This window comes from Lathyrus oleraceus, chromosome 2 (genome assembly GCF_024323335.1).
Source record: "Lathyrus oleraceus cultivar Zhongwan6 chromosome 2, CAAS_Psat_ZW6_1.0, whole genome shotgun sequence".
NCBI lineage: Eukaryota > Viridiplantae > Streptophyta > Magnoliopsida > Fabales > Fabaceae > Lathyrus > Lathyrus oleraceus.
In genome coordinates, this window is record NC_066580.1 from 204,980,658 (window position 1) to 205,052,746 (window position 72,089).

At 40.4% G+C, this 72,089-nt stretch overlaps 1 protein-coding gene across 1 annotated transcript; it reads right to left on the bottom strand.

Annotated features, from left to right (window-relative positions):
- Nucleotides 1-14,952: 14,952 nt before the first annotated feature.
- Nucleotides 14,953-53,007, bottom strand: LOC127122614 (lisH domain-containing protein C1711.05-like). Its single transcript, XM_051052920.1, has 4 exons — nt 52,625-53,007; nt 51,864-52,074; nt 15,295-15,417; nt 14,953-15,162 (listed from the first exon to the last, which is right to left on the bottom strand). The coding sequence occupies exons 1-4, from the start codon at nt 53,005-53,007 to the stop codon at nt 14,953-14,955; spliced, it is 927 nt and encodes a 308-aa protein (XP_050908877.1).
- Between the last annotated feature and the right edge of the window lie 19,082 nt (nt 53,008-72,089).

Consider the following 72,089-nt stretch of genomic DNA (forward strand, 5'->3'; position numbering starts at 1 on the left):
ACGTGAAAACGGAGAAGCGACTAAAAAGTGGAAAAAGGGCAAAAAGGAAGAGCAAGAGAAAAAGGGTTGAAGAAGGGAAAAGCTTGAAGTTAAAGGATTTGCCGGATTAACTCAGGTAAGGGGGGAAATCCTTATTATTATGGGTTAGTATGATTGGGTCAATGGGTAGGAACATGTTTTAGGTTGAAATCCTTAATTGGCTTGAATTGGAATTATTAGGTTTTGATAAATACCCTTGAATTGTGATGAATAAATTACGTTAAAACTGTGAATGAATCTATATTTGGATGAGTCGTAATTTTCTGGACGTGTAGCTTTTTACGGAATCGAAATCGGAGGTCCGGACGTCCTCCAACGGCGAAAAATGCGGGTAATTCTGCATTCTGTTCGTTGTGAGCGCAGGAACAGCTTTCTGTCTTGCGTTAACCGGTTAACCCAGGGCGTTAACCGGTTAACACTGTTATGATAATTAAAAAAAAAAAATAATTTCTGTCTTGCGTTAACAGGTTAACCCAGGGCGTTAACCGGTTAACACTGTTGAAATACTGTTAGAATTGCATTCTGTCTTGCGTTAACAGGTTAACCCAGGGCGTTAACCGGTTAACACTGTTGAAATACTGTAAAATTTGTATTCTGTCTTGCGTTAACAGGTTAACCAATTGCGTTAACAGGTTAACACTGTTTGAAAAGTGAAAAATTGATATTTAAATATTGTGTACGTTTTGGAATGGAATTATGTGTACATATTGTATGGGCTTGGCTAGGAAATGTGCCATACGCGTATGGGCATGAGGCATACGTGTATGGGCAGAAGTTTGATTTTCTGAGCTGTTGTTGTGCAGTTTTGGTCGTTTCAGCTGAGTGATGTAATTTAGCTGATGTATGATATAGTAGGGATCATTTCCCGTTGTTTTGAGCAGTATAGGTATTAGTAGAGTGTGTTAATACTGTTATTTATTATTTGGCATGACATGATATGATTCTGTGATAAATATGCTGATGATGTATGATGGTATGCATAATGCTGTGAATATATCTATTATGTATGCAATTGTGGATGGACTGTTTATGGCTTAGAGTGTGAGCATATGTCCATTGTGGATTGTTGTTGATGTTTGCATGCTAGGTGATTTAGCCTGCATAGCATAGCCTTTATGGTGGTAGCTAATTCCCATGGTGAGGAATTAGTGAGGGAGTCACTAGGTCTCAAATGAGTGGGACTAGTGAGCTTGGTAGCCGTATCTGGGTTTGATCGGTGGGGTTGAACTATGTGTTCACGAATAGTCGGTACCGCATGCATGGAGTCTCATTTCATAATGTATGTATGGCGTATAATATGAATGGATGTATTCCAATATTATACGTGTGTTTTGTGTTTGTGTTGAGTATGATTATGAGTTGATGTTGCCGTTGCTGAATGTGTGATATGATTAGGGTGATGAATGTGTTAATTTACTTAGCATTACATGATATTTTATAATGCTTATTATATCGATTGAGGAACTCACCCTTACAACTATGTTTCAGGTAACGAGCAGTGATTGAGTAGAAGCTAGTGCTTGGAGTCTAGTGTAGTTCCTTAGTGGGTCATGCTCTGGTATATGTAACATCGGGACGGGATGTTTTACTTTGTTTTCATTTTTGGTTGTTGAACAACTTTACATGAAATGTGTTACATGGTTTGCATGTTGTTAGATTTCTATCCGCTGCGAATTGTGCAATGTTTTATTTTGATTAATAAATGAGCATGACAAGTTATTTTGGTGAATGGTGTGAAGTGTCAAGTGTGACACCCTGAAATTGCATATCTACTCTGATTCATATTTTGTTGTTTTAATTAATTATTGGGGTATTTTAGAAGGGTGTTACATTATGTCCTCGTGGATGATTATTATTTCAGTTCCCCCCCCCCCCCCACCAGTTGTGTATGGGAATGGAATTACTCCCCTGAGTTATATCCTCATCGGGTCGAGTCTTGTTTAATTGCGTCTCTCTAGATTGTTCCTAGACTGACTCCTTTCTTGTTATACCCTGCAATTCCCTGTGGTTCGGTTGTTCAAATGCTCAGTAACCAGTATTTGTTCACCTTCTTCCCTAGTGGATTTCTGTGGTTTTCTACCCAGTAACCGGTAGATGTAATCCCCTCTTTGTTGGTTATCTTTACCCAGTAACCGGTATTGATATTCCTTCATTTTTGAGTATACCACCTAGTAACCGGTGATATATCTCTTGGATAATTGCTATTGTCAATGTATCCCCAGTGATTCATCTTTCATTTACCCTTGTTTGGCAATGATTGTTTCTCCTTTTGATTGGTCATCATTTTATACCCACTACCCGGTATCCTGATGTCCTTTCTTTTCGGTCGATTTATCCTTTATTAACCCAGTAACCGGTTGTGGATAATCTTCCATGCGAGTATGTTATCTACGTTATGACGGTAATAGATAATATGTCTCATGCGCTCTTCAGTCGAAGTCTTTTTCTTCCCCAGTTGAGTAAGATTCGCATTTCCTCGTGGAATCGAATGCCCATCCTGTAAGTCGAGTTCGCTTTTTCAGCCCTCCTTTCAAATGATGAGTGTCTTGGATATGTTCCCAATTCACGCCTGGTTGGTCACCTATTATATGCCCAGTAACCGGTATCCCTGGTGTTCCTTCCTTCTTCTCCCTATTATGACTTTTCGTCCCCTGTGGAGTCAAATTTTCCTGAGTTGAGATGTGCCTTTTGGGTCCTCCTCAGAGGTTTCGGATGATTGATATATCTCACTCTTATACCGGTCTTATATATTCTTTCTCCCTGAGCATGTTGATTCTCTCACCCAGTAACCAGTGTTTCGATAACATGTCTCTCTTTGAGTTTATTACCCAGTAGACGGTAATATCTCGTTGCTTCTTCCTCAGCTGAGTCCTTTGTGGACATCCCCATCTGAGTCCGGATTTTTATCCGATGTATCCTTCGCGGATAGTTTCGCCGTATTGGCATATTCCACAATACATGCATCTTTGCATCAACTCGAGTCTTCCCATCGATTTATTTTCATGGAATCCCTTCGTGTCTCCCAGCAAGTTTTCAAGTCGTGACCTGCTCACGCATTTTTTCTTGTTTCCCCCCAGAGTCTATGTCTCCCTAGTGAGTGTGTTACTACTATGGACCCTCAGTTTCTCCCGATTTCTTTTCCATTGTGGCAATTATTCACCATGAAGATTTTATTTTTGCATACATACATTTGCTTCATGAGGTCTCTTAGGGACCAAAATTCGTCTCTTTGTTATTATTTAAGCCCATTCTACCTCGTCGAGACGAAGATTTTAACCTTCATATCTCCGACTAGAATGACCTTAAATAGGGGCATCTGTAAGATCCTAATTTTGACCCTAAGATCCCTCATGGCATCATATCATTTACTTAATGCATTGCCTCAAGGATCATAGCATGTGTGGCTCCTTAACCCTAAGGGTGGGGCTTGTGTGAGTTGGTTTGAGATCACCTAGCATGCTTGATTGTATATTATTTCTTTTCTTATTTGTTTACTAACCAAAAGCACACAAATATGTCACTAACTCTTTTTGTTTTGAAGCTCAAGTGATCATGTGCTCCCATGCTCCTAGGAGGCTCCTAAGCTCAATGAAGTGGCTAGATGAGGATGAGAAAAAGCATGACAATGGTCCATAAAGTTCCTAATCATCATATATGTCTCCCAAGCACCTCAATTTCCCAATTTGATCAGGATAACCCAAAGGGCTTGAGGATTGTTTCCCAAGGAAACCCTAATTCAATTGTGTTTCAACTGTGCCTTTTATTTTTCAAACTCTTTTCTTCAACACTCATTGTGAATGAACCTTAATTCAACTTTGACCTCATTTTGTAAATACACTTAACTCGTAAATACAACTCGCTTCAAATTGATTTTGTGGTTCCAATGGCCACCTTTGTTAAACCTTCTCATAAACATTAGCCATAGGTTTGAGTTATCATAGTGGTTGATGTAAACCTCACCTTATCCTTAGTGATTGGACTATACGTCTTCCATACTTATTATAGGGTGGATCCCTCACTAGTATGTTGAAGCTCTCCTCACATGGTGGATTGTTGGTTTAGCTTGAGTTTTCTCCCTTTGATAACAAAAGACCTTAAGGCTTTTGATCAAATCAATTCACCAATCTTTGAGATTTTTACCCCGAACTACGAGGTTTTGATCCTACCTTTGTGATGGTACGTAGACAATGAGTTCATCCATTCAAACAACAAAATTTGTAAATATAATCTATTCTCTTCTCATCCCTCCAATCTTTTGCATAAATCTTTTCACAAATACCAACCTACAACACATATTTGCAAAAAGAGGTTCCCTTAGAGTACTAAGGATGTTTTGGGTGTGTAAAACCTTCCAATTTCATAACCAACCCCCTTACCCAGATCTCTGACATTTTTATTAGTTTTTGATATGATAAAACTTCTTACTTGGCTTTTGTTCGCTTTTTAGCCTTTCCTTTGGACAAATAAAAGTGCGGTGGCGACTCGAAATTGTATGTTTACTTTTGGTTTAGTCAATAAACCTAAAGGTAACGAAAACCCCACTACAATGTCCATTCGAAGCTTTGGGCTCAATCATACCAACCACATCAATTCCCCATATAGAGAAAGGCCATAATGATGAGATAACATTGAGAAGTGTCGGAGGAACATGAATCTTATCAGCATAAATCTGACATTTATGGCACTTCTTCACATATTTACAACAATCAGATTCCATTGTCAGTCAATAGTAACCTGCCCTTAACATCTTTTTACTATTTCATGTCCATTGGCATGGGTGCCAAAGGAACCTTCATGAACTTCTCGCATTAACATGTCATCTTTGTGTCTATCCACGCATCTGAGAAAAACCATGTCAATGTTTCTCTTGTACAACACATCTTCATTTAGAAAGAAATTTCCAGCCCGTCTTCTTATCTTTGCTAGATGCCCCCAAGCCGATATTCCTTACTTTGGAAGAAATATTTAATATCATAATACCAAGGCTTATCGTCTGTAACTTCTTCAGCTGCAAACACATGAACAGGTCTATCAAGGCGCATAATTTTGATACTGGATGCATCATTCCAATGATTCACTTTATACATAGAAGACAGAGTAGCCATAGCTTCCACCATCTGATTTTCTTTGCGGGGTATATGATGAAACTCAATTTTATTGAAAAAAGTTGACAACCTCCTTGCATAATCTTTTTAAAGGATTATACCAGGATGACGTGTCTCCCATTCTCCTTTAATCTTATTGACCACCAAAGTATAATCTCCGTACACATCTAGTGTTTTAATTCTCAAATCAATGGCTTCTTCGAGACCCATGATACCAGCTTCATATTCTTCCATATTGTTCATACAATCAAACATCAATCTTGCAGTAAAAGGGATATGAGAACCCTTAGGAGTAATAATGATTTCCTTAATTCCATTACCACAAGCATTAACAGCTCCATCAAACACTAAACCCCACCGGGATCCAGGATCTGGCCCTTCTCCAGGCAACGGTTCATTGCAATCCTTAGCTTTCACGTACATAACATCTTCATCAGGGAAGTCAAACCTGATGGATTGATAATCATCAATCGGCTGGTGAGCCAAATGATCTGTAAGAATACTTCCTTTAATTTCTTTCTAGGTAAGATACTCGATATCGTATTCAGACAATAGCATCTACCAACGAGCTATCCTTCCAGTCAAATCAGGATTTTCAAAGATATACTTGATTGGATCCATTTTGGATATAAACCAAGTGGTATGATTGATCATATATTAGTGTAAACATTTGTAAACCCATGCTAAACCACAACAAGTCTTCTTAAGCATAGAATACCGAGACTCACAGTCTGTAAACTTCTTACTCAGATAGTAGATGGCATGATCCTTTCTACCAGTTTCGTCATGTTGTCCAAGCACACAACCCATAGACTATTCTAATACAGTCAAATACATAATTAAAGGTCTTCCTTCCACTAGAGGAGACAAGATATGAGGTTCAAGCAAATACTCCTTGATGCTTTCAAAATCTTTTTGGCAGTCCTCTGTCCAAACACAACCTTGATCTTTGCGGAGAAGCTTGAAAATTGGATGTGAGATATAAATCTGGATATATAATTCAAACGCCCAAGGAACCCTCTGACTTTATTTTCTCTCTTCGACACTGGCATTTCTTGAATAGCTCTAACTTTATCAGGATCTACTTCAATATCTTTTTGGATGACAATGAAACCCAATAATTTTCCTGAACGGACACCGAAAGTACATTTATTAGGATTCAACCGGAGCTTGATTTTTCTCAAATGCTGAAACAGCTTCAACGGATGCTTAATATGATCTTCTGCAGTCTTCGACTTGGCAATCATATCATCAACATAGACTTTTATCTCTTTGTGCATCATCTCATGGAAAAGAGTAGTCATGGCTCTTTGGTACGTTGCACCAGCATTCTTTAAACTGAAAGGCATCACTCTATAGAAAAATGTTCCCTAGGGTGTAATAAATATTGTTTTTTCCATGTCTTTGGGTGCCATCTTAATATGATTGTAACTAGAGAACCCATCCATAAAGGAGAAGATATTGAACTTAGTTGTATTATATGTCAACATGTCAATGTGTGGCCGAGGAAAATCATCTTTCGAACTAGCTTTGTTCAAGTCTCTATAATCAACACATGTCCGAACCTTACCATCTTTCTTAGGAACAAGTGCAATGTTAGCCAACCACATAGGATACTCGACAGTAACAAGGAACCCATCATCAATCTGCTTTTCAACCTCCTCTTTAATCTTGACATCCATATGAGGGTGAGTTCTTCTCAACTTCTGCTTAACTGGCGAACATTCTGGCTTTAACGGCAATCGATGCTCCATAATATCAGTATCAAGACCTGGAATATCTTGATAAGACCAGGCAAACACATCTACGTAATCTTTAAGAAGCTCTAACATCTTCTTCTTAACATCTGGACAAAGCAGTGCCCCAATCTTGAATTCTTTCTTGTTATCTTCTAAACCCAAATTGATCACTTCCAATGCATCTTTATGAGGCTGAATGGTCTTCTCTTCGTGCTCAAGAAACTGTGAAATCTCATCAGGAATCCTTTCATCATCCTCTTCTTCCATTTCGAACACGGGAAATTCAAAGTTGGGAGAGGGCATAGGGTCATTGTTTTCAATGGGTTTAACATTTAATCTGCACAATGATTTTATCCTTGATTTTAGAATATGAACAAATAAGCACACATTGTGATGCAGATATAAAAATGATTATTATTTTTGTTTTTTATGTTACCATTTTCCAGAATAAGCAAAAAGGAAAAACATAATATGGATAAACGAAATAACATTTTATTAATGATAATGAAATTTGAAACAAAGCCCACATAGATTCACTTTCACCTTGGGCATAGTGAAAGGATTTTGAAAATAACAAAAAATAAACATATTACTTCGACAAGTGAATAACAGAAGGAACATCAATAGCAATCCAATTCTGGCATGTCGATCCACGTGTCACAAAGTCTGAAAATCCCTGCTCTTCATCATCTTCTAAGATCGTAGTAGCAGACTGATCCTTGGTATGAATAAAACCAGCACTGTGAAACACTTCTTGAATTTGCTTCAGATCTCTATTGGTTGCACCAGGTGAAAAACCCAGACCAACTCTGTTCTTGTTCTCTGCAAGCTCAATAATCTTTCCCCACTTAGCAGATTGACCATTCTCCACCATAAACTGGGCATCTTTCAAGGATGGCATGGATCCACCATTCTTCTTAACAACAATATCAACAGAAAGAGATTGAAATGACATCCCCTCAACTTTGTCGGCATCAATGTATAAAAATAAAGAGAGATGACTCACCAACATGGCCTGCTCGCCACCCACGATCACTAACTTCCCGTTCTTCACAAACTTCAGCTTCTGGTGTAGAGTTGACGTAACTACCCCAACCTCATTAATTCATGGGCGTCCTAAGAGACAACTGTAGGAGGGATGAATGTCCACCACTTGAAAAGTGATCTGAAATAAGCACATACCTATCTTTATTGGGAGATTAACTTCCCCAATTACAATCTTCCTTGAGCCATCGAAGGCTTTCACAACAACTCCACTGAACCTCATAGGAGCACCTTGGTAAGCAAGTTTTGACATCGTAGACTAGGGTAGAACATTCAAAGAGGGTCCAGTATCCACCAGCATATTAGATAAGGCATCTTCTTGATAGTTCATAGTGATGTCCAAGGCCAAATTGTGATTCCTCCCTTGCTCAGGTAGCTTTTCATCACTGAAGCTCAAATTGTTACATGAAGTAATATTGGCCACAATTCCATCAAACTTATCAATTGTCACATCATGATCCACATAAGCTTTCTCTAGGACCTTCTGCAAAGCTTCTCGGTGTGCTTCCGAACTCATCAGTAGGGATAACACAGATATCTTGGACGAAGTATGCAACAACTAGTCCACCATATTGAAATCACTCATCTAGATCAAGTTTAGAACTTCATCTTTATCATCATTCTGATTCACAATACTGGATTGGTCGGCTTGTATAACATGACTCTTCTCTGAATTTGATCTCTCTACCATCATATCTTCAATCCTCTTAGGACCTGCAACAACAAATACCTGACCACTTCGAGTCACACCACTTACATCGGAAATGTTCACAACAGACGGAAGAGAAGGAATAGGAACTTCTTTTCCGTCTTCTATCATAGTAGAATTATACTTGTAAGGCACAACTTTATTAGACTTGTAAGGCGTCGGGCCGGCCAAGCGAATGACCAATGGAGAAACAATAGTCTTATCTCCATCATATGCAATAACAACCAGTTCTAGGAGATTAAAATGGGGAACTATATTGTTCACCTCATGCTCATCTTTATTTCTGTCCCCCGTAACTTGAATAAGATTTTGATCCAACATCTCTTACAAGTCTCTTTTCACGACAACAAATCTCGGGGATCTCTGGAACATACTTGAACAGAAGCATGGTTATGCTCATAATATCTTAGTTCACATAAAGTTGTGTGTATTTCAACCAAGGACCTTCTGATTAGGTTGACGTCAAAAACTCGATACTTTCCAGGACATCCTTCGACCATATTCACAGCCGCATTGCCATGCTTGGGTAACAGATTAGCTTGTACATTGGGATTGGAATCTTCAAATGAGAAGATACCACTTTGCATTAACCTTCTTACCTCAGCTTTCAAGGCGAAAAAATTCTCAATATCATGGCCAGGTGCTCCTTGGTGGAATGCACATTGTTGGTCAGGTTTGTACCATCATGGAAGCTTTTTCGGAACATTTGATGGAGTTCTTGTTTGCACTAAATTCCTCTTAATTAAAGAAGGAAATAATTATGTATAATTTAACAAAATTGGGCCAAACTATACATGTCTCTGGGTACGATTTTGTTGATTATGTTGATTTGTGCGTTGTTTGAATCGCAGTTGATAACTCGGTGCTACTTGAGCAACTAGAGTAGCATTAATCACGAGAGTAACTGACGCCACATGCTGATGACGCCGACTGTTCCTTGGAAGCCTTCTTCGTCTCTCTTGCGAGATAGCATTTGCATCATGTTCCTTCTTCTTGGGTAAACCATTCCCATACTTTATGGAACCATCAGATGAACTACCTTCTTTCAATCGTCCTTCACGAACACCTTCCTCTAACCTCAAACCCATATTCACCATCTCAGTAAAGTCACTAGGCGCACTTGCAACCATCCGATCATAATAGAACAGACTTAATGTCTTCAAAAACAATTTTTTCATTTCTTTCTCCTCCAACAGAGGACTAACCTGTGCAGCAATCTCGTGCCACCTCTACGCATACTCCTTAAAAGTCTCTTTTTATTTTAGGGACATAGCGCGGAGTTGATCCCTTTCCGGTTCCATGTCAACATTAGATTTGTACTGGCAAACAAAAGCCTCACCTAAGTCATTGGACGTTTGGATTTGAGTATTATCGAGCCCCATATACCATTTCAGAGCAGCCCTAGTCAAACTATCTTGAAAGTAGTGGATCAACAATTGATGATTGTCAGTCTGAGTCGACATCTTTCGAGCGTACATCACCAGATGACTAAGAGGACAGGAATTGCCTTTGTACTTTTCAAAATCCGGAACCTTGAACTTGTGTAGAATCTTCACATTAGGGACCAAATACAAATCATGAGCATTCTTCCCAAATAGATCTTTCCCCCTTAAAGCTTTAACCTCTTTCTGCATAGCCTAAAATTGATCTTGGAACTCGTTTATTCTATCATAGACACCAACAGTCTCGCTTTGGTCAGCGTGAAAAACAAGTTCTTCGACATAAGGAACAACATGAACCACATGAGGTGGTACTGACATCACAGGTTAAGCCACTGGAACTTCAGGTTGGTATCCCTCCGGCACAAAGTTGGGAGGCATGCCCCAATAGAAACCAGAAGGCATGTGGTGCTGTAGAGCATTGATGGGAGCCACTGAGACGGGCGAAGAGACAATATTGGAAATCACGGTCCTCTGAAGCAGAGTCAGAGGTGGAGGCTGATTTTGAGCATCCGCCAAAGCTTTCATCATAGAAGTAAGCCTTTCGTAGTCGTCCCTCAAATTTATCACCTCTTCACGGAGCTCACGATTCTCTTGCTCTAGGTGGTCTATCTTTCTCAACTGATTAGCTAGAGTATTGTACTGGTGAGATAGCTTTTCTGAATGAAGACTAAGAAAGAAATAAGACCCATGGAAAACTTTCTCAAAGTAAGACCAAGATGCAACATGATGCATGATATACAAATGCAAATGTTATATTGTTTATTTTCCAAGGAACTTTAAGACATAAGTTGCAAACATAATAATAACACATTCCAATGTACTAAAATCTCATTTTATTAATAATAAAAGGATTACAACCGGGAATACAATTTCTAAGCGGAAAGACACTAGATCTATGGAATCATGTCCGATGATGACCCAACTCCAAGCTGACATTTCTTACTGCGATGTTTTTTTATCTCTCTTTCGTATCTGCTTTTCATAGCATCCTTATGTATCACGAGCTAGTCTACAATGCCTTTCCAAACGCCGGAAGTAGGAAGATGAGCAGATGACGAACTGTTAGAGGAAAATAAATCCTCTTGGCCTCTAGATCTCTTCACAACATTTTTCTCGAGTAATTATATCAAGTCGTCCTTTTCCTTTAGTTGCTCCTGCATTTCTACTTTCTCAAGGTGTGCGGTGTGAAATTTGCTTTCCCAATCATCCCTCTCTTGCTTCATCCTATCCAAAGCTTATTACAACTTCTCTATGCTTTAATTGTGGGAGATTTGACCATTACTAAAGACATAGGTCTTTCATAAGCGTACGACATCTTGAATTCATTTGCTCTCTTCTTCACCCAACTAGTGTAAGGCTCCAAAGATACACAATTCCTCAATCCAATCTCACCTTTTTTCTTGCTATGAACATTGTACCAAGCATGAACTATCCTAGCTTTCAACCCTTGAGTGTCCTTCCCTTCTTGGAAAAATAAACCTTCTAACAAAGTATTATTAGGTTTATCCTTCATTGTAAACACAAGTTAACGTCTTGCCAAAGCTGGATTGTAGTTGATTCCTCCTTGTGTGCCAAGAAGAGGCATATTAGAGAACTCCCACAACTATCAATAATCTCAATATTGTTATAAATAGAAGAATACCAAGTAATGTCGTCATTGGTGAGAGACATGAGTCTTTGAGACCACCTCAAACAACCATTATTTTCTTGGAAGAAAGGAGACTGTGGCAAGTGTGAAATAAACCACTTGTACAGTAAAGGCGCACAACAAAGTATAGCTTCACCCCCTTTAGAAGTCATGTTATGAATGGAGAAATAAGTATCGCCAAGCAAAGTTGGAACCAGATTCCTAATCCAAAGATCCTCATAGTGTTAACATCAAATAAAATTGTCAATGTTAGGAAACAAGATCAAACCATTGAAGATCAAGGCAAGAATAGTCTCGAAAGCCACCATACTATTAGTATTAGCAAAAGAAAAGGCCTTTTCCAATAGAAACTTTGAAGTCAACACTCTGATATCTCCTTTGATAGTGAGATTGGCATCTATGTCATACTTCCTTAGATGAATGGCTTCGGCAATAACCTTAGATTCAAGAATTCCTTCCACCCCACTAAAAGGAACTCTATCATAAACTAGTATACCCAAAAGTTGAGCATACTCCTCCATGGTAGGCAACAACTGATAATCAGGGAAAGTGAAACACCGGTAGACAGGATCATAGAACTGTACCAAAGTGAAAAGAATACCATCCTCAATATTAGTAGATAGCCCAAACAAAAGTCTTCCAATACGGTCTCTGAAACCCTTAGGATCATCCATAAAAGATGTTAGCTTCCTTAATTCCATGAGATTGGGACATCTGAAACTGTATTTCCGAGTATTCCTTTGTCTAATATCCATGATCAAAATATTTGTGATGTTTGCAACAAATTCTCTAAGTTCCTTGAGAATTGAGTAAAATTCTTATCAATTCCATGAGTGCATGATGCAAGGTCACACAAAGCACACAAACAAGGTCCAAAGGTTCAGAGTCACGAGCATGGAGACAAGGGCAAGAACTAACCCACAGTGTATGTATAAAGGATATAATCGCCTGTAGAACAAGGTTCTAAAAAGTTCCCAAAGTCGTAATTCCATCTTTTGGATATTATCGGTTTATACGACTACTCGTCAACCAGTAATATTCTCATGAGAAACTCGTCCGAGTGTAGTATCGTGTAACAACTAATTCAAGTCTACACCTGAATAGCCACTGCACTACATCCTAAAATGCCAAGATGGGTTAAGGGTTCTAAGGTCCTCAGCTTCTCGGGCTCCCAGATCGGAAAAAGTAATGCCAACTACGACTACTCGTCTGACATCAGTAATCCCAAAGGGGCCTCACTCAGTGGGGGATCTCAAGTCAGCTTATTAAGGATTAACTCCACATAACTCAAACATGACTATACCATCCTCCTATCATAGAGCTCTCAAGTTCGGGTATAAGAATTATCTCACCACACAGAGTTCACCAAGCACCAGACAGAACAAACAATAACAAACAACACCAAACATAATATATACAAAAACAAAGATGGGCTTAACTTGAAGCTAGAGAAATACAAGAAAGGGGGTTTGAATTGTTTTCACAGGAATTAAAATATTTTTGTAACAACATACACAAAGAAGAAATAATAACAACACAAACTATTTATCCTGGTTCGCTTGAAAATCAAAGCTACTCCAGTCCACCCAACCAAGATGATTTCGCCTTCAACAAGGACTTAATCCACTAATCTCAACAGATTACAAAGTTCGTCTAAGGGTTCAACAACCTTTTATCCCTCTCAAGTTTATAGACCTAAACAAGTCACTTGAGGAATAAAAAACAATTACAAGAATTGCAACGTATTTCGCTAGATGATTCTAGATAAGCAGTATAGACATAATTTAAGAGCAATGAAAGATAACCACACAACATTGAGCAGCAACTCTTGTATGGAAACTTTTTCTTACAACAATAGTGGTGAAGAAATAATCAGAGTATGCAGCGAGTGAGTTGTTCTTTGTAAGATGGTGAAAAAGTTGTAAGATAAAGTTATTGTATCAAAGTTGTATTTTGGCAAGTTATGAAGAGGCCCTTATATAACACTTAAGATAATATCGTTGGGGGGAAATCAATAAAGATTTGTGCTAGTTGTGGGAGACAAATGTAGTAAATTCCTTGTCCTTTCTATAGCAGACTAAGAGCATAATCAAATATTTCCTTAAAAGGATTTTACTATAATTTAAATGCTTCCAGCTTAAGTTTCTAACCAGGTGACATCTGATGGCGTGTTTCTGAGCATGTGTCAGAGTGAGATGAGCATGATCAGAGTCTTCAGAGTTAGAATATTCAGATATCTCTTTGCAGAGAATTCAGATAGAGTCTTCAGATAGAGTTCTAAGAATTAGATCATCAGATCTTGAACTTTAGAGTCAGATTCTTCAGGTGATTGCTCCTCAGATGCATTCTGTTCAGAGTCAGATGTGATTTCTTTTTGTGTTAGGCCAGTGGTTCTGGACTACTTCAGATGCCAAATATTAGTTTCTTAAGAATCAGAAGGTGACTTATTAGAGTCATTTCAACTTAGAATCCTGCACACTTAAGAAAACTGTTAGAGTACCAAATTGTTTCATTCTTTGTTATCATAAAAACTTAGAGATACATTGCAGAATCAAAATCTTGTTCTAACAATCTCCCCCTTTTTGATGATGACAAAACATAGGATTTTGATGGAACAATAAGTAATTTAAGATATACTAAACTGAAAATGATTAGAGTCAGATAGAAAAGTGACTCCCTCTGAGATTAGCAATCTCCCCCTAAGTCTGATACTTAAAAATAATTTCTAAAGATATTTAGTATCAGATATGGGTTTCTGGGGTAGAGAATTTCTTACTAGATCTTCTTAGGTTGCTTGACTTGATTTAGTAGTTTCTAAGATAAGAATTCAAGCTTCCCTTGGTACAGATACATCCTAAAAAATGACTTAGAACTATGCAATAATTTTATGTCAGAATGTAAGTAGTGCATTTCTGAGATTTAGATGAAATAATTCACCAAAAGACTTCTATCTAATTTTCCCCCTTTTTTTCAGACTCAAAAAGTAAATAAACCACAATTTAATTGATTAGAAAACTTCAGTAAGTACAGCGAGAAAAGATCATAAAATAAGCCTTAGAACTAAAAACACTTGGAAAATTTTAAAAGAAAAATCCTAAAGTTCTAAGGTTTATGTGGATGAGGCATCCTCTGAAGTAGCTCGACTAGCAGGTTCTGAATGTTGTTGTTGATCTGATCTTGTTTGTCGAGTCTGGTTCTGCCAGTTGTTGTTCCTTCTGCAACTCTTCTAGAGTTCTAATGACCAAGGGGCAAGATCATTTGTTGATGACTCTCCCTGAGTCAGAGTAACCTCGGTAGCTTTCTCAGATTCAACCTTCTGAGCAGCTTCTGCTTCTTTCTCAACTTTCTCTTTTGTAGTAGCTTCTGCAGCAACTTTCTCAGCAACCTCCTCGGCAACTTTCTCAATTGCTTCCCGTTCAGCCTTTTCTGTCGCTTCCTTCGCCAACCTAGCTTATAACCTTTCCTCAACACTTATAATGAAGTCATTTATGACTTGTTCAGAGAGGCTCTTCATCTTGAAAATATCAGATGTCATCCATCTGATGAATCTGTTCCAGTTAGTCCTTACTTCAGAGGGTTTCTCACTAGTGATGGATTTGTCAGAGAGCTTCTTGAACCTAGAAGCTGAACTTTCCAAGAAATTGACTAATGCCTCATAAAAGGTTGGTAGGGTGAGTTCTGTAACACCCTTCTAAAATACCCCAAATATTTAATAAAAACAACAAATATATATCAGAGTAATTATGCACCAAGGGTGTCACACAACTAGTTCACACCATAATAACTGTCATGCTCTTTTATTTAATTCAAAATAACATTTTTGCATAATTCGCAGCGGATAGAAATCAAACCAACCATTCAAAACATATAACAGATTACATGTAAAATTATTCAGCAATTAAAACATCCCGTCCCGATGTTACATCTATCAGAGCATGACCCACTACGGAGACTACATTAGACTCCAAGCACTAGCTTCTACTCAATCACTGCTCGTTACCTGAAAAATAGTTGTAAGGGTGAGTTCTTCAATCGATATAATAAGTATTATGAATCATCATGTAATGCTAAGTAATTTAACACGTTTCATCACCCAAATCAGATTTACACATTCAGTAACGGCACATCAACTCCAATATCATACTCAATAACAACATAAAATGCAACTCAAATGAGACTCGACTCGTCATGCATGTGGTACCAATCGGAGTAAAACTCCCAACTTAGAATCATTGCCATTTTATTGGGCATCAAGGCATAAGCCTTCAACTTTCAACTTAAAATTTTGCCAATCCAGGCCAACGTGGTGTGAGCAAAGCTCCGACTTAATGCATATGAATGTACATGGCATACACGACTTTAAACTGTCGACAACATAATAAGAATAGCAATACAACAATGTTTTCAACAAAATCAACTTATAATCAACTTATAATCAACTTTGGCTCACCAAGCCTACAACTCAGTATTTTCAACAACTTTAACACAACTTATCAACATATTTGTATCAACACTTCATAACATAAACTCAACAAAGTTACTCATCAAAATTAACGATAATAGGCCAATAACCAATTATGTTCACAACATTAAAATATCAATTTTTCCAATTTCCAACAGTGTTAACCGGTTAACACCCTGGGTTAACCGGTTAACGCAGGACAAAACACACTTTCTGGCAAAACGCAACAGTGTTAACCGGTTAACGCCCTGGGTTAACCGGTTAACGCAGGCAAAACATCACATTTCCACAAATATAACAGTGTTAACCGGTTAACACCCTGGGTTAACCGGTTAACGCAGACAAAACAGCAGTTCCTGCGCTAACACAAGGCAGAATGCAGAGTTCTCCGCATTTTCCGCCGTTGGAGGACTTCCGGACCTCCGATTCAATTTCCGTAAAAAGCTATACGTCCAGTAAATTACGACACACACCATTATCGATTCAATTGCAGTTTTTAACACAGTTTATCCAACATCATTTTCAGCATTCACAATCCCAATTAGGGTCACTTCAACGGTTTATCACTACCCATGACATGTTAATCTATAATACCCATTAAACGACGATAAACCCCCCTTACCTGAGATAATCCGGCAATCTCTAAGCTTCAAGCTTTTCCGTTCTTCAACCTTTGCTCTCTAGCTCTTCCTCTTTGCCCTTTCTCCACTTTCCACTTTTCAGCCGCTTCTCTGTTTCACGTGAAAACTCTTTACCAAAAATGAAAACCCTTTTCTCTTATTCCAACTTATATATTTTCCACTAATTATTATTCCAAATAATAATAATAATAATAATCCAATAATTCAATTTATTTAATTAAATTAATAAATATATTATTAACTTAGTTTAAATAATTCTCTTATTTTATTCGGGGTGTTACAACTCTCCCCCACTAAAAGAGTTTTCGTCCTCGAAAACATACCTCAAGCAAATAACTCTGGATAAGACTCTTTCATCTGACTCTCCAGTTCCCAAGTCACATTGCCACCTGCTGGTCCTCCCGAAGCTACTTTCACTAAGGCAATCTCTTTACCCCGCAACTGCTTCAACTCTCGATCCTCAATCCTCATAGGCGATATTTCAACAGTCAGGTTATCTCTCACCTGTACATCATCTACTTGGATCACATGCGATGGATCATGAATGTACCTCCTCAACTGAGACACATGAAAAACCTCATGCAAATTCGCAAGTGACGGCGGTAAAGCGATACGATAGGCTACCTCTCCTATCCTCTCCAAAATCTGATAAGGACCAATAAATCGAGGTGTCAACTTCTTTGACTTCAAAGCTCGACCAACCCCAGTTATCGGAGTAACACGAAGAAACACGTGATCTCCCTCTCGGAACTCAAGTGACTTCCTTCTCTTATCATGATAACTCTTACCAATGCTCGAATGAAAACTATTGTTGTAGGTAAACTCAATCAAAGGTAAATAACAATCCCAAACACCTCCCTTTTCCAAAACGCAAGCTCTCAAAAGATCCTCCAATGACTGAATCGTCCTCTCAGTCTGACCATCAGTCTGCGGGTGATATGCAGAGCTCAATCTCAGTTTAGTTCCCAAAGCCTTCTGCAAACCTTCCCAGAATTTCGATGTAAATCTAGGATCTCTGTCCGAAACAATACTCGACAGAATACCATGCAAACTTACAATTTTCTCAATATACAACTCAGCTAATTTCTCTAACGGATAGTCCATTCTGATCGGAATTAAATGAGCCGACTTTGTCAATCTGTCAACAATCACCCAAATAGGTTCAAAATTCTTAATTGTCCTCGGTAAACCAGAAACAAAATCCATACTGATACTATCCCACTTCCACTCTGGAATAGCCAACGGTTGCATTAGCCCAGACGGCTTCTGATGCTCAATCTTTGACTTCTGACAAGTCAAACAGGAATAAACAAAACTCGCAATTTCTCTTTTCATTCCCGGCCACCAAAATAACTTCTTCAAATCATGATACATCTTTGTAGCTCCAGGATGAATACTCAGGCCACTACGATGTCCTTCCTCCAGAATACTCTTCTTAAGTTCGGTAACATCCGGAATACACACCCGATTACCAAATTTCAAAACACCATTCTCATCAACTCTGAATTCGCCACCTTGACCTTGATTCACTAGAGTCAACTTATCAACCAAAAGCACATCGGATTTCTGACCCTCTCTGATCTCATCCAGAATACCACTTGTTAACTTCAACATTCCCAATTTAACACTATTGTGAGTACTCTCACACACCAAACTCAAGTCTCTAAACTGCTCAATTAAATCCAATTCCTTAACCATTAGCATAGACATATGTAATGATTTTCGACTCAATGCATCAGCCACTACGTTTGCTTTACCCGGATGGTAATTCAAACCAAAGTCATAATCCTTCAGAAACTCTAACCATCTCCTCTGTCTCATATTCAGCTCTTTCTGATCAAACAAATACTTTAAACTTTTATGGTCACTGAAAACCTCAAATCTTGACCCGTACAAGTAATGCCTCCATAACTTCAGAACAAACACCACAGCCGCCAACTCTAAATCGTGCGTCGGGTAGTTCCTCTCATGAACCCTCAGCTGTTTGGAAGCATAAGCTATAACCTGCTTATTCTGCATCAACACGCCACCCAAACCCAACAATGAAGCATCACAGTAAACTTCAAATGATTCCGACGAACTCGGTAATATCAGAATAGGAGCAGTAGTTAACCTTCTCTTTAACTCTTGGAAACCTTCTTCACATTTTGAGTCCCAAACAAATGCTTGCCCTTTTCTAGTCAACATCGTCAACGGTAACGCCAACTTAGAAAATCCCTCAATGAACTTCCTATAATAACCAGCCAAACCAAGGAAACTTCGAATCTCAGCAACAGACTTAGGAGCTTCCCACTTAGATACCGCTTCTATCTTAGAAGGATCAACAGCAACACCACCTCTTGAAATCACATGACCCAGAAAACTTACCTCTCCTAACCAAAATTCACACTTGGACAATTTAGCAAATAACTTCTTTTCTCGTAGAACTCCCAAAACCACTCTCAAATGTTCAGCATGCTCTTCTTCAGATTTCGAATACAGCAAAATATCATCAATAAACACCACAACAAACTTGTCTAGGTACGGATGGAAAATCCTATTCATATACTCCATAAATACTCCAGGCGCATTAGTCACACCAAAAGGCATTACAGAATACTCATAATGTCCATACCTTGTTCTGAAAGCAGTCTTCTGAATATCCTCGGTTTTCACACGGATCTGATGATACCCAGATCTCAAATCTATTTTGCTGAACACACTTGCACCAACCAACTGATCCATCAAATCATCAATCCTCGGCAAAGGATACCGATTCTTGATCGTCACTTTATTCAGTTGCCTGTAGTCCACACACAACCTCATAGTACCTTCTTTCTTCTTAACCAATAGCACTGGTGCACCCCACGGTGACACACTCGGACGAATAAATTTCTTATCCAACAGATCTTCCAACTGACTCTTCAATTCAGTTAACTCAACAGCAGACATACGGTACGGAGCCATCGATATCGGCCTAGTACCAGGTACCAAATCAATCGAGAACTCCACTTCGCGCTCTGGCGGTAATTCATTCACCTCTTCCGGAAACACATCAGGAAAATCACACACCACGGCTAGATCGCCAATCACCAGTTTATCTTTAGCCTCCAAAGTCGCTAACAGCATAAACAACTCTGCCCCATCAGCTACTTCCTCATTCACTTGCCTTGCTGATAGAAACAAACTCTTTCCCTCCTCAATCTCAGGAAAGACCACCGTCTTATCAAAACAATTGATAGAAACTCGGTTAAACACCAACCAGTTCATACCCAGAATAACATCAATCTGCACTAGTGGAAGACACACTAGGTCCATCCCAAAGTCTCTACCAAAAATACTCAAAGGACAATTCAAACAAACCGAAGTAGTAGTCACTGAACCCTTCGCAGGAGTATCAATTACCATACTACCAAACATCTCAGATATCTCTAACTTAAGTTTCACAGCACAATCCAAAGATATAAAGGAATGAGTCGCACCTGTGTCAATAATAGCTACAAGAGGAAAGCCATTAATATAACACGTACCTCGGATAAGTCTGTCCTCACTGGAGGTTTGAGTTCCGGTCAATGCGAACACCTTCCCAGTTTGAGATTTCTTTGGCTTCTGACACTGACTTCCAATATGCCCTTCTTCGCCACAATTAAAACAAATCATTTCCTTGTGCTTGCAATCAGCTATTGCATGACCAGTCTTACCACAACGAAAACATCTCTTTACTTCAGCAGTGCATACATTACTCTTATGACCAGCCTGACCACATTTGAAGCAAACTATACCAGCAGGAGCACCTCCCCTACTGGTCCTCTGAGCCGGAGCAGCTCCTTGTTTCCCTTTTCCCACTGGGGCATCATACGGCTTGCCACGATTTTGATGTTGCTTACCCCTGCGGTCACTGACAATCTTGTAATGAGCATTATTGTCTTCTTCAAATATCCTGCAGCTATCAACCAATTCAGTAAAAATGCGTATCTTCTGATACCCAACAGCCTTCTTAATTTCAGAGCGCAGTCCATTTTCAAACTTGATGCACTTTGAAAATTCAGCACCAGCACCAGTGTAATGAGGACAAAATTTGGACAGCTCCACAAATTTCGCAGCATAATCAGTGACAGACATGTTTCCTTGCTTCAGCTCAAGGAACTCAATTTCCTTCTTACCACGGACATCTTCCGGATAATACTTTCTCATGAATTCCCTACGGAATACATCCCAAGTAATGACTTCACCTGCCACGGTCAACCTCTCGTGAGTCTCTAGCCACCAGTCATCAGCTTCGACTGCTAGCATGTGAGTACCATACCGAACCTTCTGAGCTGGAGTGCAATCCATAACACGGAAGATTCTCTCTATCTCTTTCAACCATCCCAAGGCTGCATCTGGATCATGCTTCCCTTTAAACACCAGCGGATTCTCTCTTTGGAAAGTCGCCAAGCTACGTGATCCAGCATCACCACCAGCATTTGGCAAGTTCTGCACAGCTTGTGCCATTGCTTGCATTGCGGCAGCCATTGCAGCATCATTCCTTCCAGCCATTCCAACTTATCAATACAACACAACTTAAAGTTAGATTAGTAACAATACACAATTGTTAGACAGTAACGACACGACAACTGGCCGGACAGACCGACCTGCTCTGATACCACTAATGTAACACCCTTCTAAAATACCCCAAATATTTAATAAAAACAACAAATATATATCAGAGTAATTATGCACCAAGGGTGTCACACAACTAGTTCACACCATAATAACTGTCATGCTCTTTTATTTAATTCAAAATAACATTTTTGCATAATTCGCAGCGGATAGAAATCAAACCAACCATTCAAAACATATAACAGATTACATGTAAAATTATTCAGCAATTAAAACATCCCGTCCCGATGTTACATCTATCAGAGCATGACCCACTACGGAGACTACACTAGACTCCAAGCACTAGCTTCTACTCAATCACTGCTCGTTACCTGAAAAATAGTTGTAAGGGTGAGTTCTTCAATCGATATAATAAGTATTATGAATCATCATGTAATGCTAAGTAATTTAACATGTTTCATCACCCAAATCAGATTTACACATTCAGTAACGGCACATCAACTCCAATATCATACTCAATAACAACATAAAATGCAACTCAAATGAGACTCGACTCTTCATGCATGTGGTACCAATCGGAGTAAAACTCCCAACTTAGAATCATTGCCATTTTATTGGGCATCAAGGCATAAGCCTTCAACTTTCAACTTAAAATTTTGCCAATCCAGGCCAACGTGGTGTGAGCAAAGCTCCGACTTAATGCATATGAATGTACATGGCATACACGACTTTAAACTGTCGACAACATAATAAGAATAGCAATACAACAATGTTTTCAACAAAATCAACTTATAATCAACTTATAATCAACTTTGGCTCACCAAGCCTACAACTCAGTATTTTTAACAACTTTAACACAACTTATCAACATATTTGTATCAACACTTCATAACATAAACTCAACAAAGTTACTCATCAAAATTAACGATAATAGGCCAATAACCAATTATGTTCACAACATTAAAATATCAATTTTTCCAATTTCCAACAGTGTTAACCGGTTAACACCCTGGGTTAACCGGTTAACGCAGGACAAAACACACTTTCTGGCAAAACGCAACAGTGTTAACCGGTTAACGCCCTGGGTTAACCGGTTAACGCAGGCAAAACATCACATTTCCACAAATATAACAGTGTTAACCGGTTAACACCCTGGGTTAACCGGTTAACGCAGACAAAACAGCAGTTCCTGCGCTAACACAAGGCAGAATGCAGAGTTCTCCGTATTTTCCGCCGTTGGAGGACTTCCGGACCTCCGATTCAATTTCCGTAAAAAGCTATACGTCCAGTAAATTACGACACACACCATTATCGATTCAATTGCAGTTTTTAACACAGTTTATCCAACATCATTTTCAGCATTCACAATCCCAATTAGGGTCACTTCAACGGTTTATCACTACCCATGACATGTTAATCTATAATACCCATTAAACGACGATAAACCCCCCTTACCTGAGATAATCCGGCAATCTCTAAGCTTCAAGCTTTTCCGTTCTTCAACCTTTGCTCTCTAGCTCTTCCTCTTTGCCCTTTCTCCACTTTCCACTTTTCAGCCGCTTCTCTGTTTCACGTGAAAACTCTTTACCAAAAATGAAAACCCTTTTCTCTTATTCCAACTTATATATTTTCCACTAATTATTATTCCAAATAATAATAATAATAATAATAATCCAATAATTCAATTTATTTAATTAAATTAATAAATATATTATTAACTTAGTTTAAATAATTCTCTTATTTTATTCGGGATGTTACAAGTTCAACTTCAGAAGGTTCAGGAATTGGTTGGTCTGCTGGTACATAAAGAGTTCTTTTTGAGTCAATTGTGGCTTGAATATCTTCAATGTTTAGGGAGGTTGGGTCGGGATGATCTGAACCAGGATGTTCGGAGGTTGTGGTGAGGTCATAGTAAGGAGGGGTGTTGTGGATGGTGGAGAAGGTTGAAGAGAAGGGTTTTTTTAACAACATTGCTTCAGAATGTGGGATGGAGGTTGTTTGGAGGTTAAAGAGAGGTGATGGAGGAGAAGGTGTAGGTATGATGGTTCTGAGAGGGATGGGTTCAGATTTGTAGGTTCTGATGGTATTTTTCTGGTATCTCTAATAGAATCTCTAAAGTATTTGAAGAGAAGAGATGGTATATTAAGCTTCAGACACTTGTGCAAGCAGTAGAGGATGCACTTCTGATATGTGTTGACGTAGTCATAAGAGATGGATGATGGACGATGGTCGATGCATCCCAGAATCATCTTGAGAAATACCCTCAGGTTCTTGTGGAGCTCTTGATTTTTAGAGGATATTCATCCTTCAGGGTTCTGGGAAAATATGGTGGGGATGATTTCCTAGGTCATGTGCTTAGCCCTGGGATTGATGTTATAAATCCTTCTGCCCCCAGCCTTCTCCATGTTCAGAAGCGTAGCAATAGGCTTTTCAATTATCACTACCTTGACACCCAGAACATGAGAAACTATGTAATGGTCATCGCAGTTAGTAAATCTCCATAATTCTTTTACCAGATTTGTGTAGATGGGACCATATATACGATTGAACTAGATGAGCCAACCCTGATGTTTAAATACTGGTTTAAAATCCATGCCATTGGCTTTGAGGTTTTCAAAGTCCACCAACAATTCACAAAGAACTTCCAGTTGTTCAAATGGTGTTGACAAGTTGATGTGGGCTGGACGATCAAGAACATGAGGTTCTTGATAAGTGGTTGTTGTTTGAAGAGCAGTAGTAGATGTGACTTGTTATGAGGATTCACCTTGTTGTTCTTGGACGTTCATCTCTTGAGAGAACTCAAAAACTTGTTATTCTTGAGCATTCATGATGAAGTTTCAGAGAAAAAGATGAAGAGAGGTTGTAGAGAAAAGTTGGAGGTTAGGGTTTGTGTAAGTAGTGAAGAGTAAAAGTGTGAATAGTGTGAGTCGTGGGAGTATATAAAAAAATCAACGGTAACTGAGAAGGAAAACAAAACTAATTTTTGCTAAAAACAAGTTTGTACAATCATGGGGAAAATTAAATGCAACTAATGATGAGATTATAATCTCAAGATTTGCACACTACTCGAGGGGATTTCAACTGTTTGGCCATTGAATTCTGAGCTAGACAGGTATCTAGAAGAACCAGAGCCACACGTTTGAGAGGCCACTTGTTGATGTACTCGGAGTCAAGAATACAAAAAAGTTTCTGACTTGAGATGTTTCTGATAAAGATATCTTCTAACTTGTAGAAGTATCAAAATCAGAATCAGATAAACATCATATGCTTGAGTCGGAGTCTAATTTTACATTTGAGATGAGAAGCACGGGTTCAGAGTCACTCTAGGCAATCTTCCATATTTAAATTTTTCATAACAAAGAGAAATATATCTTCAGCTAAGGGTTGTGTAAATATATCATCCCATTGATGGTCTGTATCTATAAATTTTAAAACAATTGTCGCTTTCTGAACATAATCTTTCATAAAGTGGTGTTTAATTTCTATGTGTTTCACTATAGAATTTAATATTGGATTCTTACTTAAGTAAATAACAATAGTATTATCAGAAAAGATAGGAATGTTACTCTCATAGATCTGAAAGTCTTCAAGCTGATTCTTCATCCAAAGCATATGAGTGCTGCAAAGTGAAGCTAGGATATATTCTACTTCTGCAGTTGATAGTGCAATGGTTGATTGTGTTTTGCTTGCCCATGAGATGAGGTTTCCTCCCAGAAGCTGACAATTCCCAGATATGATTTTGCGTTCTAACCTATCTTCAACATAATTTGCATCACAATACCCAGAAAGCTTGTACTCTGATGTTTTCTTTTACATCAAGCCTAGATTAGGTGTTCCTTTCAGATACCTAAGGATTCTCTTAACAACAGGTAAGTCAGATTCCCATGGATCTAACTGAAATCTAACACACAGACATATGCTGACTAATATACCAGGATGAGAAGCAGTCCGATAAAGGAGAGAGCCTATCGTACCACGATAGAGTTGTAGCACCTCAAAATTTGCACCTATCATTGTACATACATTCTCATATTAGGTCATAACATAACATGGTCCACTGCATAACATTGCATTGTCCTACTTGCCTCAAGTGCAAGCCAATCAAGAGAATTAGGTCAAACTGGTCAGGAGATCAGTCAGTCAAGCAAGCAAATGTGTTTTTCATTGAGCCAAGGCCCTAGGGTTGGTCCAACATGTTCACATGACTTGGGGATCCATTTGAAGTGTCTTGGTCAAGGATTGGATGTTCAGAAGTCATCAGTCAATGCACAGTTTGCCAGAAACCCTAAAAAGTCAAACTTGGTCAACTGTGTCTGATTTTATGGTTTTGATGGTTGGATTTGGTTTGAGAGGTCTCATTCATGTCCATATAGTCCTCATATATCATGTCAAACACCATCATGGAAGAATTTAAAGCCAGATCAGAAATTTCCAAAAAATGGAAACTGGACCTGTAATTGAAACCTGCCCAAAATGGAAAGTCTTGATCCTCAAACTTACATCATGATACAAGCTTCAAATGAATTTTTGCCCAACATGAAAGTTGAAGATCTTGTTCTCCCATTTCCAAAAAGTCCAAGAACTCTCAATTCCCATGTATGGTTGGCAAGTTATGATCGAATCGTTTTCAGAAATTCTTGAACTTCAAAAGGCCATATCTCTCAAACCATTTGGCCAATTTGGGTGGGGTTTTTTCCTACAAGTCACATTTGATCCCCTCTTTCCAAAAATGTAACTTTCATGTACCAAAACCTTATGGATCAAAATGGCATTTTTTGACTTACTTGAATTAATTTCAAGTGAAGTGAAATTTTGACTTTTTAAAATAAACCTTTTCCATCATTTTGGCCATTGGGAATTGATCTGAAATTGTATTTTGGACATGTTTAAAGTCAAATTCGTGCAAGTACATACACCCATCACCTAGTTGCTTGAAAATTGGAAAAAAAGTACATTTCTCAACAACTCTATCCCACATATCCATGGACTTTGATTTGTACCTTCAAACAGAGAATTAAAAGATGATTTTCTGTCATTTGAAACCCTAGTTGCAGCATCAATTACCAACAGAAAACTCATGCTCTCAAAATCCCATTTTTCTCCTTTTTTCATTTTTCTGGCCAAAACTTCCAAAGAACCACGAGCCATCTTGTTTGTTTTATCATCTACCATCAATCTTGAGACCATGGCAAGCTTCATTTTCTTGCTGTAACAGCATCTTCATGTTCTGTTTTACCAAGCACACATCAATGGTGAAACTCGATTTGAGCATTTCCAAGGGTTGTTGAGCTACAAACCACTCTCCATTCATCATTTCGAACCACAAGCTTCGTCTGTTTGAGCTTACAACACACAAACAACACTGTTTCGTTGATTTCTTCAAAATCAAGTAAGTTCTCGAGTTTCATCATTTACCAAACCATGCTATGCTCTAGCTAGATCTTTTTATGCTGGTCATTTTAGAACTTGAATCGTTAAAAATGGTCGGCTATTTTGAAAGTTATGCTATGTTAAAGTTTGATGGTGGAATGAGTTTTTGCTTGGTTCATGTTGTTTAAGTCGATTGAGTTTAAACGATGCCTGGATTCATGATGTGCTTGGTCTGCTGATCGTGATGATGTGCTTGATTCTTGTTTCTGGAAAAGATGTTCTTCCATGGATGAGGAATATGAATACTGTACATGAAACCCTAATTATTTTTCTGCCCAGAATTTGTTCAATCCTTTGCATCGCGTTTGGCTGCTGTTGATTGTGTTTTTGCATGCTGTTGTTCCTGTACCATTGCCATGCACCGCTAGCAGCTTGCCACGTCCCAAAACGCAACGCAGCGTTTCATTTAACTCCCCCCAGATTTACAAAAATGCCATCGGTCCCATTATATTAAATTAATTCATTTTATTAATTCAATGTTTATTGCATTTTGGTTCCACAACTTACAAAAATCATGGCGCATTCATTTTAAATCCAAAATTCATGAGATTTTTTGCCAAATGTTCATCACAATCTCTAGTTTTTAATCATATTTTTTCCAGAATTTTTGGATGAGTGGTTTTTTAAATTATGCTAGGGTTTTGTTCATGTGCCCAATTTTTGTACACTTTGCCAAAACATTTGTGAAATGATGACACTTTATCCAATGGCTCCCAAATTTTTTGTGCTTGAACTAGACACATTCATGGTGATTTTGGTGTAGAGTTTGTGAATTTATCTTATGTGGTTTGAGAGTTGTGAATTTTTGAAGTAGGGTGTGACAATTTGTGTCACACCATTGATGTGCAACTTGTTGATTTTTGTACCCATGCTTCTTGACCTCCAATTGATCTGATTTTTTGCATGAACCTACTCTTGTATGTCTAGTTTACATGTGAATTTTCTTTGAATTATTTGTGGCATTTCCTAATTGTTTGATATTTTCTCCCCTGCTTGGTCAAATGTTGACCTCATGTGACACTTGTTCCCATTTCATTTGTGAAATTCTCATACTTTATTAGATGGACATGAAATTTTACATGAGATAACTACACATCCTAATCTTTGACATGGTTTTGGTCCCATTCATTTATCATACACTATCTCTGATTTATGATTTTTTCAAGTTGATGCATGTTTGGTTGACTTCTTTGAGCATGTTCAAAATTGATTTGACTTTCTGATTTTCATTGACTACCTTCCTCTTGTCCAAATGAGATGAAATTTGACATGCTTACCATGCTGTGTGTTAGGATTGATCATGATTTATTTGGTGACTTTTGGAAATGTTTGAGTTGACTTTTGATGCAAGTCTTTATGTTGACTCCTATGAGCTCTCATTTGCCATGCTTTGACTTCTTTTGCTTATGAAATGATGATGATGCATGATATGAACATGAAACCAATTGGGTTTGCTTCCTAAATGTTTGAATTTGATCTTGATTGGACATTGTTTGCTGTTTTGACTTTTTCATTCTCTTTTGACCCTAGGCTTGCCCTAGTGGTCTTGTTACTCACCTTTGAGTTCATGTTTTCAGGTTGACCAACAAATGACCATTGAGACCAATTCTTTTTTGATTGAGCTTGCTTAAATATCATTGTCTAACTTGTTTATTTTGTAAGTGGCTTGGCTCACATGCCTTGAGCCTTGTGCCTTGCACATTCACTTGATTGTGTTGACTGGTTGATATCTGTTTCATTTTGATTTAACTTTGACTTGTGTACTAACTGTGCTTGACTGGTTCCAGGTACTTTAGTTGCTCAAATCCTTGTGAACTTTTGCTTTGCTTTGCTCGTATAAGCAATTTGCATTGAGGTATATTTCTCATCTTCATGTAGTCTGGAAGACCTGGCCTGTTACTTGGCCAGGCAACTGTCTGAAGCCCTCCTTAAGAGGCAATGTTTGTGACTGTTTACTTTTGTCCTTGCATAGAGTCAAAGACCTCCTAAGTGAAGAGGCAATTGGCAGAACCCAAGGGATAAGCAACCTATCCCCTGCTATTCTGTGTGTCATCTGCTTTGCTCACACCACTGTGTTGATGCATTGCAGATACAAACCCAAGATCTTGTACAATTGTACAGTTGAGTCAGTTTTAAATGTGTAGAAGGGTTCCCACTTTCTGAACCCACACATTCTTGTCTTAAGCTCTCCCAGGCCAGGGATAAGAGCTGTGAAGTCTTATCTTCACTCACCTTTCATCTGCTTCACCTTAGCCCCTCAATGGCAAGGTTAAGAGCACATTCACCCAGTTCCAGAGGTTTGTTTGTTGAGGTTGATATGACCCCTCGACTAAAACCTAACCCTTGTTTGAGCCACTTGCTTGTGTATAGTGTGTGCTATCTGTGCTTGTATGTTTGTTTGACTTGCTTCCTGTGCAAGTTAGGGTTAGTTTAGACTTGCTTCCTGTGCAAGTTAGGTTTTGCTTGGCTTGCTTCCTGTGCAAGTTAAGTGTAGGTGTGGCTTGCTTCCTGTGCAAGTCATGACTAGGATAGGCTGGCTCCCTGTGCCAGTTAGCTAGAAACCTTAACTTAGGGATGATTTTGCATGACAACATCTAGGCTCGAGTCGTAGTCTCCCTAGAGTTGTGTCTCCCTCTGTTATCTGGTTAGGCTAGTCCTGTATCCCTCTGTAGGGGAACTACATCGCCCTGATCTTCATACCAGATGAAGTATGTAGGCAGGAGATTGAGCTGATCTCTCCGGGCGCCCTTTTTTCTTTTTCCACCTTTTGTCTTCAACCCCTCTGTGTGTATTGTTGTGTGCTTGGAAGCTGATGTAAGTCCATCGAGTGGCATTTGGGTTCCAGTGTGCGTGTGTTTTGGTTCGGATGCTGATGTAAGTCCAGTGATTGGCATTCAGGCTCCACGTTTGCCTTTGCCAGTGTTTGTTTGTGTGCGTGTCAGCCGAGCTACGAATGCTCTGATTCTTCTCTCGTCCGAGGAGATACGTATGCATAGGTGCGATACCTAGCGAGCATGTGTCGTTTCCCCAGTCCGAACTACTTTGACTCTGATGTCTATGCCTGATAGACTAAGTAGGCCCAGGATGCGATATCCTGCCGAGTCTAGTTTCAGTCTGTTTTCTTGTGTCTCCTTCAGCCAGTGTGTGTGTGTTTGAGCAGTGTTTTAGCAACCATTTTCCTTCCTATTGTGCGTGGATCCCGTCGAGTACGACGGATGCGTAGGGGTGCTAATACCTTCCCTTCGCATAACCGACTCCCGAACCCATTCTCTTTGGTCGCGAGACCATGTTCTTTCCAGGTTTACTCTGAGCGTTTCCTTTCCCTCTTTTGGGATAAATAACGCACGGTGGCGGCTCTGTTGTTCTTGTTTTCCCGCCGGTTTTTCGCGTGATGCGACAGCTGGCGACTCTGCTGGGGACGTAGAGAAGTTGACCTATGCTGGTCCATCTTCCCTAAGCGAGTCTCTCCTAGCGCTCTCTAGGTTAGGGTTTTGGTTGCTGTTTGCTGTTGTATTTATTGCATTCATTTGTATATATTTGCGTTTACTGTTTGCATTTATTGTTTGCATTAATGTTTGCATTCATATTCATCTGTTCACCTGGCTGGTTGTCTGTTTCTCTCTGTTGGGGTGGGAGTTACATGAGGTAAAAGGCCCAATACCCAGGCCATGAGTGAAATCTAGGATACCTAGGAATAGAGTGATTCATGGGAAGCGGGTGGTATTGCGCCACTTAGCGGAACATTGATATCACGAGCAGTTCAGACCCTGGTGGGATATTATCGTTACATACTTCGGGTGTGTATATGATGATGTTCTGCGAAAGGTTATTTATGCTGCGTTTCTCTCGACCTTACCCTGGCCTAGATGACACCCGTGAGTGGGGAGGGAATGATCATCATTACAGGTACAGTTGGTGACTTGTTGGTGACTTGTTGGTGACTTGTTGGTGACTTGTGATCCTGTTGGTGACTATTGGTTCAGAATTTTGGGGTCTCAGATGACTTTGGGTTTCAGATGAATTTGTGGTTCCGAGTTCAGGCCGAAGTTTTGATCCTGTGTTCTGAGAGACCCAGCCAACCAGTCCAGTCTGCATCATTTGCATCATAGCATATTTATTTTTCAAAAGAAACGCAATAAAAAAGATACAAAAAAAAAGAAGAGGGAAAGGAAAAAAAACTAATCCCTGCATGCATATCATTTCTCAGGTACATTCCAGAGCTTGTTCACTGATAGAGATGGCAACAGTCCCAGAGTTGAAGCGGAAGACTTGTTCCTACAGCTTTCACCGTGAACCTTTGACGTCTCTGATTGAGTTGAGCAACCTTATGACCAGTGGTAACCAGAAGGGGTTTGTTGACCAGTATGGAGATATTCTGACACTGTTGAAGATGGTAGTCGATCCGGTGCCGTTGCAGACTCTTCTACAGTTCTACGACCCAGAGCTTCATTGTTTCACCTTTCAAGATTATCAGTTGGCGCCTACTCTTGAGGAGTACTCCATTCTGCTGAGTGTCCCGGTCCGGTATCAGGTTCCTTTCTTGGATGTGCCCAAGGAGGTTGATTTCAGAGTTGTTGCCAGAGCTCTCCATTTGGGTATCAAGGAAGTCAGTGATAGTTGGAAGTCCAGTGGGGATGTTGTAGGATTGCCTTTGAAGTTTCTGTTGAGGGTAGCTAGAGAAGAAGCAGAGAAGGGAAGTTGGGAAGCCTTTCATGCTCAGTTGGCCGTCATGATCTATGGGATCGTCCTGTTTCCGAGTATGCCCAATTTTGTTGACTATGCTGCAGTCAGTATTTTCATTGGAGGAAATCCAGTTCCTACTCTATTAGCTGACACTTACTATGCTATTCACAGTAGGCATGGTAAGGGTGGGGCTATCAGGTGTTGTCTCCCGCTTTTGCTCAGATGGTTCTTGTCTCTTCTGCCAGTCAGTGGACCTTTTGTGGATGCTCAGAGCACGCATAAGTGGACTCAGAGGGTTATGTCTCTTACCTCCTATGATATCAGGTGGCAATCTTACCGGATGGATGTGCGTAACGTCATTATGAGCTGTGGAGGATTCCGTAATGTGCCACTCGTAGGGACTAGGGGTTGCATCAATTACAACCCGGTTCTTTCTCTCCGCCAGTTGGGGTTTGTGATGAAGGGAAGACCACTTGAGGCTGAGGTAGCTGAAAGTGTGTATTTTGAGAAGCAGAGTGACCCGGCCAGATTGGAGCAGATAGGGAGAGCTTGGAAGTCTATTGGTGTGAAGGATGGATCTGTCTTAGGGAAGAAGTTTGCCGTTGCTATGCCCGATTACACTGATTGGGTCAAGGAGAGAGTAGAAACTTTGTTGTTACCCTACGATAGGATGGAGCCGTTGCAGGAGCAACCACCTTTGATCCTTGCTGAGAGTGTGCCTGCGGAGCACTACAAGCAAGCCCTGATGGAGAATCGCCGTTTGAGAGGGAAGGAGCAAGATACCCAGATGGAGCTGTACAAAGCCAAAGCTGATAGTTTGAACTTGGCTCATCAACTCAGAGGAGTGCGAGAAGAAGATGCTAGCAGACTGAGAAGCAAGAAGAGATCCTACGAGGAGATGGAGAGCATGTTAGATGCAGAACACCGGGAGTGCTTGAGGCTGCAGAGGTTGAGGCCAGCTATCAGAAGAAGATCAGAGACTTGGAGAAGCAACTCAGAGATAAAGACATCCAGTTGAAGAAGGAAGTAGACTTGAGACAGGCATCAGAGAACCACCTTGGAGGAGAAGTGGTAGAGCTTAGACGACAACTGAAGGAGAAGATCACTCTTTTGCCAGAATGTTCAGAATGTGACCTGTTGATAGACCAGTGTCAGTACTTGAAGACTCTCATTCCGGGAGGCCGTTTGTCTTAGCTTGTATCTTTGATGTGTATGTTGAGAATCACCTCCAGGCTTGTTGGATGGGATTCATTGTTGTACTCCGATTGTTTGGATTTTCTTTGTCGACTTTGTTGTATGATCCTGTTACTCATATAGATGAGGTTGTTGGTTTCACCTTGTACTCATCACTCTTGTGTATGTTGTTTTTGTGCTTCTGTGTTGTTCTTGCTGCAGGTTGCCATCTTTTGAGGATGACTCAGGCTCTTTGAATGCCTGAGGAATGAACATATCATGTGCATCATACGCATCATTAGCACCATACTCATATCATTTTGCATAACAGGTGTTCTTGGTCGTGACTTCTCACTCTTGGTTCCTGTTCAGGCAGGATAGCTGATCAACGTCCGCACCGCTACTCAACAAGACTGAATCAACAGAGAGGTATGGATCAAGTTCAAGCTGAGTTGGCTGAGATGAAGGCTAACATGGCCCAGTTTATGAATATGATGCAAGGGGTTGCACAAGGTCAAGAAGAACTTCGAGCCATGGTTCAGAGACAAGAGGCTGCAATTCCACCGGTCAACCATGCTCCGCCAGAGGGAGGCCCGGTCAATGATAATAATGTTGCTGCTGCTGTACCCATCAACAACTATGCTGTAGGTGATGAGTTGGGGGGTATTCGAATCAACGGTCAACCTATTGCTCCAGATGCCGCTAATGCCAGAGCAGTCCGTGCCCCGGCCCGTAATCCTGCTCCGATTGTTGACAGACAAGAGGATATGTTTTCTCTGCTCAGTGAAGACGAAGACGTTCTGGGAAGGGTTAATGAGAGGGATCGTAAAGTTGATGCCCTTGCTGAGAAGATCCGAGCTATGGAATGTCAAAATTCTCTCGGTTTTGATGTTACCAATATGGGGTTGGTGGAAGGTTTGAGAATCCCTTACAAGTTCAAAGCACCGTCCTTCGATAAATACAACGGTACTTCTTGCCCTCGCACCCATGTGCAGGCTTATTATCGAAAAATCTCTGCGTATACCGATGATGAAAAGATGTGGATGTATTTTTCCAAGATAGTCTATCTGGGGCTTCTTTGGACTGGTACATGGAATTGAAGAGAGATTCTATCCGCTGTTGGAGGGATCTGGGTGAGGCCTTTTGAGGCAATACAAACACAACATGGACATGGCACCGAGCCGGACTCAGCTGCAGAGTCTTTGTCAGAAATCCAATGAGAGCTTCAAGGAGTACGCCCAGAGGTGGCGTGAACTGGCTGCTAGAGTTCAACCCCCTATGCTGGAGAGGGAGTTGACAGATATGTTTATCGGTACTCTTCAGGGTGTGTTTATGGACCGGATGGGGAGCTGCCCATTCGGTAGTTTTTCTGATGTTGTCATTTGTGGAGAGAGGACTGAGAGCTTGATTAAAACTGGGAAGATCCAAGATGCTGGTTCCTCTTCTTCTAAGAAGCCGTTTGCTGGGGCACCTCGTCGAAGAGAGGGTGAAACTAATGCTGTTCAACACCGCAGAGATCAGAACAGAATTGAATACCGTCAAGCTGCTGCAGTAACCATTCCGGCACCTCAACCTCGTCAACAACAACAACAAAGAGTTCAACAACCGCAACAACAACAACAGCAACGTCCGTATCAGCCCAGACAAAGGATGCCTGATCGACGTTTTGATTCGCTACCCATGTCGTACGCCGAACTGCTGCCCGAACTACTCAGGTTGGGGATGGTTGAGTTGCGTACAATGGCTCCGCCTACAGTATTGCCTCCTGGGTACGACGCCAACGTCCGTTGTGACTTTCACTCTGGGGCACCAGGGCATCATACTGAGAAGTGTCGGGCTCTCCAGCACAAGGTCCAAGATTTGATCGATGCCAAGGCGATCAACTTCGCTCCAGTGCCTAACGTCGTAAACAACCCTATGCCTCAGCATGGTGGGCATAGAGTGAACAATATTGAGGGGAAAGAAGCTGAAGATCTGGTTGTTAATGTTGATGATGTTCAGACTTCTCTGCTAGTTGTGAAGGGCCGTCTGCTGAATGGGGGTGTCTACTCGGGCTGTGATGAGGATTGTTTGGGCTGTGCAGAATCTGAGAATGGTTGCGACCAGTTAAGGGCCGGTATCCAGGGTATGATGGATGAGGGTTGTTTGCAATTCAGTAGGGCTGTAAAAGATCGTGGAACAGTGTCAACTATCACCATTTACTTTAAACCGTCTGAAGAACGTGGACAAAGGGTCGTTAGTGCACCTGCAACAAATGGTACCCCAGTTACCATTTCCGTGCCTGTAACCATCAGTGCTCCAACTACTATCGTTGCGTCTGGAAGAAGGGCTGTTGAGAATAGTAGAGCCGTGCCGTGGAAGTATGATAATGCTCACCGCAGTTACAGAAGGGCTGAAAGTCAGACGAGACCAGTGAATCAAACTCCAGTGACAATTGGTTTACCGAATAGAGTTCCTGCAACTGTTGGTCCGGCTGTGGATAATGTAGGGGGTCCAGGAGGTTTTACCAGAAGCGGTCGTCTGTTCGCACCGCAGCCTTTGAGGGACAATAATGCTGAGGCTCTCGCCAAAGCAAAGGGTAAGCAAGCTGTGGTTGAGGAAGAACCTGTCCAGAAGGAAGCGCCCGAGGGGTCATTTGAGAAGGACGTGGAGGAGTTTATGAAGATAATCAAGAAGAGTGACTACAAGATTGTAGATCAGTTGAATCAAACTCCGTCCAAGATTTCTATACTTTCACTGTTGTTGTGCTCTGAGGCACACCGTAATGCCTTGCTGAAGATGTTGAATCTGGCTTACGTGCCTCAGGAGATTTCTGTCAATCAACTGGAGGGTGTGATGGCCAATGTGAGCACCAGGCATGGTGTAGGATTCACCAACCTGGACTTACCGCCTGAAGGGCGGAACCATAACAAAGCCTTGCACATCACCATGGAGTGCAAGGGGGCAGTGTTGTCTCACGTATTGGTAGACACCGGGTCGTCGCTGAATGTGTTGCCTAAGCAGATTCTGAAGAAGATTGATGTGGAAGGGTTTGTGCTTACTCCCAGTGACCTGATCGTTCGTGCTTTCGACGGATCCAAACGTTCTGTGTGTGGGGAAGTTACCTTGCCTGTGAAGATAGGTCCTGAGGTATTCGATATCATCTTCTATGTTATGGACATCCAGCCCGCCTATAGTTGTTTATTGGGGCGTCCATGGATTCATGCAGCAGGGGCAGTCTCGTCGACTCTCCATCAAAAGCTCAAGTATGTCTGGAACGGTCAGATTGTGACTGTGTGCGGTGAAGAAGAGATTCTGGTGAGTCATCTATCCTCGTTCAAATATGTTGAGGTGGATGGCGAGATCCACGAAACCTTATGCCAGGCGTTTGAGACTGTGGCTCTTGAGAAAGTGGCGTACGCTGAGCAGAGGAAGCCAGGTGCTTCAATTACTTCTTACAAGCAGGCTAAGGAGGTTGTTGATTCTGGCAAAGCTGAAGGCTGGGGCAAGATGGTGGATTTGCCTGTCAAAGAAGACAAATTTGGCGTTGGTTATGAGCCTCTCCAAGCAGAGCAGAATGGTCAAGCGGGTCCGAGTACTTTACCAGCGCTGGGCTGATGAATCATGGCGACGTCTCTGCAACCGGTAGTGAAGACTGTGACAGTGATTGTGATTTGGACAACTGGGTTCGCCCGTGTGCACCAGGGGGGTCTATCAACAACTGGACGGCTGAAGAAGTGGTTCAAGTTACTCTTCTGACAGAGTAATTTTCTGTTGTTTTGTCATTTTGCATGAAAATCCTACGTTCTGCCCAAGGCGTAGTGATTCATTGTAGGGCCTCATCATGTTTTAATGATTATCATTAATGAAGGACATTTTTTGAAATCAAACTTTGTGATCCCTGTCTTTCTATTTTTTGTTTTCATCCTTTTTCAAAAACAATAAAAATGGCAATGTTTTTGTTTTTTTTGTGACTTTATTGAACTCTTTTTCTAAAACAAAGCATTAAACATGCAGAAGCGATCTTATGGCATTCACTATGAACAGTTCTGTTATGGCTCAGTATGATTTCGACAATCCCATCTACCAAGCTGAAGAGGAGAGTGAGGAAGACTGTGAACTCCCTGCAGAATTGGTCAGATTGCTGAAGCAGGAGGAAAGGGTCATCCAACCTCATCAGGAGGAGTTGGAGGTTGTTAATTTGGGTACTGAGGACGCCAAAAGAGAAATCAAGATTGGGGCTGCTTTAGAGGACTCTGTCAAGAGGAGGCTGATTGAGATGCTGAGAGAATATGTGGAGATATTCGCCTGGTCATATCAAGATATGCCTGGGTTAGATACAGACATTGTGGTGCATCGATTACCTCTTAGAGAAGGATGTCCTTCGGTCAAGCAGAAGCTTCGTAGAACGAGTCCTGACATGGCAACTAAGATCAAGGAAGAGGTTCAGAAGCAGTGGGATGCGGGTTTTTTGGCTGTTACAAGTTATCCCCCATGGGTGGCCAACATCGTTCCTGTGCCGAAGAAGGATGGTAAAGTCAGAATGTGTGTCGATTACCGGGATTTGAATAGAGCGAGTCCGAAAGATGATTTCCCATTACCTCACATTGATGTATTGGTTGATAATACGGCTCAATCCTCGGTATTCTCTTTCATGGATGGTTTCTCCGGATATAATCAGATCAAGATGGCGCCAGAGGACATGGAAAAGACGACATTCATTACACCTTGGGGCACGTTCTGCTATAAGGTGATGCCATTTGGGCTAAAGAATGCTGGTGCTACCTATCAGAGGGCAATGACGACTCTCTTTCATGACATGATGCACAAAGAAATTGAAGTGTACGTAGATGATATGATTGCGAAGTCGCAGACAGAAGAGGAGCACCTGGTTAATTTGCAGAAGCTGTTTGACCGGTTGAGAAAGTTCAAGCTGAGGTTGAATCCGAACAAGTGTACGTTTGGGGTGAGATCAGGGAAGCTTTTAGGCTTCATTGTCAGTGAGAAAGGGATTGAGGTTGATCCAGCGAAAGTCAAAGCTATTCAAGAGATGCCTGAACCGAAAACGGAGAAGCAAGTCCGTGGGTTTTTAGGGAGGTTGAACTACATTGCAAGGTTCATATCTCACCTAACTGCCACATGTGAACCAATTTTCAAACTGCTCAGAAAGAATCAGGCGATCAAGTGGAATGATGACTGTCAGAAAGCTTTTGACAAGATAAAGGAGTATTTACAGAAACCTCCAATCCTTATACCTCCAGTTCCAGGGAGACCTCTGATAATGTACCTGTCAGTGACTGAGAACTCGATGGGGTGTGTATTGGGACAGCATGACGAGTCTGGTCGAAAAGAGCATGCCATATACTACCTTAGCAAAAAGTTTACCGACTGTGAAACAAGATATTCACTGCTCGAGAAAACTTGCTGTGCTTTGGCCTGGGCTGCTCGCCGACTAAGGCAGTATATGTTGAACCATACTACTCTGTTGATTTCTAAGATGGATCCAGTAAAGTACATCTTTGAGAAACCGGCTCTCACCGGACGCGTTGCTCGTTGGCAGATGATTCTAACAGAATATGATATTCAGTACACGTCACAAAAGGCCATCAAAGGTAGTATTCTGTCAGACTACCTCGCCGAGCAACCGATTGAAGATTATCAGCCTATGATGTTTGAATTCCCTGATGAAGACATTATGTATCTTAAGATGAAAGATTGCGAAGAGCCTCTTGGCGAGGAAGGACCGGACCCGGGTGACAAATGGACACTGATGTTTGATGGGGCTGTGAATATGAATGGTAACGGTGTTGGGGCAGTATTGATCAATCCTAAAGGTGCTCATATACCTTTTTCTGCCAGATTGACGTTTGACGTCACCAACAACGAAGCTGAGTATGAGGCTTGTATCATGGGGATAGAAGAAGCCATTGATCTGAGGATCAAAACTCTTGATATATTTGGAGATTCAGCTCTAGTGGTCAATCAAGTCAATGGAGATTGGAATACGAATCAGCCGCATTTGATTCCGTATAGAGATTACACCAGAAGAATACTGACGTTCTTCAAGAAGGTGAAGTTGTATCATGTCCCCCGGGATGAGAATCAAATGGCTGACGCTTTGGCAACTTTGTCTTCCATGATCAAAGTTCATTGGTGGAATCATGTGCCACATGTTGCGGTGAATCGACTCGAGAGGCCTGCATATGTGTTTGCAGCCGAGTCTGTTGTGGGTGATGAGAAGCCGTGGTATTATGACATCAAGAACTTCCTAAAGACTCAGGAGTATCCTGAAGGTGCGTCGAAGAATGACAAGAAAACCCTGAGGAGGCTAGCTGGAAGCTTCTATTTGAATCAGGATGATGTGCTGTATAAGAGAAACTTTGACATGGTCTTGCTCAGATGCGTGGACAGACCCGAGGCAGACATGTTAATGCAGGAAGTTCATGAAGGCTCCTTCGGTACTCATGCCGGCGGACATGCAATGGCTAAGAAATTGTTGAGAGCGGGTTATTACTGGATGACTATGGAATCCGATTGTTTCAAGTATGCTCGGAAGTGCCATAAGTGTCAAATCTATGCTGATAAGGTGCATGTACCACCAAGCCCTCTGAATGTCATGAATTCGCCTTGGCCGTTTGCCATGTGGGGCATTGATATGATTGGGAAGATTGAGCCCACTGCTTCGAATGGACATCGCTTCATTTTGGTAGCGATTGACTATTTCACCAAATGGGTGGAAGCAGCTTCCTATGCTAACGTTACCAAACAAGTGGTTACCCGGTTCATCAAGAAAGAAATCATCTGTCGTTATGGAGTTCCGGAGAGAATCATCACTGACAATGGTTCGAATCTCAATAACAAGATGAAAGAGCTTTGTAAAGATTTCAAGATTGAACATCACAATTCTTCTCCTTACAGACCGAAGATGAATGGTGCTGTAGAAGCGGCGAACAAGAATATCAAGAAGATTGTGCAGAAGATGGTCGTTACATACAAGGATTGGCATGAGATGCTGCCTTTCGCTTTGCATGGGTACCGTACCTCAGTACGTACGTCGACCGGGGCAACCCCTTACTCCCTTGTGTATGGTATGGAAGCTGTCCTACCTGTTGAAGTGGAGATTCCTTCTCTGAGAGTTTTATTGGATGTCAAGTTGGACGAAGCCGAGTGGATTCGAACAAGGTTTAACGAGTTGAGCCTTATCGAGGAGAGACGGCTAGCAGCTGTATGTCATGGACAGTTGTATCAGCGAAGGATGAAGCGAGCCTTTGATCAGAAAGTGCGTCCTAGAAGCTATCAGATCGGTGATTTAGTTTTGAAGAGGATCCTCCCTCCCGGTACAGATAACAGGGGCAAGTGGACTCCTAATTATGAAGGTCCGTATGTTGTGAAAAAGGTATTCTCCGGTGGAGCCTTGATGCTTACAACTATGGATGGTGAAGACTTTCCGTCTCCTGTTAACTCAGATGTAGTCAAAAAATACTTCGCATAAATTGACCCGCTGGACAAAAAGAAAAAAAGAGTCCAGGCAAAAAAAGGGCATCCCGGCGAACAAAAAAACAAAAAAAAAGGGGTTCGGGCAAAAATTAGGGATAAAAATGAAAAGAATTTGTACACCCGGTAAGTCGAAAACCCGCAAGGGCGACTTAGGCAAAAATGGGTATCCCGGTGGATTGAAAACCCGAAAGGGCGATCCAGCCAAAAGAGGGATTAAAGCGAAGACTACAGTCTGAGTTGTCTGTACTTCATCAAGCTTTGTCGTTTGCCATCTCGAAAGATGTGATCCGTCCAGTCATTCTTCTCAGAAAGCTAGGAGTTGGGAGGAAAACCGATGATCTGTGAGTTATAACAGAATTGGGAAATAGTGGATGCCGTGTTCACGTTGCCATTAGGATAGATTTTTCCTTTTGTGCGCAGTTACCTCTTTCTAGGAATTGCCTCCCAATGTATTTGCCTTTTCAGGCACATTTTCAATCAATAAAAGTCGTTATTCAGATAAATAGCTCTTTGGTTTTTATTTTTACTGTTTTGTTTGCAAAAATGTCCGAATTTTTGATAAGCATTGCATATAAGAACATGAAGGCTAAACAATAACGTGCAAAAAGACAACATTTGAAAATCATTTTGAATGTTGAGGACACTTGAGCGTATCTTGTCCATGTATCCCCTGGGGGCATTTTGTTGTGCTGTTTTTCAGGATTGGCGTCTGTGAGGACGTTTCCTCAGCAGATATTTTCCCCAAGCAAGTTTGGAAGCTATCGGAGCTATGTTCCCCTGCGGAGACGTCTGTGGATAGTGCCTTCTATTCCCCCACAGATCTAAGGTTTGCCTATCCCCAGGAGGCCTGTATTTGCCGATTTCCTCCCGAGTGAGGCAGGTTCATTGAAATTTATCTCCAACATTTATCCTATCCGTGGGCTGAAGGATATCCCCAGCGGAGTTTACCTTTCCCCAGCAGCAGTGTTATTCTCCAACATGAGTGAGAAGTCGTTGCTCTCCCTGCAGAGTCTCTCCGTAGAGTTGGAGTACCCGATCAGTTTTGGCTCCCCAGCCGGAGTTTTTCATCATTTTTGCATTTTTGCATTTTAGTGATCATTGCATCCTCAAATTGCGTAGCATTCCCATTCAATATGGAGCATTACGCCATAGAAAAATTCAAACATATGCATTCATGTGTTAACTTCACCAGACCGTATCCCCGGCAGAGGCGGATCATTTCATTCAACATCAGCACAGCAAGTCTGCTACAGTTGCTCTTGACAGCATTCAGGATTGATATCCCCACAGAAGTTTTACCTCACCCGTTGGCAACAGAAAGTTTGTTTCTCCCCAGTGAGACCCCCAGCAGGTGGTCAACCTTGCCTTGACATATCTAAAAAAGTCGTTCTTGAGATACCGGTAAGTGTCATATCAGCACCCGCGTGTGTTTCTTTGTTTGGTGTCGGTAAACACCATTGTTTCGGTGTCTGTAAACATCGAGTTTTCTCTCCAGTCATCAGTAAATGTCTGGTCATCATTTTTGGTGTCGGTAAACACCATTGTTTCGGTGTCTGTAAACATCGGGTGTTCTCCCCAGTCATCAGTAAATGTCTGGTCATCATTTTTGGTGTCGGTAAACACCATTGTTTCGGTGTCTGTAAACATCGGGTATTCTCCCCAGTCATCAGTAAATGTCTGGTCATCATTTTTTGATGTCGGTAAACATCATCTTTCGATGTCGGTAAACATCGAGTCTTTTCTGCAGTCATCGATAAATGTCTGATAACTCCTCAGCTAGAAATCCCCAGTAGAGTCATCGGTAAATGTCCTATCTGGTTTTCCGGTTGCAAATATTTGTTTTTTCCCTTAGTGAAGTGTTCCCCAGTCATCGGTAAATGTCTGTTCGTTTTTGGATGTCGGTAAACATCATCTTTCGATGTCGGTAAACGTCGAGTCTCATCCCAGTCATCGGTAAATGTCTGGTCATGCTTTGTTTCCTTGTTGATAAAATCAAGATCCCCAGAAGTCGTCAGTAAACGTCTTGTCTGATTACACCACAAAGATTTTGTTCCTCCTCAAGTGGAGACGCCATCGGTAAATGGCCCCGTATGCTTCGATATTGGTAAATATTGGATCGAGTCGCAGTAGCCATCGGTAAATGGTCGAGTTGAAGTTGATATCGGTAAATGTCAAGTTTCTTTGAAGCCACCATCGGTAAATGGTCTTGCTTCCTTTTACATCAGAGTTGTTTTCCTAGCAGCCATCGGTAAATGGTCTTGCTGAAGTTGATATCGGTAAATATCAAGTTTCCAGTTTCTAACCATCGGTAAATGGTTTCGCTTTTCTGAAGTTGTCAATTGCAGGCGTCATCAGTAAATGACGTGGTTCTTCTTGTATCATATCCGGCAGAGTGCAAATTTCTACGGTTCTTGGTATTCAATCCCTGTTTACCCTGAAGGTCTGACAGCCGTTGCTCTCATCCATTCGGGTTCCCAGCTGATTGAATAGGGGCAGCTGTAGCACCTCAAAATTTGCACCTATCATTGTACATACATTCTCATATTAGGTCATAACATAACATGGTCCACTGCATAACATTGCATTGTCCTACTTGCCTCAAGTGCAAGCCAATCAAGAGAATTAGGTCAAACTGGTCAGGAGATCAGTCAGTCAAGCAAGCAAATGTGTTTTTCATTGAGCCAAGGCCCTAGGGTTGGTCCAACATGTTCACATGACTTGGGGATCCATTTGAAGTGTCTTGGTCAAGGATTGGATGTTCAGAAGTCATCAGTCAATGCACAGTTTGCCAAAAACCCTAAAAAGTCAAACTTGGTCAACTGTGTCTGATTTTATGGTTTTGATGGTTGGATTTGGTTTGAGAGGTCTCATTCATGTCCATATAGTCCTCATATATCATGTCAAACACCATCATGGAAGAATTTAAAGCCAGATCAGAAATTTCCAAAAAATGGAAACTGGACCTGTAATTGAAACCTGCCCAAAATGGAAAGTCTTGATCCTCAAACTTACATCATGATACAAGCTTCAAATGAATTTTTGCCCAACATGAAAGTTGAAGATCTTTTTCTCCCATTTCCAAAAAGTCCAAGAACTCTCAATTCCCATGTATGGTTGGCAAGTTATGATCGAATCGTTTTCAGAAATTCTTGAACTTCAAAAGGCCATATCTCTCAAACCATTTGGCCAATTTGGGTGGGGTTTTTTCCTACAAGTCACATTTGATCCCCTCTTTCCAAAAATGTAACTTTCATGTACCAAAACCTTATGGATCAAAATGGCATTTTTTGACTTACTTGAATTAATTTCAAGTGAAGTGAAATTTTGACTTTTTAAAATAAACCTTTTCCATCATTTTGGCCATTGGGAATTGATCTGAAATTGTATTTTGGACATGTTTAAAGTCAAATTCGTGCAAGTACATACACCCATCACCTAGTTGCTTGAAAATTGGAAAAAAAGTACATTTCTCAACAACTCTATCCCACATATCCATGGACTTTGATTTGTACCTTCAAACAGAGAATTAAAAGATGATTTTCTGTCATTTGAAACCCCTAGTTGCAGCATCAATTACCAACAGAAAACTCATGCTCTCAAAATCCCATTTTTCTCCTTTTTTCATTTTTCTGGCCAAAACTTCCAAAGAACCACGAGCCATCTTGTTTGTTTTATCATCTACCATCAATCTTGAGACCATGGCAAGCTTCATTTTCTTACTGTAACAGCATCTTCATGTTCTGTTTTACCAAGCACACATCAATGGTGAAACTCGATTTGAGCATTTCCAAGGGTTGTTGAGCTACAAACCACTCTCCATTCATCATTTCGAACCACAAGCTTCGTCTGTTTGAGCTTACAACACACAAACAACACTGTTTCGTTGATTTCTTCAAAATCAAGTAAGTTCTCGAGTTTCATCATTTACCAAACCATGCTATGCTCTAGCTAGATCTTTTTATGCTGGTCATTTTAGAACTTGAATCGTTAAAAATGGTCGGCTATTTTGAAAGTTATGCTATGTTAAAGTTTGATGGTGGAATGAGTTTTTGCTTGGTTCATGTTGTTTAAGTCGATTGAGTTTAAACGATGCCTGGATTCATGATGTGCTTGGTCTGCTGATCGTGATGATGTGCTTGATTCTTGTTTCTGGAAAAGATGTTCTTCCATGGATGAGGAATATGAATACTGTACATGAAACCCTAATTATTTTTCTGCCCAGAATTTGTTCAATCCTTTGCATCGCGTTTGGCTGCTGTTGATTGTGTTTTTGCATGCTGTTGTTCCTGTACCATTGCCATGCACCGCTAGCAGCTTGCCAAGTCCCAAAACGCAACGCAGCGTTTCATTTAACTCCCCCCAGATTTACAAAAATGCCATCGGTCCCATTATATTAAATTAATTCATTTTATTAATTCAATGTTTATTGCATTTTGGTTCCACAACTTACAAAAATCATGGCGCATTCATTTTAAATCCAAAATTCATGAGATTTTTTGCCAAATGTTCATCACAATCTCTAGTTTTTAATCATATTTTTTCCAGAATTTTTGGATGAGTGGTTTTTTAAATTATGCTAGGGTTTTGTTCATGTGCCCAATTTTTGTACACTTTGCCAAAACATTTGTGAAATGATGACACTTTATCCAATGGCTCCCAAATTTTTTGTGCTTGAACTAGACACATTCATGGTGATTTTGGTGTAGAGTTTGTGAATTTATCTTATGTGGTTTGAGAGTTGTGAATTTTTGAAGTAGGGTGTGACAATTTGTGTCACACCATTGATGTGCAACTTGTTGATTTTTGTACCCATGCTTCTTGACCTCCAATTGATCTGATTTTTTGCATGAACCTACTCTTGTATGTCTAGTTTACATGTGAATTTTCTTGGAATTATTTGTGGCATTTCCTAATTGTTTGAGATTTTCTCCCCTGCTTGGTCAAATGTTGACCTCATGTGACACTTGTTCCCATTTCATTTGTGAAATTCTCATACTTTATTAGATGGACATGAAATTTTACATGAGATAACTACACATCCTAATCTTTGACATGGTTTTGGTCCCATTCATTTATCATACACTATCTCTGATTTATGATTTTTTCAAGTTGATGCATGTTTGGTTGACTTCTTTGAGCATGTTCAAAATTGATTTGACTTTCTGATTTTCATTGACTACCTTCCTCTTGTCCAAATGAGATGAAATTTGACATGCTTACCATGCTGTGTGTTAGGATTGATCATGATTTATTTGGTGACTTTTGGAAATGTTTGAGTTGACTTTTGATGCAAGTCTTTATGTTGACTCCTATGAGCTCTCATTTGCCATGCTTTGACTTCTTTTGCTTATGAAATGATGATGATGCATGATATGAACATGAAACCAATTGGGTTTGCTTCCTAAATGTTTGAATTTGATCTTGATTGGACATTGTTTGCTGTTTTGACTTTTTCATTCTCTTTTGACCCTAGGCTTGCCCTAGTGGTCTTGTTACTCACCTTTGAGTTCATGTTTTCAGGTTGACCAACAAATGACCATTGAGACCAATTCTTTTTTGATTGAGCTTGCTTAAATATCATTGTCTAACTTGTTTATTTTGTAAGTGGCTTGGCTCACATGCCTTGAGCCTTGTGCCTTGCACATTCACTTGATTGTGTTGACTGGTTGATATCTGTTTCATTTTGATTTAACTTTGACTTGTGTACTAACTGTGCTTGACTGGTTCCAGGTACTTTAGTTGCTCAGTTCCTTGTGAACTTTTGCTTTGCTTTGCTCGTATAAGCAATTTGCATTGAGGTATATTTCTCATCTTCATGTAGTCTGGAAGACCTGGCCTGTTACTTGGCCAGGCAACTGTCTGAAGCCCTCCTTAAGAGGCAATGTTTGTGACTGTTTACTTTTGTCCTTGCATAGAGTCAAAGACCTCCTAAGTGAAGAGGCAATTGGCAGAACCCAAGGGATAAGCAACCTATCCCCTGCTATTCTGTGTGTCATCTGCTTTGCTCACACCACTGTGTTGATGCATTGCAGATACAAACCCAAGATCTTGTACAATTGTACAGTTGAGTCAGTTTTAAATGTGTAGAAGGGTTCCCACTTTCTGAACCCACACATTCTTGTCTTAAGCTCTCCCAGGCCAGGGATAAGAGCTGTGAAGTCTTATCTTCACTCACCTTTCATCTGCTTCACCTTAGCCCCTCAATGGCAAGGTTAAGAGCACATTCACCCAGTTCCAGAGGTTTGTTTGTTGAGGTTGATATGACCCCTCGACTAAAACCTAACCCTTGTTTGAGCCACTTGCTTGTGTATAGTGTGTGCTATCTGTGCTTGTATGTTTGTTTGACTTGCTTCCTGTGCAAGTTAGGGTTAGTTTAGACTTGCTTCCTGTGCAAGTTAGGTTTTGCTTGGCTTGCTTCCTGTGCAAGTTAAGTGTAGGTGTGGCTTGCTTCCTGTGCAAGTCATGACTAGGATAGGCTGGCTCCCTGTGCCAGTTAGCTAGAAACCTTAACTTAGGGATGATTTTGCATGACAACATCTAGGCTCGAGTCGTAGTCTCCCTAGAGTTGTATCTCCCTCTGTTATCTGGTTAGGCTAGTCCTGTATCCCTCTGTAGGGGAACTACATCGCCCTGATCTTCACACCAGATGAAGTATGTAGGCAGGAGATTGAGCTGATCTCTCCGGGCGCCCTTTTTTCTTTTTCCACCTTTTGTCTTCAACCCCTCTGTGTGTATTGTTGTGTGCTTGGAAGCTGATGTAAGTCCATCGAGTGGCATTTGGGTTCCAGTGTGCGTGTGTTTTGGTTCGGATGTTGATGTAAGTCCAGTGATTGGCATTCAGGCTCCACGTTTACCTTTGCCAGTGTTTGTTTGTGTGCATGTCAGCCGAGCTACGAATGCTCTGATTCTTCTCTCGTCCGAGGAGATACGTATGCATAAGGTGCGATACCTTAGCGAGCATGTGTCGTTTCCCCAGTCCGAACTACTTTGACTCTGATGTCTATGCCTGATAGACTAAGTAGGCCCAGGATGCGATATCCTGCCGAGTTCAGTTTCAGTCTGTTTTCTTGTGTCTCCTTCAGCCAGTGTGTGTGTGTTTGAGCAGTGTTTTAGCAACCATTTTCCTTCCTATTGTGCGTGGATCCCGTCGAGTACGACGGATGCGTAGGGGTGCTAATACCTTCCCTTCACATAACCGACTCCCGAACCCATTCTCTTTGGTCGCGAGACCATGTTCTTTCCAGGTTTACTCTGAGCGTTTCCTTTCCCTCTTTTGGGATAAATAACGCACGGTGGCGGCTCTGTTGTTCTTGTTTTCCCGCCGGTTTTTCGCGTGATGCGACAAGAGTTTCTGAAAAACCTTTTGACTTACCTCTTCCTTCTCCAGAATGCAAGTAGGATGCATGGGAGTCTTGGATGGCTTGCTTTCTGACATGTCAAATTTCTTCAGAAGATCTTTTATGCATTTGATGTGATAGACATACGTGGCTTCTGATGTTTGATTGATTTGAATACCCAGAAAGAATTTTAGTTCTTGCATTAAGCTCATTTCAAATTCTGCCTGCATTAACTCAGAAAATTCTTGGCAAACAGAGGGGTTAGAAGAACCAAATATTATATCATCAACATAAATATGACAAATTATAAGATCGTTTTTGATGTTTTTGCATAAGAGAGTGGAATGCACTTTGCCTCTGATAAAATTATTTTCCAGAAGAAATGAACTAAGCATTTCATACCAAGCTCTGGGAGCTTATTTCAGACCGTAAAGAGATTTCTTAAGTTTGAAAACATGTTCTGGAATTTTTGAAGTTTCAAAGCCAGGATGTTGATGGACATACACTTCTTCATAAATGTAACCATTCAGAAACACACTTTTGACGTCCATTTGATATGATTTAATAGAATTATTAACAACAAAAGATACAAGGAAACTAATAGACTCTAACCTTGCGACTAGAGCAAAGGTTTCATTGTAGTCAATTCCTTCTTGTTGACTATAAACTTGTGCCACCATCTGTGCTTTGTTCCTGACGACTTTACCTTTTTCATTTAGCTTCTTTTTGTAAACCCATTTAGTTCTAATCACATGGGTCCCCTTGGGTCTTGGTACAAGATCCCAAACGTCATTTATGGAAAACTGATCAAGTTCTTCTTTCATTGACATAATCCATTCTTTATCTTGAAAATATTTTTCATAGAATATTGGCTCTATTATAGATACTAGTCCCATAAGTGTTTCTTCAGAATCTTTGAATGTTGATATTGTTTTGACAGGTTCATCCTTGTTTCCCATAATCAGTTCTTTAGAAACATTCTACCTATTTCTTTGTCTTTTATGATTGATTGTGTGTTCAGGTGCTTCTGAAGTTCCTCTTTCTGCTTCTTCAAAACCTTTGGTATTTTCGCCAGAGCCTGCAAGTGTGATCTCCATATCTACAAATTTCGCAACTAGCTTTGACTTTTCAGAGTCAAGCTTGTCATCAAATCTGACATGAATTAGTTCCTCCACAATTTGTGTTTTTGTATTGTGTACTCGATATCCTTTAGAATGTTATGAGTAACCCAACATAATACACTTTTGTGCCTTAGATTCAAACTTGTTCAGATTGTCTTTAATGTTCAAAATAAAACAAGAGTATCCAAAAGGATGCGAATAAACAATGTTGGGTTTTCTTCCCTTTCACAGTTCATAAAGAGTCTTCTCCAGAATAGGTTTGATAGAGATTCTATTCTGAATGTAACATGTTGTATTCACAGCTTCTTCCCAAAAGTGCTTAGCCATATTACTCTCATTGATCATGGTTCTTGCCATTTCTTGGAGAGTCCTATTCTTCCTTTCTACAACTCCATTTTGTTGTGGAGTTCTAGGAAAGGAGAAATCATTTGATATTCCATTAGAGTCAAAAAGTTCTTCAAAAAGTTTGTTTTCAAATTCGCCACCATGATCACTTCTGACTCTGATAATCTTAGAGTCATATTCATTTTTCACTTTTGAACAGAAACTGGTGAACACAGAATGTGACTCATTCTCGTGCCTTAAGAATTTTACCCGTGTTCAACGATTGTAGTCATCAACAATGACAAGTCCATACTTCTTACCATTGACTGACGATGTCTTAACAGGTCCAAAGAGATCAATGTGTAGAAGTTCCAGAGGTCTAGAGGTGGAAACAACATTTTTTGTTTTGAAAGTAGTTTTAGAAAATTTCCCTTTCTAACATGCTTCACAAAGAGCATCTGAAGAAAACATCAGCTTAGGTAGGCCTCTAACTAACTCAAGTTTATTTAGCTGAGAAATCCTCCTTAAGCTAATATGACCCAAGAGTCTATGCCACACCCATTGCTCTTCATTAACAGACATCAAGCATTTCACATTTTGATTTTTCAAATATAAAAGTTTTATTTTATAAATGTTTTTCTTCCTCTTTCTAGTGAAAAGGATTGTGCCATTTTTCTGATTGACAGCCTTGCACGTATTTTAATTAAAGATAATATCATAACTGTTATCACTTAATTGACTTATGGATAACAAATTATGCATTAATCCCTCAATATAAAGAACATCAGAAATAGAGGGAAGAAATTTGTTACCAACTGTTCCAGATCCTCTGATTCTTCCTTTCTAATTTCCAACAAAGCCTATGAAACCAGTGAAGGAGAATTGCCATCCAAGGCGCAGCGGAATTTAAAAATTTCTCCATTTAGTGATCCTTACGAATGGGCATGATCAGTGATAGAATCGTTACCTCTTGTGGCGATTCAAACCTTTGGTGCAGATCTCTGATAATGATCAAAACCTTTGATACAGATCCACAGGGCGATCACGAACGTTGAACGATGACAACGTCTCTACTCAGTCCACACGAACGGATTCCTTCAATCGCAGTGCTAGCTGTTTGTGAATGAAGGCTTTGAGTGAGAGAAAGAGAGATACGAAATTCCAACTCTTCAGTTGTGTTGTATTCCCATACAAAGCTTCTGCACAAGAGCTCTATTTATAGAACCACTTGTGTGGGCTTCATGCCAAAAAGCCCACTTAAGTGCATTTTGGCCTATATCTCATAATATACCAAAATCACTTAAGTATTTGGTACCTTACCATATTTCGTATTCCACTCAGGTGCACCGTACCTTACGATGTTCCTTAATTATTCTATCTCTCATCAATCCGTCCTTTGTGTGTGACCCTATAGGTTTTCGCGACGTTGGCAATTATATTAAATCACGCATTTAACATAATAAACAGTGAGCGGTATCTAGCAACACATCACTGCTACCCAAGTCACGAAAATGTCATGTGATCTGACAAAACCTCCTGTGATAATAATTATGTGTATAATTACCCCTTTGCCCTTATGTCTATATTGAACACAAGGTATAGACCGTGTCACCCTTGTCCAGTTCAATATTGGGCCCATAGACATTTATCCTGTTACGCAGGATTGGCAAATTCCATCTAGGACACTCATGTCCCTCATCATGCTTCGTGGAGTACCCATCAACTGTCTTTATGGTCATCCAGTTACGGATAACGTTGGATCAGTAATAAAGCACTCAACTCTACATCTAGGATCCATAGTGGTTTCAGGTCGAAGAGTGGTATACACTATTATCACCATGAGAATAACTTATGACACTTTGCATAACTTTCTATATAGTATTCTCATAGCGGGTCAATCCGGTATAAATATTACTCCTAATATTCATACCTATGTTTAAGACTTGATAACTCTTTATCCATGATCCATGAGATGTGATCATCAGTCTACAAACATAATAGTCTTAATGCTTTAATGTTATCCCACTTCACATTAAAGCTCGACTACGGATACTTTAAGAATAGTGTCCTTATGTTTAATGTGTTCTCATGATTAAGTCACACTTAATACATTAAACGGACTATCTATTCTAGGGACTTTATTAATCAACCATAATAAAGAAAATGCCTTTAAATAATTCGATACAAGTACCAAAAGTATTGGCCTCTAGGGCTTACACCAACAACCAGCATCTTTAAGTTCCAGGTCTTGGAACATATGCTTTCTTCTCGTCATATGTCGCGAGCATCCAGAGTCCAGGTACCATGACTGGTGTTTTAACTCTAATGCATAGGATATCTGCAACGTACACTATTTTATCTTTTGGTACCCAGAACCTTTTGGGTCCTTTAGGATTAGTTTTCCTAGAGTTTCTGAAAACTTTAGGTTTTCTAGCGTTACTGAACTTCTGTGTCTGTGCCAGTGAATAATGGTAAGAAAAAGGATATTTTGGTTTGTTTTCTATAGAAGGTTTCTGATCATCGTCATCAGAGTCATAACCAATTCCTCTTTTTCTATTATGACTTACACCATTGATCATAGAAGCCATTTTGCTTATATCTAGGTTGTTGTTCAAATTTTTTTGAAAGGCTTTATCATATTTGTATATGATAGTGTCAAAAGTAGGTGGAGCTTTAGAAAGAGTTTACTCAAGTTTTGAACATTTCTTAGTTGAAAAATATTTTTCTCTTTCAAGAATAAAATTATTTTCTTTGAGTTTAAAAACTTCTTTCTCAAGCTTGTCACACTCTTCAACAGTCTCTTCATGAACCTTTTTCAGGTTCTTGAATTTCTATTGAAGCTTCTGATACAAGCTCAGAGATTCTAACAAATAGGATTCAAGATCAGAACGAGAAAAGTTAGAGAATACCTCTTCAGAGTCAGACTCTGTTTCAGATGAACTTCTAGAGGTAGTGGCCATGAATGCTACATTTTCTTGCTCTTCTTCAGAATCTGATTCGGGAGCTTCAGATTCAGAGTTGTCCCATATTGCCATGAGTCCTTTCTTATTTGCTTTGAATGAGTTCTTCTTGAAGCTTTCTTTTCTGGAGCTATCCTTCTTTAGCTTTGGACAGTCATTTCTGTAGTGTCCAAGCACTTTGCATTCATAACACATTACTTCCTTGTTGGGTCTGCCTCTGGAGGTTGAATTTGGATGGTTTCCCTTATGTCTGGGCCTTCTGAATTTGTTGTGTCTCTCTCTATAGCTGTTTGATTCCTCTGGAAATAAGACATAATTCTTCTTCATCATCAGAATCTTCATTCTCAGAGTCATCAGCTTCTTCCTCTTCAACTTGAAAAGCTTTGTTCCTTTTTGTATTTCTTCTTTCCGGTTTTGACTTTAGATCAACAGATTTGCTCTTCTTCTGAGGTTCATCTTTTTCTAGATATATTTCATGACTTCTGAGAGAGCTGATAAGTTCTTCAAGACTTATGTTGTTCAGATCCTTTGACAGCTTCAGAGCAGTAACCATAGGTCTCCACTTCTTGGGTAGACTTCTGATTATCTTCTTGACGTGATCTATTGTAGTGTATCCTTTGTCCAGAACCTTGAGTCCTGCAACCAAGGTTTGGAACCTTGAGAACATCACTTCAATAACTTCATCATCTTCCATTCTGAAGGCTTCATACTTCTGGATTAAGGCCAGAGACTTAGTCTCTTTAACTTGGTTGTTTCCTTTGTACGTCATTTTCAAGGAGTCAAAAATATCTTTGGGTGTTTCCTTGTTGGTTATCTTCTCATACTCGTTGTAGGAAATAACGTTTAACAGAATGGTTCTAATTTTAAGGTGACTCTTGAAATCACGCTTCTGATCGTCGCCCATTCTACTTCTTTGAATAGGAATACCAATTGCAAAGATGGGTAGCTCATAACCATTTGTAACCATATCCCAGAGATTAGCATCGTAGCCTAGGAAGAAACTCTCAATTTTGTCCTTCCAGTAGTCAAATTTTTCTCCATCAATAACATGAGGTTTTGCGTTATAGTTATCTCTTTCATTTGTGTTGGCCATGAAGTTTTTCTCCCCCTGGGTCTCTCTACATGGTTAAATGTTTGATTGAAAAATCAATAACAGAGTCGGAGCTCTGATACCAATTGAAGGTAGAGAAAAATAAGAAAGGGGGGGTTGAATTGTTTTCATAGGAATTAAAAGATTTTCACAACAACACACACAAATAAGAAATAATAACAACACAAATGATTTATCCTGGTTTGCTTGAAAATCAAAGTTATTCCAGTCCACCCGGCCAAGGTGATTTCGCCTTCAACAAGGACTTAATCCACTAATCTCAACAGATTACATAGTTCGTCTAAGGGTTCAACAACCTCTTAGCCCTCTCAAGTCTAAAGACCTAAACATGTCACTTAAGGAATCAAAAATAATTACAAGAATTACAACGTGTTTCGCTAGATGCTTCTAGATAAGCAGTATAGACACAAATTAAGAATAGTGAAAGAGAACCACACAACATTGAACAACAACTCTTGTATGGAAACTTTTTCTTACAATAACAGTGGTGAATAAATAATCAGAGTATGCAGACCATGAGTTGTTCTTTGTAAGAGTGGTGAAAAAGTTGTATGATAAAGTTGTTGTATCAAAGTTGTATTTCGGCAAGTTGTGAATGTCGCAACCTAAAAAAAGAATGCGAAAAAAAACAACCGGCGAAAAAAGCAATGACAGAAGAGTCGCCACCGTGCGTTATTTATCCCAAAGGAGGGAAAGGAAATGCTCAAAGTAAACCTGGAAAAAGGAAAGGAAAAGACAAGGTCTCGCAACCAAATCTTGGGTTCGGGAGTCGATTATGCGAAGGGAAGGTATTAGCACCCCTACGCATCCGTAGTACTCTACGGGATCCACTCTTGTTTTTCTTGTCTAAAGGGTGTGGGTTTATCTAATGTACTATTTACTAAAAGAGGGGTCGAAAGAAAATGACTTGCACGGATGTCGAATCCACTGCATACGTATCTCATCTGAATATGAGAATCAGAGTCTTCGTAGCTTGGCTGACCTATTCGTTTGTGTTTTTAGATGAACGACGTTACTATGCAATCTACCGGATGCTCGACCTTTGGAGACTTACTCGCCTGTAGTAGAAGGAGTTAACGTGTTCTTAGGAGAAGAAAAATCAATGAGTTTGTTTGTGTTTTAGGAATGCTCATGCAAAAAAGGAAGTCCTAGACGAAGGAACCGTGCTACCTTAATTGACATGCAAACGAGAGACTATACGAAGCCTAGAAATCATATGGGGAGACGATGACACCATACAAAACAAACATGTATAAAGTAAACACGCCAACAAGGGGGCTCAAACATACATGGGTAGGGCTTTAGTCAAGAGGGGTCATATCAACCTCGACAAACAAGCCATGGAAAGGTAATCAAATGGGCTCTTAACCACTGACATTGAACGTCAGGGTGAGCAGATCAAAAGGGTAATGAGGATAAGACCTCATAGCTCTTAACCCTGGACAGGGTGAGCTCATGACAAAAAGTGGGGATTCAGGAAGATGGAACCCTCTCCACTAACGACCGGACAAAAGATCTTGGGCTTTTGTTCTGAAGCATCAACACGTAGTACGAGCATAAAGAACGACACACTGAATAACGGGGGATTGACTACTAATCCCTTTTATCCGTCAATTGCCTCTTTATGGAGGTCTTTAGCACTGGTTCCTCTTCTTGGAGGTCTTTGGGCACAAAAGTAAACACACAAAAACATTGCCTCCTATCGAGGTCTTCCAGCTAAGAAAGCGGTAGAACACGGGAAAGATAAAGGGATCAAGGGATCTACCACACGGATAAAAATCTGAAGTAACAGCAACTAAAGAAATAAGAAACCCGGAGATCTCTCAGGCTAGCGCCATCAAAGAAAACAAGTCAGCAAAGCAATCAGAATAAATCTCCAAATGGTATCCCACAAATAAAGTGGAATACCAAGCAAGCTATCTCTTCAAGAGTCATGTGAGCTTCACAAAAACTCAACAAACAAGTTAGAATAACAAGATGGGATGCAATCAAGAGTTGCACCAAACAAGAGAATCATAGCAATAACAGTATCAGGTAAACAGCGCACTGATGCAATAGAAAACATGTCACAACAAAACACAAAACAGATTAGAGAGCAAATTGAAAAAAAACAGCTACTATCATCATCGCTACTGCTTCGCTTTGCGAGATGCTAGCGAAGCTTCGCTACATGTTCGCTTAGCGAGGTGCTAGCGAATGCCTGCGGGTTCTGGGTTCTTCTTTGATAACAATACGATTTCAGAAACCCCAAACCCTATGGTATCCATCTCAGAAACGAAGTGATTAAACATTTAAGGCATTGTTCTACACATTTATGCACATCTAAACCCACATGCAAAACCTAACGATACCCATTCTTCCAAATTCACCCATAATGCCTCATACATTTAGGAATTTCATATTGAAAGCGTAAAGTAATGGGAATAAGGCAAACCTGATTGGAGAGATCGATTGAAATTGAATTGCACCATTGGGTTTGCAGAACAATCTTAGGGTTTATACGAGAGGGAATTGGTTCTATGCAGATGAGTTCCCTTCAGTCTCTAGAGGTTGATCTGAATTCGTTAGAATCTCTCTCTTTCTTCCAGGTTTTGTTTCAATGAAATCTTAGAATTTATAACCTGATTTACGTGGCTTGGTGGGCTCAGAATGAGGGCAATTCAAGCCCATGACTTTCTGTTATATTTTTTTTATTTTTAAAATGCGTGGGCTTCGCAGCGAAGAATTTGCTCGCCTAGCGAGCTTGACAGTTCAGACTCTGGTGGCTCGCTAGGCGAACTATTCTGCTCGCCTAGCGAGCATGACAGTTCAAGTCATCTTTCCAAATTTGTAACTTGTGCGCTGGACCTTTGTTCCTTCAAGAGTAATATGTCGAATGATGAATAGGCCTCATTTGAACATGTTGGAAGTAACTCTAGTCATTCCCTAGCCATTTGACCCGCAGTTGACCAACAATTGACTTTTGACTTCACAGTTGAATACAAACTTCCTTGAGTGTTGAGAAAGACCCCAGTCGATGCACAATTTCCCTTGTGTTGATTGATCCTTTAGATAGAACCCACAAAGTGACTTGGATGATATCCAAGCTTCTTGGACGATAAACTCTTGGAGCTGGTTCTGATGGACATGATAAAATGCAATATGAAATGTTAAATGACCTAAAATGAATGCATGAATGAGGGGGGAAAATTTGAGGTGCTACAGCTGCCCCTATTCAATCAAATGTGAACCTGAACGGATGAAAGCAGCGGCTATCACACTTTCAAGGTAAACCGGGATTGAATACCAAAAGAACCGAAGAATTTGCACTCTGTATGTGACGAAGCGAGGAAAGCGAGGCCATTTACCGATGGCGGCTTCAAAACAAATTTGATATTTACCGATATCAAAGAAACGAGGCCATTTACCGATGGCGGCTTCGAAACAAATTTAATATTTACCGATATCAAAGAAAGCGAGGCCATTTACCGATGGCGGCTTCAAAATAGAATTGATATTTACCGATATCAAAGAAAGCAAGGCCATTTACCGATGGCGGCTTCGTTGGGGATGAAAATGATGTTTGTAAGTGAAACAAGACCAGACATTTACCGATGACTGGGAAGGAACTCGATGTTTACCGACATCGAACAATGATGTTTATAAGTGAAACAAGACCAGAGATTTACCGATGACTGGGAAGGAACTCGATGTTTACCGACATCGAACAATGATGTTTACAAGTGAAACAAGACCAGACATTTACCGATGATTGGGGAGGAACTCGATGTTTATCGACATCGAACAATGATGTTTACAGACACCAAGGAAAGAATACACTTATGAAACGAAAACCATTTACCGATGGCGAAAATGAAATACTCGATATTTACGGATAGCGAAGACGCTGGGGAATCTTGAACGACAAAACCATTTACCGATGGTTAACAAGCGGCTGATGTTTACCGACATCGAACGATGATGTTTACCGACACCAAACAATGAAAGGACACACACGGGTGTTGACAGGATGATTTTTGTAGACACCATGAGAGACATGCCATTTACTGATGGCCAACGATTGGAATTCGATGTTTACCGACATCGAAAGATGATGTTTGCCGACATCCAAGAAAAGCACAGACATTTTACGGGGATCAACATGACACTTACCGGTATCGCAAGGATGATATTTACATATGTCAAAATAAGGAAGACACTTGCCGGGGACTAAATCGGAAGGGAATCAAGCTTTCCTTTCACGGACTGGTGAGAAAATAAATCTCACTGGGATTATCGATTCTGAATGTTGCCTAGAGCAACTGCTGCAAATGTGCTACACTGATGTTGAAAAATGATCTGTCTCTTCCGGAGATATGATCCAATCTGGTTTAATACATGTATGGATATGTTTGAGTTTTCTATGGCGTAATGCTCCACACTGAATGGAAATGCTACGCGATTTGAGAATGCGAATGCAAATGATGATTACTATATGCAAGATGCAAAGGGAGGAAAACTCCTGTTGGGAAAGCAAATGATCACTTTACTGAGCACACAATTTCTGATTCGATCTTCCAACTCTGTGGGGGCATACAACAAATCTGCTAAGGATACTTACTGATCTGACATTCTCGAAACGGTAGAGAAAACAACTCAACTGGGAAATCATTTGTTGGGAAAACACCAACCTCTCGACCATGCTGGGGGAACAAATTCTGAACTCGACTTAGACGACCCAACTTCTTACACGACTGGACAGCGTTGAAACAACAGGGTCTTCCTTCGAACAAACTTTGGCTCATCTGCTTTAGCCATCAATCAAAGATAGTAACCTGCAAAACGGCAGGACATACATGCCCCAGGGGATCGTATGGACAAAATATACTCAAGTGTACCCAACATTCAAAAATGATTTTCAGATGTTTTATCTTTCCGCACGTCATTGTCTAGCCTTCATGTTTTTTAGATGCAATGTTTATCAAAAATTCGGACGTTTTTTTTGCAAACAAAACAGAAAAAAAATAAAAAACAAGAGAGCAATTTGACTGAATAACGACTTTTATTGATTGAAAATGGCCTATAAAGGCAAATACATCAGGAAGTAATTCCTAGGAAGAGGTAATTGCGCCAAAAGAGAAAATAAACTATCCTATTGGCAATGTGAACACGGCATTCCACTATTTTCCAATTCTGTTATGACTCATAGATCTTCACTTTCCTCAAATTCTTTGCATTCTGAGAAGAGTGATTGGACCAATCATATCCTTCAAGATGGTAGGCACTGAAACGCGATGAAGTACAGATAACTCAGACTGTAGTCTTCGCTTTAATCCCTCTTTTGCCTGGACCGCCTTTTCAGGTTTTCAATCCACCGGGCTACCCATTTTTGCCTAAGCCGCCTTTGCAGGTTTTCGACTTACGGGGTGTACATATTATTTTTTATTCTTTATCCCTAACTTTTGCCCGAATCTTTTTCTTTTCTTTTTCTCTTGCTTCGCCGGGATACCCTTTTTTGCCTGGACTTTTTTTTGTCCAGCGGGTCAGTTTATGCGAAGTATTTTTTGACTACATCTGAATTCACAGGAGACGGAAAATCTTCACCATTCATAGTTGTAAGCATCAAGGCTCCACCAGAAAAGACCTTTTTAACAACATACGAACCTTCATAATTCGGAGTCCACTTGCCCCTGTTATCTGTACCTTGAGGAAGGATCCTCTTCAAAACTAAGTCACCTATCTGATAGCTTCGAGGACGCACTTTCTGATCAAAGGCCTTCTTCATCCTTCTCTAATATAATTGTCCATGGCACACAGCTGCTAATTGCTTTTCCTCAATTAAATTTAACTCATCAAACCTGGCTTGAACCCACTCAGCCTCGTCAAGTTTTACATCCATCATCACCCTCAAAGAAGGGATTTCAACTTCTACTGGCAAGACTGCCTCCATGCCATATACAAGTGAAAACGGAGTTGCCCCGGTTGACGTACGCACTGAGGTACGATACCCATGCAAGGCGAAAGGCAACATATCATGCTAATCCTTGTACGTCACAACCATCTTTTGCACAATCTTCTTAATGTTTTTGTTCGCCGCCTCTACAATGCCATTCATCTTTGGTATGTAAGGAGAAGAATTGTGGTGTTCGATCTTAAAGTCTTTGCAAAGCTCTTTCATCATCTTGTTATTGAGATTCGAACCATTATTAGTGATGATTCTCTCAGGAACCGTATAACGACAGATAATTTCTTTCTTAATGAATCGAGCAACCACTTGTCTGGTAACATTGGCATAAGAAGCTGCTTCCACCCACTTGGTAAAGTAATCAATCGCGACTAGGATGAAGCGATGTCCATTAGAAGCAGTAGGTTTAATCTTTCCAATCATATCGATGCCCCACATCGCGAATGGCCAAGGAGAATTCATAATATTCAGAGGGTGTGGTGGTACATGCACTTTATCTGCATAGATCTGACATTTGTGGCACTTTTGAGCGTATTTGAAACAATCATATTCCATGGTTATCCAGTAATAACCGGATCTTAACAATTTCTTGGCCATTGCATGACCACCAGCATGGGTACCGAAAGATCCCTCGTGTACTTCCTGCATTAACATGTCTGCTTCGTGTCTAACCACACATCTGAGCAGAACCATGTCGAAGTTCCTCTTGTACAACACACCATCCTTGTTCAAGTAAAAGTTTCCAGCTAGCCTTCTCAGTGTCTTCTTGTCATTCTTTGACGCTCCTTCAGGATACTCTTGGCTTTTGAGGAAATTCTTAATATCATAAAACCACGGCTTCTCATCAATAACATACTCGGCTGCGAACACATACGCAGGCCTCTCGAGTCGATTCACAATAACGTGTGGCACATGATTCTGCCAATGAACTTTGAGCATGGAAGACAATGTGGTTAAGGCATCAGCCATTTGATTTTCATCTCGGGGTACATGATACAACTTTACTGTCTTGAAGAAAGTCAGGATCCTTCTGGTGTAATCTCTATAAGGAATCAAATGCGGCTGATGAGTATCCCAGTCCCCATTGACTTGGTTAATCACTAGCGCAGAATCTCCATAAATGTCCATAGTTTTGATCCTTAGATCGATGGCTTCCTCAATCCCCATGATACAGGCCTCGTACTCGGCTTCGTTGTTGGTTACTTCAAAAGTCAATCTGGTGTAAAAAGGTATGTGTGCACCTTTAGGATTAATGAGTACTGCCCCAACACCATTTCCATTCACATTTACCGCCCCATCAAACATCAGTGTCCACTTGTCATCGGGATCCGGTCCTTCCTTGACAAGAGGCTCTTCACAATCTTTCATCTTTAAGTACATGATATCTTCGTCGGGGAATTCAAACATCATCGGTTGATAGTCATCAATTGGTTGCTCGGCAAGGTAATCAGACAAAATACTACCCTTGATGGCCTTTTGCGACGTGTATTGGATATCATACTCTGTCAAAATCATCTGCCAACGAGCCACTCGTCCGGTAAGAGCCGGCTTTTCAAAGATATACTTTACTGGGTCCATCTTAGAAATCAACAAGGTAGTATGGTTCAACATATACTGTCTTAGTTGGCGAGCAACCCATGCCAAAGCGCAACAAGTTTTCTCGAGCAGCGAATATCTTGTTTCACAGTCGGTAAACTTTTTGCTAAGGTAGTATATTGCATGCTCTTTTCGACCAGACTCGTCATGCTGTCCCAATACACACCCCATCGAATTCTCTATTACTGAAAGGTACATTATCAGAGGCCTCCCAGGAACTGGAGGTATAAGAATTGGAGGTTTCTGCAAATATTCTTTTATCTTATCAAAAGCTTTTTGACAATCATCGTTCCATCTGATTGCTTGATCTTTTCTTAGCAATTTAAATATCGGTTCGCACGTAGCTGTTAGGTGAGATATGAACCGTGCAATGTAGTTCAGCCTCCCTAAAAACCCACGAACCTGCTTCTCCGTTCTTGGTTCAGGCATCTCTTGAATAGCTCTTACTTTCGCTGGATCAACCTCAATCCCTTTCTCGCTGACAATGAAACCTAACAGCTTTCCAGATCTCACTCCAAACGTACACTTGTTTGGATTCAGCCTCAGTTTGAACTTTCTCAATCTTTCGAACAACTTTTGCAAGTTTACCAAGTGTTCCTCTTCTGTCTGAGACTTCGCAATCATATCATCCACATACACTTCAATTTCTTTGTGCATCATGTCATGAAAGAGAGTCGTCATAGCTCTTTGAGGTAGGTAGCACCGGCGTTCTTCAACCCAAATGGAATTACCTTATAACAGAACATGCCCCAAGGTGTAATGAATGTCGTCTTCTCCATGTCTTCTGGCGCCATCTTGATCTGATTATAGCCAAAAAATCCATCCATGAAAGAGAAAACCGAGGACTGAGCAGTGTTATCGACGAATACATCAATGTGAGGTAATGGGAAGTCATCTTTCGGACTGGCTCTGTTTAAATCTTGGTAATCAACACACATCCTGACTTTACCATCCTTCTTCGGCACGGGTACGATGTTGGCCACCCAAGGGGGATAAATGGTAACTGCTAGAAAACCTGCATCCAACTGTTTCTGAACCTCCTCTTTGATCTTGACAGCCATATCAGGACTAGTTCTGCGAAGCTTCTACTTTACCGAAGGACAATCTTCTCTGAGAGGTAGCCTGTGCATCACAATATCTGTATCCAAACCAGACATATCTTGATACGACCATGCGAATACATCCACATATTCTTGCAGCATTTCAATCAGCCCTCTCTTGACCTTTTCCTCTAAAGCAACCCCTATCTTGATCTCTTTCTTTGCGTCCTCAGTACCAAGGTTAATGACTTCCAACTCTTCCTGATGAGGTTGAATGACCCTTTCCTCCTATTTCAATAGTCTGGCCAATTCTTTGGGGAATTCACAATCTTCTTCACTCTCCTTTTCGGCTTGGTAAATGGGATTATCAAAGTCATACTGAGCCATAACAGAACTGTTTTTAATGGAATCCGCAAGATCAATTCTGCACGAACAATGTTTCATGCTTTATTTTAGAAAAGAGTTCAAGAAAGTCACAAAAAAACATTGCCATTTTTATGGTTGTGAAAATGAAAAAACAGAAAGGCAGTGAGCACAAATTTGTTTGCAAAACGTCCTTTATTGATGATAATCATTGAAAATTTAAAACATGATGTGGCCCTACAATGAACCATTACGCCTTGGGCAGAGCGTAGGGCTTTCATGCAAAATGCAAAACAAAAGAAAATTACTCTGTCTGAAGAGTAACTTGGACTATTTCTTCAGCAGTCCAGTTGTTGATCTTCTCCCCTGGAGCACACGGGCGCACCCAATTATCCATATCACAATCACTGTCACCATCTTCATTGTCTGTTGCGAAGACATCCTCGTGATTTATCAATCCAGCACTAGTGAAAGTACACGGCCCTTTCTGATTCTGGACACCCTGCTCTGATGATTGAAAAGGCTGATAACCAATGCCAAACATGTCTTCTTTTACAGGCACATCAATCATCTTGCCCCAGCCTTCCGCGTTACCTGAATGAATGACCTCCAGATCTTGTTTATAGGACGCAATCGAGGTACCTGGTTTCTTCTGTTCAACAAAAGCCACCTTCTCAATACTGACAGTCTCAAAAGCTTGACATAGAGTTTCATGAATTTCGCCATCCATCTCCACATATTTGAAGGAGGATAAATGGCTCACAAAGATGTCCTCTTCGCCACACACGGTCACAACTTGACCATCCCACACATATTTTAGCTTTTGGTGGAGAGTCGAAGAAACTGCTCCGGCTCCATGTATCCAGGGACGCCCCAATAGACAACTATATGCTGGTTGAATATCCATCACATAGAAGACGGTATTAAACACTTCCGGGCCGATCTTCACAGGCAACATGACTTCACCAAAAACCGATCGCTTGGATCCATCAAAAGCACGGACAACAAGATCACTTGGTGTGAGAACAACCTCTTCGTCATCAAGCTTACTCAGAGCCTTTTTGGGCAGCACATTCAAAGAAGAACCGGTATCAACCAAAATATGCGACAAAAACGGCGCCTTTGCATTCCATCGTGCAGAGATCTATTGTGATTGCGACCCTCAGGTGTCAAGTCCAGATCCATGAATCCCAAACCATGTCTCGTGTTAACATTTGCAATAACACCTTCGAGCTGGTTGACAGAAATCTCTTGGGGCACATAAGCCATATTCAACATTTTCAACAGGGCGTTACGATATACCTCGGAACACATTAACAGAGAGAGAATAGAGATTTTTGACGGTGTCTGGTTCGACTGATCCACAATCTTGTAATCACTCTTCTTGTTAATTCTCATAAATTCCTCCACGTCCTCCTCAAAAGAATTCTCGGGCACTTCCTTTCGCACTGGTTCGTCTTCAACTACAGCTTGTTTTCCTTTTGTTCTAGCAAGAGCCTCAGCATTGTTATCCTTCGGAACCTGTGGTGCAAACAAACGACCACTTCTCGTAAATCCTCCGGGTCCTCCCACATTACCTACAGCTGAACCAACTGTTACTGGAGTCTGATTTACTGATCTGGTATGATTCTCTGGTCTTCTATTTCTGCAAGAAGCATTGTCATATTGCCACGGAATTGCTCTACTATTCTCATAAAGTCTTCCACTAGAAGCAACAATGGTGGTAGGGGTACTGATAGTTACTGGAGTATTAACAATCACGGGAACACCAACAGTCACCGGAGCAGATATGGTCATGGGCGCAGCTACGGTCACAGGAGTACCAATAGTCACAAGCGCACTAATAGTTCTTGGAGCACGTGGAGGACCTTTTGACGGTGTAAAGTAAATGGTAACAGTCGATACCTCTTCACGGTCTTTCACTACCCGATCAAACTGTAAACAACCTTTATTCATCAATTCCTGGATACCTTCTTTCAATTTCACACAGCCGTTTTCATGATTACCACAATCTGAAAAATTCTTGTCACATCCCAGGAATACTCCCCCTCTAAGCAGACGTTCCTTCACCACAAACAACGAAGTCTGAACGTCATTAACATCGACTACCAAGTTCAAATTTTCCCCATCTTCCACACTGTTTATTCTGGACCCTCCATGCTGAGGCATAGGATTATTCATCACATTCGGAGTAAGAGTGAAGTTAATCGTCTTGGCATCGATCAAGTCTTGGACTTTATGGTGAAAAGCCCAACAATTCTCGATGTGGTGCCCTGGCGCACCAAAATGAAAATCACAACGGACATTGGCATCATAACCAGCGGGAATCCTTGTTAATGGAGCCATAGTGCGAAGTTCAACAAACTTTAACCTGAGCAGTTCAGGGAGTAAATCAGCATAAGTCATTGGCAACAGATCAAAATAACGATCTGGCATTCTTTGTCTTGGTTGGAATTGGCGTTGCTGTTGTTGTTGTGGTTGTCCTCTTTGTGGTTGTTGAGGTTGGGTTGCCGGAATAGTCACAGCAGCAACTTGACGGTATTGTTGTCCTCTGTTTCCATTTCTCTGATTATGTATAGTATTTGTCTCACCCTCCCTCCTTCTGGGTGCCCCTGAAAATGGTTTCTTAGCACTTGAAGAACTTGAAGAACTAAGGTCTTGGATTTTTCCCGCTTAGATAATACTTTCAGTTCTTTCTCCGCAAATCACAACATCCGAAAAACTACCAAACGGGCAACTTCCCATACGATCCATGAAAACACCTTGCAGGGTTCCAATGAACATATCTGTCAATTCTCTCTCCAACATCGGAGGTTGTACTCTCGCAGCCAGCTCGCGCCACCTCTGGGCGTATTCCTTGAAACTCTCACCAGTCTTTTGAAACAAACTCTGCAACAGGGTTCTGCTCGGAGCCATGTCCATATTATGCTTGTACTGCCTCAGAAAGGCTTCACCTAACTCTCTCCAGCTTCTGACAGATTCTTTTCTCAAGTCCATGTACCAATCCAAAGATGCTCCAGACAAGCTGTCTTGGAAAAAGTACATCCACATTTTTTCATCATCAGTATAAGCGGATATCTTCCGGTAGTAAGCTTGCACATGAGTTCGGGGACAAGAAGTGCCATTGTACTTGTCGAAAGATTGCGCTTTGAACTTGTACGGGATCCTCAACCCATCAAATAAACCCATATTAGAAACATCAAAACCCAAAGAATTCTGGAACTCCATGGCGCGAATCTTTTCAGCAAGGGCGTCGACCTTTCTATCTCTGTCTTCCGCCTTTCCAAATTCATCATCATCACTGAGAATGGTGAACATATCTTCTTGCTTGTCAACCAAATGAGAAGGATGGTGAACTGGAGCACGTGTCGCTCGAGCATTAGCAGCCTCTGTAATGATGGGTTGTCCATTGATTCTAATACCACACAATTCGTCACCATTAGCATGGTTGTTGACAGGGTTGGTAACAGCAGCGTCATCAACAGGGGTCTCTTCTGGAGGGTTCTGACCGACAGGGGGAATCACAGTTTCTTGTCTCTGGACCAAGGCTCGGAGTTCCTCTTGCCCTTGCACTACCCCTTGCATCATACTCATGAATTGGGCCATGTTGGTCCTCATCTCTACTAGATCTGCTTGAAAGCTTTCCATTACTCTCTACTGGTTTCTGCGGGTACCGTACCGGTGAATTCCTGAATCAGCTATCCTGCTAGTGAACACCAAATAATATAAGAACACCGCAGCGGTACCTGTTATGCAAGACATGCTATGGATATGCAAATGCAATGACATGTTTATCAATTCCAAAAGGTATTCTACCCCCTTGATTCCAGTCTCTCAATATATAAACAGTGTAAGAAGATCGAGCCGTGGATGAGAACCAGAAAACCCCGACTAGAATCAAGAAGAAGATATAAACCCCTGGGAATAGATAAACATGTGTTAAATGATATGAATGCGAAATGATGTGATGTAATGCAGTGACATGGAAATCAGGATTGATGTATCTGCTTGAACAACTGTTGGGTTGCATCGTCTAAATAGAAACCCACTGAGTAATATAATACGAGATCAAAGCTCTTCTCCATAAAACCGGGTTGGTTGAAGGTTAAGGTTTCCTGAATTTAGTCCGCCCCTCACTGGTAGGTTCTAAGAACAGAAGTTTGTCAACTTCAGCCCTTCAGTCGAGAATAATATGTTTACCACTGAAGGTTTGGCATTATTATGAGACAAAAGACCTCCACTGACTCCCCTTAACAGGACATCCTAATAGCAAGTTCCCAGCCTCGGGGTCCTCGGATTGAGCAGCGAGAATGCGCCCACCAGAGCTAACATAAACGCGTCTTGGAGGAGAGGCCTCGACTGAGTTCTCGGGAAATGGTCACCAGAGTCGACGATTTCTAAAGGAACATCTGTCGTTATGGAACACCCATAGGACAGAATATATCCAAAAGAAACCTCGTCTGGAATGTGGGTCTTCATGAACGACTTAACGTAGCAACATGCCACGCAAGCCTCATGACCATCCACTCTAAAACCTGTGTGTACGCTCAAGCCTGGGTAGTGGGCTTATCTCTCATAGAACATCCCACCCCAACAAACAAACAACCCAACACAGAGCCAACAGATACAGCAAACATATGTACATGAATGCAATAAGGTGAAGCAGGTAAATAAATAACTATACAAAAGAATATACACCCAACAAACAAGAAAACTACAAAATCTAGGAGGGACTCGCTTAGGGAAACCGGGTCCCCAGCAGAGTCGCCAGCTATCGCAACCTAAAAAAAGAATGCGAAAAAAAACAACCGGCGAAAAAAGCAATGACAGAAGAGTCGCCATCGTGCGTTATTTATCCCAAAGGAGGGAAAGGAAACGCTTGAAGTAAACCTGGAAAAAGGAAAGGAAAAGACAAGGTCTCGCAACCAAATCTTGGGTTCGGGAGTCGATTATACGAAGGGAAGGTATTAGCACCCCTACGCATCCGTAGTACTCTACGGGATCCACTCTTGTTTTTCTTGTCTAAAGGGTGTGGATTTATCTAATGTACTATTTACTAAAAGAGGGGTCGAAAGAAAATGACTCGCACGGATGTCGCATCCACTGCATACGTATCTCATCTGAATATGAGAATCAGAGTCTTCGTAGCTCGGCTGACCTATTTGTTTGTGTTTTTAGATGAACGACGTTACTACGCAATCTACCGGATGCTCGACCTTTGGAGACTTACTCGCCTGTAGTAGAAGGAGTTAACGTGTTCTTAGGAGAAGAAAAATCAATGAGTTTGTTTGTGTTTTAGGAATGCTCATGCAAAAAAGAAGTCCTAGACTAAGGAACCGTGCTACCTTAATTGACATGCAAACGAGAGACTATACAAAGCCTAGCAATCCTATGAGGAGACGATGACACCATACAAAACAAACATGTATAAAAGTAAACACGCCAACAAGGGGGCTCAAACATACATGGGTAGGGCTTTAGTCAAGAGGGGTCATATCAACCTCGACAAACAAGCCATGGAAAGGTAATCAAATGGGCTCTTAACCACTGACATTAAACGTCAGGGTGAGCAGATCAAAAGGGTAATGCGGATAAGACCTCAGAGCTCTTAACCCTGGACAGGGTGAGCTCATGACAAAAAGTGGGGATTCAGGAAGATGGAACCCTCTCCACTAACGACCGAACAAAAGATCTTGGGCTTTTGTTCTGAAGCATCGACACGTAGTGCGAGCATAAAGAACGACACACTGAATAACGGGGGATTGACTACTAATCCCTTTTATCCGTCAATTGCCTCTTTATGGAGGTCTTTAGCACTGGTGCCTCTTCTTGGAGGTCTTTGGGCACAAAAGTAAACACACAAAAACATTGCCTCCTATCGAGGTCTTCCAGCTAAGAAAGCGGTAGAACACGGGAAAGATAAAGGGATCAAGGGATCTACCACACGGATAAAAATCCAAAGTAACAGCAACTAAAGAAATAAGAAACCCGGAGATCTCTCAGGCTAGCGCCATCAAAGAAAACAAGTCAGCAAAGCAATCAGAATAAATCTCCAAATGGTATCCCACAAATAAAGTGGAATACCAAGCAAGCTATCTCTTCAAGAGTCATGTGAGCCCTCACAAAAACTCAACAAACAAGTTAGAATAACAAGATGGGATGCAATCAAGAGTTGCACCAAACAAGAGAATCATAGCAATAACAATATCACGTAAACAGCGCACCGATGTAATAGAAAACATGTCACAACAAAACACAAAACAGATTAGAGAGCAAATTGGAAAAAAACAGCTACTATCATCATCGCTACTGCTTCGCTTTGCGAGATGCTAGCGAAGCTTCGCTACATGTTCGCTTAGCGAGGTGCTAGCGAATGCCTGCGGGTTCTGGGTTCTTCTTTGATAACAGTACGATTTCAGAAACCCCAAACCCTATGGTATCCATCTCAGAAACGAAGTGATTAAACATTTAAGGCATTGTTCTACACATTTATGCACATCTAAACCCACATGCAAAACCTAACGATACCCACTCTTCCAAATTCACCCATAATGCCTCATACATTTAGGAATTTCATATTGAAAGCGTAAAGTAATGGGAATAAGGCAAACCTGATTGGAGAGATCGATTGAAATTGAATTGCACCATTGGGTTTGCAGAACAATCTTAGGGTTTATACGAGAGGGAATTGGTTCTATGCAGATGAGTTCCCTTCAGTCTCTAGAGGTTGATCTGAATTCGTTAGAATCTCTCTCTTTCTTCCAGGTTTTGTTTCAATGAAATCTTAGAATTTATAACCTGATTTTTGTGGCTTGGTGGGCTCATAATGAATGCAATTCAAGCCCATGACTTTCTGTTATATTTTTTTTTATTTTTAAAACGCATGGGCTTCGCCTAGCGAGCATGACAGTTCAGACTCTGGTGGCTCGCTAGGCGAACCATTCTGCTCGCCTAGCGAGCATGACAGTTCAAGTCATCTTTCCAAATTTGTAACCTGTGCGCTGGACCTTTGTTCCTTCAAGAGTAATATGTCGAATGATGAATAGGCCTCATTTGAACATGTTGGAAGTAACTCAAGTCATTCCCTAGCCATTTGACCTTCAGTTAACCAACAATTGACTTTTGACTTCACAGTTGAATACAAACTTCCTTGAGTGTTGAGAAAGACCCCAGTCGTTGCACAATTTCCCTTGTGTTGATTGATCCTTCAAATAGAACCCACAAAGTGACTTGGATGATATCCAAGCTTCTTGGACGACAAACTCTTGGAGCTGATTCTGATTGACATGATAAAATGCAATATGAAATGTTAAATGACCTAAAATGAATGCATGAATGAGGGGGGCAAATTTGAGGTGCTAAAGTGAAGAGGCCTTTATATAGCACTTGAGATAATACCGTTAGGGGGAAATCAATAAATATTTCGTGCCAACTGTGGGAGACAAATGTAGTAAATTCCTTGTCCTTGCCATAGCAGACTAGGAGCATAATCAAATATTTCCTTAAAAGGATTATACTACAATTTGAATGCTTCCAGCTTAAGTTTCTGACCAGGTGACATCTGGTGGCATGTTTCTGAGCATGTGTTAGAGTGAGGTGAGCATGATCAGAGTCTTCAGAGTTAAATTCTTCAGATATCTCTTTGTAGAGTCTTCAGATAGAGTTCTCAGAATCAGATCATCAGAGCTTGAACTTCAGAGTCAGATTCTTCAGGTGATTGCTCCTCAGATGCATTATGTTCAGAGTCAAATGTGATTCCGTTTTGTGCTGGGTCAGCGCTTCTGGACTACTTCAGATGCCAAATATTAGTTTCTTAAGAATCATAAGGTGACTTATCAGTGTCATTTCAACTTAGAATCATGCACACTTAAGAAAATTATTAGGGTACCAAATAGTTTCGTTCTTTGTTATCATCAAAACTTAGAGATACATTGCATAATCAAAATATTGTTTTAACATAACCCACTAGGGACTACTCCCCAGCAGCATCGCCACTTTTCTATAGCGGTAAAAAAAATTGAGATTAAACTATTGATTAGCTTAACTCACAAAGCAAGAGTCACCATCGCGCTTTTATTGTTTCCAAAGGAAAATGGAAAAGTACGAACAAAACCCAAAGAAGTTTTAAAACAAAACTAGTAAAAAGAGAACAAGGGTTCGGGGGTTAGTTATGCAAATGGAAGGTATTGGCACCCTAAACATCCATGGTACTCCATGGAAACCTCTTTGAAAATATGTATATTTTGGTTTGAAAAGGGTGTTGTTTGTTAAAATATTAGAGAGATGGGAAAAGAAGCATATTTTTTTACGATTTGGTGTTTCCCAAGACTTTTAAAGTCTCATGCCTACGTACCAACAAAGTGAAATGGAGGATCAAAACCTCGTAGTTCGTGGTAAAAATAACAAAGATGTTTGTTTTGATTCATTTTTTATGGAAAATATATTTTGTCATTTTAAGGAGAATACTCAACTAGTCACCCACAAGTATGAGAACTTTGCATCATCATGAGAAGGGCTCCAACTTAGATAAGGATCAACAAGTATGCCACTAGCTCCCACAGATGGAAATGGATTATCATCAATATTATGAAGATAGGAGAATTATAACTCAACTATGGAAATGACTTATGTCTAATGCCTTGAGAAAAATTTTAAAAGAAAAATTACACAAGGTCACAAAATGGTTAGAATGAGTAAGGAATTTTTTAAGTCTTTTGAAATTAGTCTAAACATGATTAAGATAGATTAACATTTATTAAGAAAAAGGTTTAAAAATAACTTGACAAAAGTGAAAGTTTATTGAGAAAGTGGTTCAAGTTAAAACAAGAAGGTTTTGAAAAAGAGAGAAGAATTTGAAAATTAAAGAAGGGGGAAGGAGAAGAATAGATTATCATAAAGTAGTAAAGTAAAAGCTAAAGAAGAAAGATCTAACCAAGAGATAGCAAGCTTTGTGACATAAGTCAAGCAAGAATTCCCTCCTTTGGATTAAGCCTTAACCAAGCAAAATAAGAAAATAGTATTCCATGTGTCAGATGAAACCAAAGTAATCAAGCCAAGTCTTCACAAAGGAAATCCCAAGTCAAGGGCATCAGATGAATTTCAAGGTCTCAGGTCCAAGTCCCAAAGCAAAGGCCAAGGTCCTAATTCTAAGTCCATAACTCCACAAAGATGCCAAGGATGGTAACCACAAGTCCATGAATTAAGAGAGACAAGTTTCTTTTTTAGGTTTTCTTAGTAATGACATAAAGAATGATCCAAATGGACCAAGAACAAAATGACATAATCATAATGTAATATGATATGAAATGCTAAACATAAAGCCTAAGTAAATGACATAAAAAATAAAGGAATATAAAGTAAATGACTTGGAAATAAAAGTTAATACAATTAAGTGTTAGTAAACAATGTTAGTAATCAAAGATGAAAAGCTGTTTTGGTCACTTTTTGGAGAACACTCAACTATCCACCTACAAGAATGAAAATATGAACCTTATACATCATTTATGAGAAGGGCTTAAACTTGGATAAAAATTAACTAGTATGCCACTAGCTCTCACAAATGGAAAAGGAGCAAAATTTTCACACAATACCATGAGGAATATGAGACTTACAATCTCACTTATAAAAATGTCATTGCTTTTGGGACAAATTTATCGCTATGTTAAACGATCGTAATTGGACTTATGTAGAAGTATCAACTATCTGAGGCCGATCAATAATAATGTTTGTGTTAATACATGCTACATAAATGATATGTAAATCATTCTCCTAAAGTTATGCCACACAAGAAAAGAAAATGAAAAGGGATTATCAAGCACAAAGGCTAAGAGGATGGTGCATTACTTCAATCCATATTTCATGATACTTAAGACAAACTTATGCATCAATCCAAAGTACCTTAAATGATTCACGATCACTTAGAAGGTAGATTTGAAATGATGAAAGTTCATCAAGCACCAATCCACACATCATGAACAAGATGGACACAAATTTATCCAATCGATCAAAAGAAAAGAAAGGGATGGAAATGAAAGGGGACAAAAGAGGTCACACCCAAATTGAATCACAAATTTGATCAAGTCATCATCAAAATCAATCATCCATTTTGGTGGATTAGGGTT

What these genes read in the sequence shown, in the direction of transcription:
- LOC127122614 (XM_051052920.1), bottom strand. Translation starts at nt 53,007, where the DNA reads ATGGCCAACACAAATGAAAGAGATAACTATAACGCAAAACCTCATGTT. An exon ending in CAGAGTCTGACTCTGAAGAG is followed by an intron (nt 15,418 to 51,863) that starts GTATTCTCTAAC and finishes GGGGTATTTTAG; the next exon opens with AAGGGTGTTACAGAACTCAC. An exon ending in CTAGTGAGAAACCCTCTGAA is followed by an intron (nt 15,163 to 15,294) that starts GTAAGGACTAAC and finishes AGGTTGGCGAAG; the next exon opens with GAAGCGACAGAAAAGGCTGA.